We start from the raw sequence: 72,089 nt of genomic DNA, 5'->3' as shown, positions 1-72,089 counted from the left end.
TTATGCTGTCACTCATGATGACACGCCCCTCTCAGTTGATACCACGCCCCCCACGTTAGATCTGGGTCAAAAGTCTGAACTGAAAAAAACGACCTGAACTGAAAAAAAAAAACCTGAACTGAAAAAAAAAACCTGAACGTGAAAAAAAGATTTGAAACCCAAAAAAAAAAGATTTGAATCTGAAAATATAAAATATGAAACTGAAAAATATAAGAACTCAAATATCAAAATATATATGAACGTGAAAACTGAAAAAAAAAAATGTATTCGAAAAAATTCCAGAACTGAATCAAAATTATATTCAACCCAAAAAAACTTTTCATTCACTTATTTTTATTTTGAATACATTGCTGTATTTTTGGACTTTCAGGTTCACATTTTTTTTTCAAGTGAACGAAACTTTTGACCTGGATTTAGCTCCATAGTGTGTGCTCATTTGCAATAGTGTTGCGTGTGTCATAGAGCAAAGGTTTGAATCTCCGGGTGAGGCACTCACGCGCTCCCCGTACAAAGAGGTAGCTCTGACACGCAGGTGGTAGCTTAAAACTTATAACTAGTTGTGTTGTGAATCGGGTTAGTCGGTGGGATATTGTGTAGCAACCTGCAGGAACAGCACCTTCCCCATCCCTGAGACTCCAGGACTCCCACACACAATGTGGCCCAACCCTGGCTTGTGTGTGGGTGAAGATAATGCGTCCCTGTGCTGGACAAGTTCAAATAAAGTATAAAGATACAGGGCTCACAAAACACTGAGAGGAGAGGTGCGTATACGGAGCTCTGACTTTGTGTCTGTTGCTAGGGCTACTTAATCAATTCTTGTGTTTTGTGAAACCATAGATCTGTTTTTTATGCTTTGATGCTTGACTTAATAAATTGTTAATACTTGTAGATCGTCTACCGTCTCCCCCCCCACCTCTTTCACCGCTTATGAGTTTGCAGGTATGCTGATTTGTTCTCTCAGCTTCTAGATGACAGGAAATATTTCAACTTCAAGTACAAGTTTGCTCTCTTTGATAACACCACATGGATTTGGCAGCTTAAAATGGTTCATGTGTTCATGGTCACATAAGTTGATTACATTATTGTATTATCTGGTTCTAGTGATACTCTGGAAGTGTATGTCCAGGAGACTCTTTGCTCAATTCTAAAATGTCTTTGTAACCCCTCTGTGTGTGTTTACTGTTTTCCTGCAGACGTCCAGCAGCTGTTGTTGGTTAAAGAAGAGGTTCCCTCTGAGCAGCAGGAGTGGAGCTCCAGTCTGGACCAGGAGGACCCAGAGCCCTCACACATTAAAGAAGAACAGGAGGAACTCTGCACCAATCAGGAAGGAGAGCAGCTTCAAGGTCTGGAGGAGGCTGATGTCAAGTTCTCATTGACTCCTGTGAAGAGTGAAGATGAAGAAGAGGAAGCTCAGTCCTCACAGCTTCATCAAAGACAAACTAAACAGATGGGAACAGAAGCTGATGGAGAAGACTGTGGAGGACCAGAACCAGACAGGAACTTGGATCCAGATAGACATCCAGAACCAGATACTGATGAGAAGACTGGAGAGTCTTCTGACACTGATGAGGGTGGTGATGGGAAGAAGATCAGAGAACCTCAGTCAGGTTTAAACTATGTGAAACCTGATGAAGTCCGTGTCAGTGATTCAAGATGTAGCGCTGGTGAAAAACATTTTAGATGCTCTGAGTGTGAGAAAACATTTGGCCAGAGTGGAACTCTGAACAGACACATGAGAACTCACACAGGAGAAAAGCCTTTCAGCTGCTCAGTCTGTAAGAAATCTTTTAACCGGCGTTCAAATTTACAGAACCACATGAGAACCCACACAGGACAAAAATCTTTCAGCTGCTCAGTCTGTAAGAAATCTTTTAACCGGCGTTCAAATTTACAGAACCACATGAGAACCCACACAGGAGAAAAGCCTTTCAGCTGCTCAGTCTGTAAGAAATCTTTTAACCAGAGTTCAGATTTACAGAACCACATGAGAACCCACACAGGAGAAAAGCCTTTCAGCTGCTCAGTCTGTAAGAAATCTTTTAACCAGAGTTCAAATTTACAGAACCACATGAGAACCCACACAGGAGAAAAGCCTTTCAGCTGCTCAGTCTGTAAGAAATCTTATCGCCAGAGTTCAACTTTACAGAAACACATGAGAACCCACACAGGAGAAAAGCCTTTCAGCTGCTCAGTCTGTAAGAAATCTTTTAACCAGAGTTCAACTTTACAGACACACATGAGAACCCACACAGGAGAAAAACCTTTCAGCTGCTCAGTCTGTAAGAAATCTTTTAACCAGAGTTCAACTTTACAGAGCCACATGAGAACCCACACAGGAGAAAAGCCTTTCAGCTGCTCAGTCTGTAAGAAATCTTTTAGCCATCGTTCATATTTACAGATACACATGAGAACCCACACAGGAGAAAAACCTTTCAGCTGCTCAGTCTGTAAGAAATCTTTTAACAGGCGTTCAACTTTACAGAAACACATGAGAACCCACACAGGAGAAAAGCCTTTCAGCTGCTCAGTCTGTAAGAAATCTTTAAACAATCGTTCAAATTTACAGAAACACATGAGAACCCACACAGGAAAGAAACCTTTCAGCTGCTCAGTTTGCTGTGATAGATTTGTGCGCAACAGAGATCTAAAGGTACACATGAATACCCACACAGGAAACAATCCCCTTTAGCTGTTCTGGTTGCAGTAAAGTTTCCGTTTGTGATAAAAGCTTTCAGCACGAGTCACCTCTGAAGTTACACATGATTAACCGCGGTTCAACTACACTGATTTCAATTCAAAAAGTTATTCACTGAATGAGTGCCAACTGTACAGTTTGAAATAGTTTTGATAGTGTGTAATGATAAAAATGTTTTTACATGTCCTCATCATATTTTCTGTGAGATATGTTGCTGTTAGAAAGTTCATTTGTCTGGATGTCTGAACACATTGACCTATTTGTTCTCGTACAAAGGTCACTTTTCTATCTTAGTCGGGACAAACAACCGACGTGTTCTTTCTGCAATCAACTGCTTCTTGTTAGACTAAACATTTCTGCCTTAGTCTCCTGTGTGTTATCTGCTCCTCTGTGCCGGCCGGTATAAATACCTTGTTTTGATTCTGCGTCTCTGGAGCATATTCACAGTTCACTGCAATACGTGGTTGTGTTCTCTGTTTGCAAACATTAAATTGACTTTTTGAAACTTTGATCATTCATCAAGACTCTGTTTTTATGTTAAACACTTTGGATTAAACCAATTTCACTTCTGAACTTTTTGAAGGAAATATTCCACAACAGGTGTCACGGATCACAAACCTCACGGTTCGGATCACGGTTCAGGAGTCACGGTTTGGATCAACAAAGAAAAGGGGAGGAGCCAAATATAACTTTGCTTTCCATTTATTAATTAAAGAACTTCAAGAACACTTAAAGCAAAGAACTTTGGGCTATAGTCTTACATGAAAACAAAAATATTGAAGATGTCCAATTTGAAACAAAATTAAATCAACAAATAAAAATAATACATTCAAGAATTCTGTTAAGTTGCAAGTGCAACATGAGGTATGTTGATATCCTCGTCCTTTCATCAATACTGAAAGAAAGAAACAGCCAGTGAGCTGGCTTCCACTGTTTACACTGAACTGAACTGCTCAGCAACAACTTGGGTCTGTGTTTACTTCCTGTCAGGTTATGTCATTCAAATACACAACAATGTTTACCATTACTGTGACATTACTTTCAAAAAGATGAGAATATCTCCATTGTCTGGGGAGAGGGTCGACCTTTCTGTGGTGACTGGAATATTATTGGGCCTGTCTAGCTTCACTCTGACACTTCTGTCAGCACCTGAACCAGGTGTGTGTCTGTGTGACGCTCAGAGGGGGCGTGTCTACAGCGCCTGAACCAGGTGTGTGTCTGTGTGACGCTCACAGAGGGGGCGTGTCTACAGCGCCTGAACCAGGTGTGTGTCTGTGTGATGCTCACAGAGCATTTGTGTCTACAGCATTTTAACCAGATTTAGAAATCCTTTGTTTTCTACACCAGAGTGTCCCCGTCGCTGACATGCCCGATGTTTTGCCGTTGTCGCGTGTCTCTCTCTTTAAATAACGCCTACATACCGTAACGGTTTCGTCCACCACCCTCATCCGTCATTATACGTTACAGGGAAGACAAAATGTTTCCAAACTTGCGACTTAAATGACGCCGCGGCTTCTGACGTTCCTCCGCTCGCCATGACTTCACTGTTAAATGCTTCTAACCTGCTCCGTTCACGTGAACACACTACTGCTTTATATCTGTTCACTGACACTCTGCATTGATATTCGGGGACTTGTTACTTGAAAAGGAACAGCAACAGTCGAACTTTACACACTATGATGATTACACTGTAAAAAAAAAAATAGAAATACTGGATTGATCCGCGGTTCACGAGTGATCCGAACCGTGAGGGGTGATCCGAACCGTGAGGGGTGATCCGAACGGATCACGGATCGATCCGTGATCCGTGACACCACTAGTTTTGATGATTATATTGATGATTGATTTGATGGTAATGTAAGACAAGAGGGCTTTTGTTGGGTCACATCCAAGTCTAACGAGGGACCCTGAGTACACACTGCGTCATCTTTAACACTGCATTGTGAGCTTATTTGTTTTGGTTAATGTCAAGTCTTAATTTAGTGACGATAGCTGCCAAATATATGTAGACGAGCAACGAATACTTCCCACTGAAATGCAGTGAGGTAGAGTCAAGGAGCATAATATGGATATTCTCAAGAGAAGCACCTCAGAGTTTCCACCACTGAACAGTGAAGAATGAGCTGAGGCACAATGAAAACCACTATTGCAGCTACAACTACTGCTGGATCATCATTCCACATCTACAGTCATAAGATTTATGGTTGAAAAGTTAAGATAAACTATATGAGGTAAAATTAGCTTACTTTACACAATAAGGGGAAGCTCAGCGCTTTGAGGATTACCTGAGCCAATCTGCTGCTTTCTCTGCACTGAGGGAGTCTGCTGAGGTTTCAGGACCTTATAAAGCTGCCCTACAGATGCCTCAGTTTGCCATTGCACCAGTCTGGCACTGCTGAGTAGATCCAGAATACACAGAAAGGACTTTGTCTCCCAGATTGCCTGTGAATCACTTTGCATCAGCCAGGAGGAGATGGAGGAAACTGAACATCTGGTGGATGCGAGGTAATCCGAGCCCAAATATGCAACTTCACATGTCAATCTCAAAGATAATGATCTACTGGGTAGTGCTTCCTCATTTCTCTTCGTGCTCACCTGACTGGGCAGTAAGAAGAATGGATAAAGTAACATTTATATTGCATGTACAGATCAGACTTGTTGAAATAAACCAAAACAGCTTCTGAACCTTAAGTGGACAGACAACAGGTCCTACAGTCTAATATATTGTTCAGTTATAATGCTGCCTGATGGTTTGGACATTAGCAGTGGGGATAAGAGCTTTAAAATATTTCTAGACATCATCACTGTTGGGATCTAAAGGAGCGTGTTTGGGTTATCAGCATTTAAGAAACTGAATTCTTGACATCAATAGAATTATTGATGTATGTAACAATTATTAATGATTATTAATATAAACGGGGCACCACCCTGCGAACAGGGACCAATAACCAAACGATAAAAACTAAGTCTCATAATTAGTAGTCACTCATAATGTCAATAGTCTGCGTATGACTACACATTCAGTGACAGTGAAGGTTTAAGTTCGAGCACAGGCTACTACATACAGTCTTATCAAATACATATGCACAAGTAATCACAGACGACTGCTCCTGAAAGTATAACAGAGTTTATTGAATCAAAATCATAAATGATCAAATCAATTAATATTGCAACCAACAAACGTTATCATACAATTGTATATGCCTAAACTAAAGAATGAATAAAATGGATGAGGGTGTATGTCTGTGTGTGTATGTGTATGTGTGTGTCTGTGGGTGAACAGGAAGGAGTCTTACAGCTACGCTAAAGACTACAAAGATGGCGGCGTCGAGTGACGCTGGCCAAAGGGGAGGGGCCTTAAGAACTACAGCTAAAAACTACAAAGATGGCGGAGTCGAGTGACGCGGACCAAAAATGGTAGTTAGGCTGCTGTATGTGTTTGTGTTTCGTGAAAGGAGGAAAGAGAAAAAAGGAGCGAGAACTCGAAGTGAATCACGCTTCGGCGTGCGATGTGGTAGGGAGCCTGATTTGCTGGTTCTATCATGCATAAATATACCGCTGTCGTCTTAGAACTGCCGGTAACTTATGCCGTGATAAACCACGCACCTCAGCTCACTCACCGAGTCGAGTTAATGAAAAGAGAACTTCCACCCGGAGGGGAAGACAATGAATGAAAGTAATCCCAAAGAAACAGTCATAGTTGATACACAAATACAGCGGAGCTTCTCTGCTCCGTAATGATTGCGTAATACCTCAATATCACGCGACAGTCTTAAACACACAAAAACACGGGAATATCAACATATAAATGAATGGCCTGAATTAAACTTAAGTTAATTTAAGCTAAGCTATGCCCAAATGCCAAGAATCTTACTTGTAGATGCTTCGTTGCAACGTGGAAGTGTTTGTGGCAAAATGGTCCGTCTTCCTCGTCGGGAAGGGGGACAGGGGGGGGGGGGGGGCTGCTTGCAGCGCGGCTTTGCAGCGGCGCTGTTTCGGTCTGTCGTGGCGCAGCTCGCTCTGGAGCAAACGCAGACGTGATCTGTCCTCGCTGCAGGGAGGACAGTTTAACTTCGGCTGAGACGACGTGGTCCGTAGGTCTCCCGGTAATCATCGGTCAGGAGAGGAGCGAGGCTTCGTCGGCTCCTCTGTGCCGGTTTGTGCACAAAATAAAAAGAAGCAGAAAGCACTGAACGAATGCTGATGCAGATTCGTTATCGCGGGCTGTTTCGTCCAGCGAAATGGCTCGTGACCTGACAGGGTTTGATGAGGGTTCGAGGGGCTCCCTCGTGGGGGGAAAGCTGGTTCTTCTGTGGCCTGGACGGGGGTGTCCGAGCGAAGAGAGCGTGGTGTGCTTCCTAACTCAACCGAGGTCGAAGGGGGAAAAGCTGGATTCTCTGTGGCCTGGACGGGGGGGGGGGGGGGGGTCCGGGCGAAGAGAGCGGTTGTGTGCCTCCTAACTCAACCGAGGTCGAAGGGGGAAAGCTGGTTCTTCTGTGGCCTGGACGGGGGTGTCCGAGCGAAGAGCCTTGTGTGCCTCCTGTTACCCCGGAGGGAGAGTTGGAAAAAGCTATGAGGTGGGGGCAGCAGAGAGTTTTATAGAACAGTGGCCGAACCACAGGGGTCCTGGGGTCTCTTGGCTCTCGGCCAATGAGATTGCCGCGGTTACCATGGTTATTTGGGGGGGGGGGGAATTCACACCTGAGTGTGAAATCCCTTTGCTCTCCTCAAACTACAAGTCAGGATGAGACCTTTGCTTGAAAAAGCGAAGGCCTGATTGTCTTTGTCCACAGCACATGTTGAAGCCATTTATCAGACCCCAACATCCCCCCTTTGTTCTGAAGAGCGAGATGTTGGCTTCGGTCTTTAGAGCAAACCAAGGGCTGGCATGTGCATCCATGTGGTGGGGAAACCTGAAGAGGTGAGACAGTCCAAGTGTTCCTGAGACCAAAAGCAGTGGTTAAAACAGGCAGTGTTCATTGTTCATAGAGTTCAAGGTTCATAGTGGTCAAGTTCATGGTGTTCAAGGTTCATAGTGGTCAAGTTCATGGTGTTCAAGTTCAGAGTTCATTGGCATCTGGGCAGATGACTAAGGTGGCATCTGGGCAGATGACTTTAACTACTTCTACTTACATCTACTATCATACACAATTCAAATCATAGGTGAGCAAAACATTATTCCCAAATAATCCAATCGCTATTATGATGTTGTGATAATCTAGCATTGTGGCACAGTGTCAAAGAAAGTAACAACCCAAATAAACAAAACAAAAGAGAGAGAAGGAAAGAATAGAAAGACAAGAAGCAGGTGAGGGGCAAACAGTGGTTACTGGTTCACCTCCTAGACAGGACTGGAGTCCGTCGGCGGAGCAGTTGTAGGTTGGCTACGTGGTGTTATGAATAGGAGGGAATCCAGTTTGTCTGTCGCTTCTGGATCTATTAGTACATGATATGTGCGTCTATCTCTCTCTAATCGGTAGATTTAGAGCGAGTCCTGTGTCTAAGTTTTAGAATCTATCGATATTGGAGTTGCGTTGCCAAGACTATAGGCCAGAGGCACCTGTGAGGGTTGCATAACAGTAGTGGTAGCAGATTTACAGATTTCGTTAGCACGGCTAGTGTGACTAGCTAGGCTGGTCTCTCGCTGCTCCAGCTGTTGACAGCTGAGCCTTCTCGGATGAGGTCCTGGGTTAAATCTGACTGCTACGGCAGAGGTTATGTCCTCTTTGGTGACTTCTGGTAGAGTCTATAAAGCATGCAAAGGGTTCTCTATGAGAGTGGAGCATCAGTTGACAGTCACAATGGTTTGTCAGGTCATGCAACTGTTCTGGTTGAAGTTGGATGTGTTCGCGGTTAGTGCATGTCTACAGGGTGAGTTGAAGCATGCAGTTAAACGTTAGTAGTCAATAGTAAGCTGCCATTCTGCCGGTTGGTTTCGGCACTGGCGAGATTAGAGTGTACTTCCTGTGAAGTGCATCTCTCTAAGTTTCTGTTGTCAGAGATCCCACCCCCCTCGCGCTGTTCAAGTGGCGAGGGCAGATATCCCACGTTACCGCCAGCACTCAGGGAAACGTCGCGAACAGTTTCACTCTGGAGTGTGTCATGGCGGGCTGGTGATATCTCCCTCCCCCCACCCTCCTAATTAGAGATGGAGACAGGTCCGGCGCACAGGTCAAGTTCAGTTACCTACGGCACTGGCGACTTGACAGGCCCGGGTGATGACTCGGCTGAAAGAAGGCGGTGGCTTCGTTGAACGAGCTGGAGGTGGATCATGCTGAGAGAGCAGGAGAAGAAGGCTTAGTTGACGAAAGATCTTACGAGCTAGGGTGCTCGAAAGGGCCTCTAAGGTTGTGGCTTCCTAGAGGTGTATGCGAAAAGGTGGGGGAACACATGAGGCTCGTTTCTGACCCGGAGTCGGGTAGAGCAAGAGTGTTATGACCCCCCAGTAGGACTGAAGAATATGTATAGATTTATACATAACGGGCATTGCCTTTGCGAACAAGGTCGCCCAAGAAGGTTGAAGAACGAGGTGCGAAATGGGAGTGGTCGTTTCCGGAAGTGTGCTGAGTTCTCTTCCCCCCCCCTACCACGTCGACTTGGCAGCAGGGGGAAAGGTCACTTGGCTTAGTCAGGTGGGCTGCGAGTCAGCGTTACCTGATGTGTTGCCCTTGAGGGCGTCTTTCACCCCCCTGGTTCCGTTGGTCTTTCGACCGCCAGGGTCGTTTGTTCCTCGGGGGTGACCAGGGCTCGCTAGGCCAAGTCCTCTCGTCGTCTTCCGACGCTAGGTCGGAGTCGCTCGACTGTTGGATGCCTAAGACTATGGCGGTGTCTTCGTACCGATTTGTCGGCCGTCCGCGTGTCTCCCATGCAAGTTGCGCGTATTTCCTAATCTCTGGCATGGTGAGGTTACTCGTTCTGCAGTGCATAGTAACATCGTATCTCACGTTGTCGTGGAGATTGTGCAAGAAAAGCGACTTGAAGGCATGGTCTTCTTCTAGACCTGGGGCGTTACGTCCTTGGAAGTACGCAGATCTCAAGCGCCTGAAGTAGTCTCTCGGAGACTCTAGCCTTTCCTGGGAAATGGCAAAGGCGAAGAGGGTGGCAGAAGCTGGGTTAGAGTACAGGGAGTACTCCTCCCTAAGGGCGTGACAAAGGGATGAATAGCAGTCGCGGATGCTCGGCTGGAGCGTTTCAATGAAAGCGTGGACGCTTCGCGCAGTGGTTTTCCACACTAGCTTTAGCTTTTCGCGCGATAGGTCGAGGAGGCAGCGATCGATCTCCCTTAGGTAGTCATCGATGCTCGAGTCGTGATTATCGGGATTGAAGCGCTCTACGTCTTTTGCCAGAGACTCAATCTGTCGAGTGCGCAGGCCTCCAAGGTTGATGGGGCCTGGGCCGTCCGAGTCGTCTGAGTCTCCATACTCGCGATGGTGGTAACGACTATCATCCTCCCTCCCTGAGGGGGATGGGGTCAGTTCTTGTCGCGCACGTGAACTGCGTGGAGGATTGCGGTCGCCTGAGGTGGTTTTGAAGCCACCTGGGCAGTCTAGGACCTGGTGTTGGTCCTCTCTACTCCTGGTTGGGGAACGCGTTTTCAAGAAATGCAAGGTGGTTCGGGTCTCGGGGAATGAGGGAGCCGAGACCAAGAAATGACTGGGCTGAAAGGCTCGGTAGGGGGTAGCAGTACCTACCGGGGTTGCTGGAACACCTTGAAGCGCTTTCAGTTTGTCATCACTCTCTGATGCTTTAGAGAGTTCTAGGTTGACCTCTCTGAGGTCACTGCGCAGGCTACTATTTTCTGACTGTAGGGCTCTACAGTCACGTGACAACTCCTGAACCTCTGTTCGGAGTGTCCAGATCTCGCGTTGCTGCTCGTCGCTCTGTGCCCGGGTTCGGGCAGCTTGCAGCTGCATTTTCTGATGGTAGATGAGCAGTATTTCGCCGATTACGTCCTGAATCAGGCGCTCTCTGTTACCTGCTGGGTTATTTACATAAGCCACCAGCTGCTCTAATTGCTCGTCGCATAGGACAGCAGTGTATTTTGCAAAGTACTCTCTTTCCTTTGCTGTGAGTCCGAGGACATCAGCCACCGCATCTCGTAATGCGGTGTCTTCTGGAGCTACAGCTCCAGGAATGGGGGATTTCTCGTTGCTCATTCTCTCTAATGAGCACGACTCCCAGTAGTTGTTAATTCCCTAGTGTTAGAACGGAAACTGTTAGTGTTTACGGTTCTCAGTGAAATGTCTAGTTCTGTGACTTACGTTTCTACTGTTAGATGTTAATTACTGTTAGTGTTACGGTTCATGCAGGCGCACAGTGAAATGTCTAGCTCTGTGACTTACGTTTCTACTGTTGCTGCTCTGAGGTATCACTACTGCTTTGTAGCCAGAGGTGCGAAAATGCTAATGTGGTTTAGCACTTTGGGCCTGTGACAGCTGTGTGTAACTTCTTGGAGGGATTTACGAAAGCAAGCAAGGTATTACAAATAACGATCAAATCTACTACACAGCTGGCTGTTAGTTTAAGAAATGAAACGAATAATTAAACCTGGAAAGGAAACAAAATAAAATTTCGAGAAGGGAATTAAAGATTAAGATTAAAAATCTGGATTTAAAATCAAAAATTTAATTACAATAAGACAAGATTTTGAAGATCAAAGCCTACCTATTTTGGGAAATAAGTTTCAGGAATTTGGATCATTCAAAAGAAGAAAAAAATAATTTTTCGAAAAAATTATTTTTTGGAAAATTAATTATTCAAAAATAATTATGGATTAATGTGCATATATACTGTAACAAAACTGGAATAACGTACCCTCACACGGGGCACCATTATGTTGGGATCTAAAGGAGCGTGTTTGGGTTATCAGCATTTAAGAAACTGAATTCTTGACATCAATAGAATTATTGATGTATGTAACAATTATTAATGATTATTAATATAAACGGGGCACCACCCTGCGAACAGGGACCAATAACCAAATGATAAAAACTAAGTCTCATAATTAGTAGTCACTCATAATGTCAATAGTCTGCGTATGACTACACATTCAGTGACAGTGAAGGTTTAAGTTCGAGCACAGGCTACTACATACAGTCTTATCAAATACATATGCACAAGTAATCACAGACGACTGCTCCTGAAAGTATAACAGAGTTTATTGAATCAAAATCATAAATGATCAAATCAATTAATATTGCAACCAACAAACGTTATCATACAATTGTATATGCCTAAACTAAAGAATGAATAAAATGGATGAGGGTGTATGTCTGTGTGTGTATGTGTATGTGTGTGTCTGTGGGTGAACAGGAAGGAGTCTTACAGCTACGCTAAAGACTACAAAGATGGCGGCGTCGAGTGACGCTGGCCAAAGGGGAGGGGCCTTAAGAACTACAGCTAAAAACTACAAAGATGGCGGAGTCGAGTGACGCGGACCAAAAATGGTAGTTAGGCTGCTGTATGTGTTTGTGTTTCGTGAAAGGAGGAAAGAGAAAAAAGGAGCGAGAACTCGAAGTGAATCACGCTTCGGCGTGCGATGTGGTAGGGAGCCTGATTTGCTGGTTCTATCATGCATAAATATACCGCTGTCGTCTTAGAACTGCCGGTAACTTATGCCGTGATAAACCACGCACCTCAGCTCACTCACCGAGTCGAGTTAATGAAAAGAGAACTTCCACCCGGAGGGGAAGACAATGAATGAAAGTAATCCCAAAGAAACAGTCATAGTTGATACACAAATACAGTGGAGCTTCTCTGCTCCGTAATGATTGCGTAATACCTCAATATCACGCGACAGTCTTAAACACACAAAAACACGGGAATATCAACATATAAATGAATGGCCTGAATTAAACTTAAGTTAATTTAAGCTAAGCTATGCCCAAATGCCAAGAATCTTACTTGTAGATGCTTCGTTGCAACGTGGAAGTGTTTGTGGCAAAATGGTCCGTCTTCCTCGTCGGGAAGGGGGACAGGGGGGGGGGGGGGCTGCTTGCAGCGCGGCTTTGCAGCGGCGCTGTTTCGGTCTGTCGTGGCGCAGCTCGCTCTGGAGCAAACGCAGACGTGATCTGTCCTCGCTGCAGGGAGGACAGTTTAACTTCGGCTGAGACGACGTGGTCCGTAGGTCTCCCGGTAATCATCGGTCAGGAGAGGAGCGAGGCTTCGTCGGCTCCTCTGTGCCGGTTTGTGCACAAAATAAAAAGAAGCAGAAAGCACTGAACGAATGCTGATGCAGATTCGTTATCGCGGGCTGTTTCGTCCAGCGAAATGGCTCGTGACCTGACAGGGTTTGATGAGGGTTCGAGGGGCTCCCTCGTGGGGGGAAAGCTGGTTCTTCTGTGGCCTGGACGGGGGTGTCCGAGCGAAGAGAGCGTGGTGTGCTTCCTAACTCAACCGAGGTCGAAGGGGGAAAAGCTGGATTCTCTGTGGCCTGGACGGGGGGGGGGGTCCGGGCGAAGAGAGCGGTTGTGTGCCTCCTAACTCAACCGAGGTCGAAGGGGGAAAGCTGGTTCTTCTGTGGCCTGGACGGGGGTGTCCGAGCGAAGAGCCTTGTGTGCCTCCTGTTACCCCGGAGGGAGAGTTGGAAAAAGCTATGAGGTGGGGGCAGCAGAGAGTTTTATAGAACAGTGGCCGAACCACAGGGGTCCTGGGGTCTCTTGGCTCTCGGCCAATGAGATTGCCGCGGTTACCATGGTTATTTGGGGGGGGGGGGGAATTCACACCTGAGTGTGAAATCCCTTTGCTCTCCTCAAACTACAAGTCAGGATGAGACCTTTGCTTGAAAAAGCGAAGGCCTGATTGTCTTTGTCCACAGCACATGTTGAAGGCATTTATCAGACCCCAACATCACGTATTCAGGTGATTTGGTAAAACTGTCAGAAGTTAAACAAGCAAGGATCAACAAGATGTGTCTGTTAAAATGAATCAGCATTTAAGCTCACAATAACTCTTTGAATTTGTATTCCTTTCCGTGGGAAAAGTCTGTGCTGTGCATCTCGAGTATGAATCTTCCCTCACTTAGTGTAGCGGTTTGCTTTCCCAAAACAAAACCTTTTGTGCCATCTAGTGACCACAAGACCAGCTATACACGCTAGCGTAATTACTAGATGTGACCACTGGAGGGCAGCATTTGTTTCTAACGCAACACGACCAGCTGTCACTCAGCAGTCCTCTCTCCTTTTTCGTTTTTTGCAAAGTGTCATTTCTTAGGACATCTTTGAGTGAGAAGCAGCTGGAAACGGATGGGGAAAAATAAATGTATAAAGCTCTTCTATTCATCATAAACAGCTAATGAGGTGCCCTAGAGCAAGGCACTTAACAGCCAACTGGTCCAGTGGAGCTGCTGAGTGGTTAAAAGTGGCAGACTGTGGTGCAAGCTGCAGGTCCTGGCTGTGAATGTGCGTAACTGGTTTGTAACGATGCAGGACAACAGTGACAATGCGCAACCAAAAACAACAGGCTGATGAATGCATTACTTAAGACTACAGAACGAGATGTTTATTTTTTTTAACTGCATTTAGCCATTTCAGTCAACATATGCTGAGGCATTTTCATTACTTTGTGAAAATATTTTACAGATTTAAAAAGTCAGTGTTGTAACTTCATTAAAAAAAAAAAACAAGACAAACAATCCAAAGACTCACTTCTTTATTACCACATATTTAAAAATGACACAAACAGTATGAACAAAAATCTTCCAGAAGTCTGATAACATACAGCCTTTTCATAGGAAAAGTAGGTTTTCACACCATGAACATTTTAACACGAGAACATTACTTTTTCAAGTCGACAGCGAGGGTCTATTTGTTATTTTTGGTCTCTTTTAACCGCCAGACACTTCACTTTCAATGTCTATAAACCAGTGAGTGTCAGAGATTACCTTTACATGTTGAAGCCTTAAGTTAACATCTCTGAATGTGCAGTAAATGGACATGTATTTCTACATCTCATGTCACCTCACATTGCTCCCATTGTACCCGATTATACGGTTGCGTAACATACCACACATATACAGGGACATACAGTAGCTGGTAGAATGGTTGATAACTTCATCCATAGTGCAGGCATACATATCAGAACATCAGTTCTTTCAGCATAATAGGTCAGAGGAAGATGAGGCCATTTCTAAAGTGACTTTTTGCCTCATTAATCTTATTCACTTTCTGATTTACACCACTGAACTACAATACTTAAAGCAACAGTGTGTAGCATTTATAGGAATCTATTGGCAGAAATGGATTATAATACGAATAAGAATGTTTTCTTAAAAGTGTGTAATAATCAACCGAAAATTGAAAAGAATCTCTGTGTTTTTGCTACCTTAAAATTAGCTGTTTTTTAATCTAAATCGGGGGTTGGGTCGTCTTCACAGTGTACGCCATGTTTGTACAGGAGCCCAGAAGGGACAAAGCAAACACTGGCGCTGATAGGGCCATTCATATTTTCACATTGGCCACCGTAGTTTTCCTATTCTCTTAGCACACGGGAGACGTTTCCATTGGTCGCAATCTGCAACCTCACCGCTAGATGTCCCCAAATCCTTCACACCCCACCTTTGAAAGTCACGTCACTGTCCATACTTATCAGTGTGCATGATTAGAGCGAGTGGTGGGATGACGTTATGCAAACACATAAGGCAGTTCATGGGAAGGTAACCACAACATAGAGGTGTGAGATAACAGGAGTCATTGAGAGTTTTGTGCTGCCTCCATTATTCAGGTGGAGATGTGTCTGCAACAAGTAACAGTGCAGTGTCAGCATACCGCCATCGGATCAGTGCCATTACGGCATCATCAGAAACTATTCGACCTGCAATACAATTTCAATTGTAACTGTTGCTTTTCCCAGGTGAGCAGGCTGTGCAGACTGAGGTGCCGGTCCGCTCTCGCACGAACTTGAAGTCAGTTTTGCATCTCAGAGCTTTTGGTCAAGTCAGTGGAGTATTCTGTGGAGGTATCTCTCTGAGTTGTTCTCTCCTCCTCTCCTCAGTCCTGAGCTGGTTCTGACTGGTCTCTCCGAAGTCCCTGCAGGGCCCTGGCTCTCAGTTAGTAGCCCTGTGGCCGCTGTACCTCTTCCTGTTGTCCCTATGGAGGTGTGTCGGCGTGTCTCTGGACTGCTGTGTGCTCCTCCGGCCTCAGACACACTCTCCTCCCCGGGATCCTTCCCCTGGCTGCTTGGCGAGCTCTCTCCGATCCTGAACATAAATGTTGTTGAAAACAATATGGATGCCACATAATATTTAAAAAAGTCACGATGATGAATGATCTGAATGTATATGAAATCAGAATCACACCAGCAGTTTTGCTACCTGAGGTGATTGAAGGCTCGTAGCCAGTGTGAGCCCAACACCTCTCTCCCGTTGGCCCTTAGTCCTCTCCGGTGACTCCGGGTCCTCAGTCCTTTCAAAGCCTGAGCCAGTTCAGCCTCATCTCCGTGACCCCAGACCAGCTGGGCCCTCTGCTCCGCATCTTGATCCCCCGCTGACCTGAATAGTCTCTGTAGCTGACACAGATTCACGTCGCTGAAAATATTCGCAGAGCCAGCCTTCCTACTCCTCCTCTCAGCCAGCCGCCACAGTGAGGAGGGGCCCGCTCCTAATCATTGTCTTTAACAGCAAATACACACGTTTTATGTCACTCTCACACGGAGCCATCTAAAAATACATATTACAGGGAGGAACTGAGACAGAGCTCCAGTATTTATCCCACTATGACTACGTCCTCCTCAGTGAACTCATAGAAGGGAACCTCCAGCTTTAGAGGAGCAGGTCCCTTTCTTATCCTTCCTGAAGCATCGTAGTGGGAGCCATGGCACGGACAGTAGTAGCCTCCGAAGTCTCCGGCACAACCCAGATGGGTGCACACACCGAGGACGATGATCCAGCGGGGGTTAATCACTCTATCCTTGTCATGCTGTGTGTGTTTGTGTGTGCAATCATAATTCCACATGTTTGAAACCCTTTTCCCCTGTAGGCGGTGCTGTCGGAGGCCTTCTGGGCTGCTGGCTGACCAGTGGACAGTTCAAAGTTCAAAGTAGCTTTTATTGTCAATTTCTTGCATGTCAGGACATATAAGGACTCGAAATAACGTTTCCCACTGTCCCACGGTGGAACATAAAGTGCAAGCACAACACATAAAACATAAAACACTTCCTAGGCTAAGTGAAGACAGATATCCTAGTTAAAACATATACTATACTACAATAAAACATTCAATACACATAAAAACGGGAAAAGTGGGCAATTAATATAATAAATAATTAATAATGTAAGGGCAGGTGGGCAATTGATATAATAATGATGGGAAATGGGTAATTAATATAATACTGTGTGTGTATGTGTGTGTGTGAAAAGTGGGCAATAAATATAATATAAATATAAATATGAATACATATTTACAGTACTTCTGTACTTTCAGCTTCAGCTTCCCGTCAGGCTGGAGGATATGATTGGGGGGAGTGAGGGGAGAGAGTTCAGTGTCCTGACAGCTTGGTGGGTGAAGCTGTTCTTTAGTCTGGTGGTGCGGCAGCGGAGGCTCCTGTACCTTCTTCCAGAGGGTAGTGTTAAGATAGTATTTTTTACCTCATAACAAAGGGGAGGCCGAGCCAGCCATGTGGCCGGCTTCCTTGTGCCGTCGACACACGCTGCAATAATGACTACCAAAACTGGTTTACAATTATAAGGAATTTAATTCCACTGATGTAAGCACGATTACAGTTATACATTGGAGTATGTACTCCCATGACATATTAAATCAATAAAACCCCATTTGCAAAAAACCTCGCTCGGCTCCTCCGGTGAAAACACGTCTGTCGTCCGGGAGCCTCCAGGTGAGAGAGAGAGAGCGAGGAAAAAGTCTTTTAAATTAATCCTCCCACATCTGTTCGAAACACCTCCTCCTCCGTTTATCCCGATTCCTATTGGCTATCCTCCAGGAGCGTATTCACTTGTCTGGCTCTGAGTTTAATATCACATTCAATGACTGTCAGTTACGTTTTAAACCCTTCTATAATAATCCTTCAAAATAAAAGTTATACTTTTGCAACTTGGCAGAAGTTTCATGCTTCTGCATGTTTATGTTTATGCTTATGTTTATCTTAATTATGCATTCTCAAAACCCTTATGATTATGACTAACTATGAATTATTAATTATGAATTATTAGACACTTTTATTATATCTACTAACTACAGTTTTTTACTCAAATTTCTTACAGTAGGAGGCTGAACAGACTATGTGCAGGGTGACTGGTGTTGCTTGCAATTTGAATGGCTTTCCGGGTGAGGCGGATGATCTGTCCGGCTGTCTTTACAATGCGTTGGAGTGCATTCCTGCTGTGTTGGGTGCAGCTACCACCCCACACAGTGATGCAGCTGGATAGGATGCTTTCAATGGTGCCCCTGTAAAATGATTTCAGCACTGATGTGGGGGCTTTTACTCTCTTCAGCTTGCGAAGGAAGTAGAGGCGCCGCTGGGCTCTCTTTGCCAGTGATGCGCAGTTGGTGGCCCAGGAGAGGTCGTCAGTGATGTGCACCCCCAGGAATTTGGTGCTTTCTACTTGCTCCACAGCAGCACCATCGATGGTCAGTGGCAGGTGTACAGTGTGGCGTCTCCTGAAGTCAACAACAATCTCCTTAGTTTTGGTGACATTCAGCAGGAGATTGTTGTCGCTGCACCACGTGGTCAGAAGGTTGACCTCCTTCCTATAGTTGGTCTCATTGTTCTTGGTGATGAGACCAACCAGAGTGGTGTCGTCTGCGAACTTCACCATGTGATTGGTGCTGTATGTAGGTTCGCAGTCGTGAGTCAGCAGGGTGAAGAGCAGGGGGCTGAGCACACAGCCTTGTGGGGCCCCAGTGCTTAGGGTGATGCTGCGTGAGGTGTTGTTGCCGACACGTACTGCTTGTGGCCTCTCACTGAGGAAGTCCAGGACCCAATTGCACAGTGGGGTGTTGAACCCCAGCTGGTCCAGTTTGCAGATGAGTTGTTGTGGGATTATGGTATTAAATGCTGAGCTGAAGTCTATGAAAAGTATTCTTACATATGAGTCTGCTTTTTCTAGGTGGGTGAGGGCTGGGTGGAGAGCAGAGCAGATTGCGTCCTCTGTGGAACGTTTTGCTCTGTATGCAAACTGAGAGGGATCCATGGTGGGGGGGAGGATGGACTTGATGTGGGCCATGACTAGCCGTTCAAAACACTTCATAATGATGGGGGTCAGTGCCACGGGGCAATAGTCATTGAAGCAGGATGGAGCCGGTTTCTTGGGTACAGGTATGATGATGGAGGTTTTGAGGTGTGATGGGACAGCAGCTTGACTCAGAGAAGTGTTGAAGATAACAGTGAAGATATCTGTTAGCTCCTCTGCGCAGTCCCTTAGTGTGCGGCCTGGGATGTTGTCTGGGCCTGTTGCTTTTCGGGGATTGATGGTGGAGAGTGCTCTTTTCACACTTGCAGCAGACAGGCACAGGGCCTGGTCGTGGGGGGAGTGTAAGAAATTTGAGCAAAACAGGGGTGATTAGTAGATATAATAGTGTTTAATAATTCATAATTAAGGTTCATAATTAGTCATAATCATAAGGGGTTTGGGAATGCATAATTTAGATAAACATAAACATGCAGAAGCATGAAACTTCTGGCAAGTTGCCGAAGTTTAACTTTTATTTTGAAGGATTATTATAGATGGGATTAAACAATAACTGACAATCATTGAATGTGTTTGTTGCAGGTAGAGCGAGATGCAGAGACAGGCGTTTACTGAGGAGTGAGCGTAGGCAGCCAATAAAAATTGAGATAGGTGAAAGGGGAGGAGTCGCGAATGAATATAAGGGAGGGGATAGTCAAGAGTTTTTTTCTCTCCTGTTATTTAGATGTCCTGGGAAGACGTGTCTCCTGGGACTGGGAGAGTTTTTTCCAAGGGGGGGGTTAATTGTTTAATATTTCAAAGATTAATGTACACCATTGCATAACTGTAATTGTAACAGCAGGATTAAAATCCTTTCTGACGGTGAACCAGTTTCGGTAACGTTTTTAGCGCCGTGTTGCTGAAGAGCTATCAGTACCACGTGTGCTGGCCTGCCACACGCACCTAGGAAGGAGTTTTCCCTCCACAAATTTGGCGAGCTAGCCAGGAGTCAGCTTGCGGGACGAGACACGGATGCTGGACGGCATCGGCCACCTACATCTCCAAGGCGCCAATACAAGGTGACAAACGCAGAAGCAGCAGCTGACGAAAGGAAGCCGCCTCCTGTCGTGTCACCAGGCAGTCTGGTGTGGATAAAAGTCCACAAACGCAAGTGGAGTGAACCAAGGTGGACCGGTCCATGGGAGGTAGTATTGGCAACCTCACATGCAGTAAAGGTGAAAGGTAAAACTGGAGCTACTTGGCACCACCTCACACACTGTGCAGCAGCAAAGGTAACGAGTGAGACACTCGCAGAGACAGGATTGAACGTCAGACAGGCAAAATTTGAAGTTAAAGACACCTCAAAAGAGGGTTTAGACAGTACTGACAATGACGTTTCCCCCACAGTTTAAGCGAGGCCTTCCATTGGGAGACTCTAGCTTCAGTAGGTTATGGAAGTCTGTAATTACTTTCGTCCTGATTTCAGTAGTTTCCCTCTTAGTGTGGGGAATTAACCACAGACAGGAGCCAGAACACATGCATGACTACATTAGGATTCGAAATTTAGCTTCAGTAACTAATCAAACCGATCTCAGACCACGTAGAGAGGCTTCTCCGACGACACTCACCTATGAAAATGTAACTCTCACTCTTACGTTCAAAGAAGGTACAACATCAACGGTCCAGTTCGACTTCTGTGAAGTCGTTTCCTGTCCCAGGTATGAACACACCTACGGTTGGATGTCCAAGACCTTGTGCATCATAACTGACGAGTGTGGGCCCGCCACAAATAAGTATGGTAAGCTGTTATCGTATCATAACTGTGATTGTGAAGATTGGGGATGGGCAACGATGAACACAGGTGGCGGGGGTTTAGGAAAAGACCCCAACCCAGGTCTTAAAGACCGACTAAAGATGTTAAATGCCCCAGCTTCTTATCACATGTGTAGAAAAGGGGTGGGTAGATGTAATCCTTTAAGACTTACCTTAACAGACCCAAAATTGACTGACGGAGGACTTTACGTAGTACAGGGAAAGGCAACTACTGATAGTCCTGCTCCACAAGGGCTTATTAGGATCATTGTTAAGCCTGCCAAAAAGATCATGGATGACCAGGTTCGACATACGACTGATGCAGAGAATGAGGTACCGGGGGTGGAAACTGCGATGGCAGATGGGAATTTATGGCTCCGGTGGGTACAATATACGGCTTCAAGTCAGAGAAGTACAGATTGCATTGTGTGTTCAGGGCCTAGACCCCTAGCAACACCAGTTCCTTCAAGATTTAGACCCCTAAGCCCTGAATTTAGTTGTATTTTAACTCTGTTTACTGATGACACTTTGCCCCTCCATCACACTTGTCAGGGGCTGCACTGGGATTACCCACCTGTAGAATATAATACCCCACCTCTGTTCAAGGTTTCAGAGGGTCCATTTGATTGTATAGTCTCAGATACAGCTATGGGGCCCAATGTAGGCAGTATTATTGAAGCAAATTGTAGCAACAGTCACAATGCTAGCGACTATCTATATAACAGTGTGTTAAGAAAGACAGCACCCAGAGCTGATTTATGGTGGTGGTGTGGAGGAGGAACCATATATCCAATCCTGCCTAAAGATTGGACAGGCAGATGTGCATTGGTGCAACTTATATTACCATTCTATATCTTGCCTGTCAATGATGTAACATATAAAGAACTCATCTCTCCACACCCACATGCTAACAGAAGATCCAAAAGAGATGCTGGTAGGCCGAAGGGAGCCTTCGATGACCAAGTATACATAGATGGCATAGGAGTGCCAAGGGGGGTGCGGATGAATTCAAAGCCAGAAATCAGATAGCTGCCGGTTTTGAATCTGCATTTTTCTGGTGGGTAACGATTAATAAAAATGTCGATTGGATCAACTACATTTACTATAACCAACAGCGTTTTGTAAACTTCACCAGAGATGCCATATCAGGACTGCATGCACAGCTGGCGAAGACTAGTTTAATGACCTTGCAGAACAGAATGGCATTAGATATGATATTAGCAGAGAAAGGTGGCGTTTGTCAGATGTTTGGGACTGCTTGCTGTACTTTCATTCCAAATAACACAGCTCCTGATGGATCGGTGACCAGGGCTCTGGAGGGACTGACAGCACTCAGCCAAGAGCTAGCGGAGAACTCTGGTGCCGCTGATCCATTCACCGACTGGTTGGAGAGTATGTTTGGCAAGTGGAAACATACATTTTTGTCAATCGTAATTACTCTGTGTGTTGTCGTCGTAGGCCTCCTAGTCGTCTGTGGATGTGGGTTCCCTTGCATCCGTGGACTTCTACAGGGGTTTATTGCTTCAACGATGAGCCAGACACCAGTCCAGGGGAACCAGTTATGTGTCGAGGATGAGGGAGAATTGGAGCTTCTGATGGCCACAGTCTAGATGAGGCCACCAGCGGTGCCATAGCGGAACTTCACAAGCGGTTCCTGACCATCCTCTCGGAGATCCTGAAGGACCTGATAAAGGCCCAGATGGACTTCTAACACATCCGGTGAGATATTGGAAATTAGGGAAATAGACTGATTGTTCTGGATGAGTAATTTGAGATTTTATTTTTGTTTAATGGGTTATAATGGGATTTTAGGGTGTAAAGATTAAGAAATGTAATTTTGACAGGTGTAAAAGAACAGTCAAGGCTTCTCAGTATGTGTTCTCTAGCCTACAGGCTGTATCCTGATCCTGCCAGCCCCAAGACATGGAAGGCAGTGATTTTCAACGCAGTCGATCTTTTCCTTTGTTACGGATTCTATCTTTCCCTTTTTAAATTTTCCTTTTTTGTCTTCCTTTTACGGACTCAATTTTTCCCTTTTTTACGGATTAAATTTTCTTTTTTGTCTTCTTTTTACGGACTCAATTTTGAAACGGACTGAACAGAAATACTTGAAATGTTATCTGTATGCATGAATTGTTTGCCTCTGTTTAGATAGATAGGGAGCCTCTTCCTGGATTGAGTAGGGGGAGGTCTCCAGGGACATTTGAGTAACTAACGATATTCGTGTAACTAACAACATTTAAGTACATTTGAGTAACTTACTACATTCGAGTAACTAACTCACAGTGAACTGTGGGTTAGGGGGGAATTGTAAGAAATTTGAGCAAAACAGGGGTGATTAGTAGATATAATAGTGTTTAATAATTCATAATTAAGGTTCATAATTAGTCATAATCATAAGGGGTTTGGGAATGCATAATTTAGATAAACATAAACATGCAGAAGCATGAAACTTCTGGCAAGTTGCCGAAGTTTAACTTTTATTTTGAAGGATTATTATAGATGGGATTAAACAATAACTGACAATCATTGAATGTGTTTGTTGCAGGTAGAGCGAGATGCAGAGACAGGCGTTTACTGAGGAGTGAGCGTAGGCAGCCAATAAAAATTGAGATAGGTGAAAGGGGAGGAGTCGCGAATGAATATAAGGGAGGGGATAGTCAAGAGTTTTTTTCTCTCCTGTTATTTAGATGTCCTGGGAAGACGTGTCTCCTGGGACTGGGAGAGTTTTTTCCAAGGGGGGGGGTTAATTGTTTAATATTTCAAAGATTAATGTACACCATTGCATAACTGTAATTGTAACAGCAGGATTAAAATCCTTTCTGACGGTGAACCAGTTTCGGTAACGTTTTTAGCGCCGTGTTGCTGAAGAGCTATCAGTACCACGTGTGCTGGCCTGCCACACGCACCTAGGAAGGAGTTTTCCCTCCACAGGAGGGTGAGGTTTTCTGTGGGCTAGTGGTGTTTGTTGATTCAAACCGTGCGAAGAAGCTGTTGAGGTCGTTCAGCAGAGAGATGTTGTCATCACAGGTCTGTGAAGCAGGCTTGTAGTCCGTTATGGTCTGGATGCCCTGCCACAGGCTGCGTGTGTCTCTGCTGTCCTTGAAGTGGTTGATGCTTTTTTCAGAGTAGTCCTGTTTTGCTTTTCTAATGCCCCGGGACAGGTTGGCTCTCGCTGTTTTCAGGCCATTTCTATCTCCGGCATTGAAGGCTTTGTCTCTGGCCCGCAACAGCTGATGGACAGCCAAGGCTTCTTGTTAGCCCTAGTGGTGATGGTCTTTTTAGCAGTTACATCATCTGTGCATTTCCGGATGTAGGAAAGAACAGTGTCTGTGAGCTCCTCATTGTCTATGTTGTTATTGTACGTAGCTGCATGTTTGAACATGTCCCAGTCTGTTGTAGCGAGACAGTCCTTGAGAGCAGATCTTGATCCTTCCGGCCACACTGTGATCTCTTTTCGAACCGGTTTTTTCACTCTCAGTTCAAACCGCTGCCTCAGATCATAATGGAGCTCAGTCCTCAGCAGCAGCAGAATCTTTATGGTATCTTCTGGCCGTGCTGGGAGACATTCAGTGGACAGATTTGGCTCAGCTAACTGCTCTAGTGATGGGCAACGCCACCCTGAAGCAGCAGCTGACGGCGACCCTTCTCGGGTACATCTCCAAGGAGCTCCAGTCGCAGGTGCACTACGTGGATTTGTGTCTGTGGAAGAACTGGGATACTCTGACTCAGGGGCCCACATGCTCAGAAGGTCTTTTGAAAAGAATGTGAACTGTTTGTATGACGATGGAGAGACTCTTTGTCAAATATGAAATCACATGTTGTAAATTTGCACAGACGCCATCACAGTCTTGGTTACAGGTTACTGTGAAAACAGCTGAATACCTGGATTCATTTATTATTGGAAGTACACTCATCAGATGAAGGAATTATTTATTCATCAATGGCACTGTTAATCATATAAGAGACAAAGTGGTTCTGTTTGTGATAACGGTTTTATACAAAATGTATAAAATACATTTGACACACCACATGAAACATCACACAGGGGAGGAACGATGGAGCTTTCATCCTATCTTTATCCAAGAGCGTGTTCTTTCAATTTGAGAGCATGGCTCATTGAGTCCATGCTCAGATTTGGTACTGTCTTTAGCTTAATCCACTAATTGAGTTTTTATTTTCTAGTTCGTGTTGGTTTTCTAGAGGGGGCCGGGGACACGCTCACCTGGAAGAAAATGTTGTACATTTTAAAGTTAAATGCATCAGTCTGGTGCACTCTGAGACCAACATAGAACATGAACATAATTCATGCTGAAAGTAACGCAGTTTAAACTGACAAATGCAGGAAGGACAGCTGGCAAGAAATCACTAACTGTCATTCTGTAAATGAACCGATTTATAATATCACTGCTTCATCTATAACGCGATAGATCTGACTATAATAACACGTGTATTCACGTCAATGTTTTACTTTGATGTATTCTTATTCTTTCAGCCGAGACCCCAGCGATGTGAAACTGACTTTTGGGCAAATCAATCAAAATATATATAAATATAATTCGAAGCAGTAAGGAAGTTTCCTTCCATAACTTAAAATCACCCACACCAAACATTAAAGTAGCCGGAGACTGTAAGACACGACTCAAGAAGCCGACACACGTCAGTGAATGTGTGATGAGAGAATATTTACACATTTCTTTTCTATTTACTTGCTGAGGGAGCAGAGGGGCAGAAAACGGTCTGAAGGCAATTCATTGGTGATATTTTGTCTTCAATAAATAAATGTTGGAAAACAATCACTTGAGTCGTCTCGTTGCACGACCCACAACTGTTACATATGTACCAGATGGAAGGTCACTGAAGATAGGAGTAATGATATACTATTTTATTAGTTTAAGGGGCTTTTGTTACCCACCAAGTTGCAGCGGAACCGGATGTTCCTCGTAGAACCTGTCTGAATGGACTTTTATCTGTTCACCTTTTCTTCTGGATGGTTCTCCTCTGACTCATCTCCCGAGTCAAAACCACACCCATTAATGCATTGCTGGTGAAATCCAGGCAACTGCCATTACATGTGAGGAGAACTGAGTCAGCACTATCACACTGGATTAGAATTCAGGGTGGACTTAACGGAAATATAGCATCGACTGTCCTGTACAATGGTTGGGAGTACTCGACATTCTCTGGTAAAAGCTTTGGATGGGACATCTTGGCAGGAAATTTGGAAAAATGACAATAAGGGTAGAAATTACAACAAAATTCAGACATCAGTCAGAGTGAGAAGTGATGGAAATAAAAGTAGAAAAGAAGATGTTACTTTCAGATTCAGGTTAGGACATACAGGACTCAATGACACATTATACACATCATGAAAAAGACAGAGTGGGATAAATGTGAGATATGCAACTGTAAAGAAACTGTAGAACATGAGCTGATAGAGTGGAGGAAGTTCAGGGTGGAAAGAGAAAGACTGAAGAACAGAGTGGTAGATACAGGAAGGGAGTGGAGCATCAAAGGACTGTTAGAGACAGGGGACAAACAAGTTCAGCTTAAAAGGGCTTTATTTAATATTTTGAATGGAACGGGTTAAAAGGCCAGAATATGACTGCAATATGAAGTTTATTTCTAATTGTTTCATTATATTTATAAATAACATGATGATTGTGTTTAAATGATAACTGTCATGAAGTCATGATGTTACACACTCCGGTCCAGTAGGTGGCGCCTTAAACATTGGTTTGTAGTCCGCCATTAAAGTGAAAGAAGAAGAATGAGAAGAAGACGAAGAAGAAGGAGGAGAGGAAGAAGAAGAGGACGAGGACTAATCTCGTGGTAGCCTATAAAGCTATTGAAGTTAGCTTAGCATGCTACCTGGAAACAGACGGACGGGGACGGAAGTGACCAACACAGCGCTAGTCAGAGTTTAATGAGAGTAAACGGTGTTTTTAACGGAGTTCGTCTGGAGGACAACTTTCTGTGGTTTAGTGAAAATGTCTAAAGTAGAAATGTTGAGATCTTTAATCAACCAGCGACTAACTGCGGCTGATGAAGACATATTTGGTCTGTTTGAAAGAACGATAGCAGAGTACGAGGAGGAACTCTCTCGTTCAAAAGAGGCGAATAAGCGACAACGGGAACTTCTGGACGCTGTTCTCAACCCGGAAATCCGGATACAAAGAGCACGTAGGTTCACTTTATTTAACACTGTTCATGCTCCGGCTGATAACTTGTAATGTAGTTTGGAGTGAGACTCTGTTGCAATTCGTCATTTTCTTCTTCTCCTGATTGAATACCTGCAAACGTGTCGCTTTTCGGCGAAATAAGCAGTTTTGACTCAAAATATATCATCCACGTGAGTGTAACGTTAGATCCGTAGAGTTTTTATTTGTTTGGGGGGGGGGGGGTGGTCAACTGGCCAGCCAGCGTTTATCAGATTTGAGTGAGACAAGGAGAACATGTGATGTCGTGATCTTCGCAATAAAACATTTGATGCGACACGTGTCGAGTCCTGGCCAATCAGCGTTAAGATGTCTACACGGTCTTCATTTCCCTCCGTTAAAGTTTAAGTTCCGTTACCGTTCAGACTTGTTGGGTTAAGTTAACGTCCACTGCATGCGGAACTTTGTCAACGGCTAACGCTCATCATTATCAAGATTTAGGAGGAAAAAGCGTAACGTGATGAAACATGAATCACCCTCCGTCTTCCGGTTCAGTCCACGCGGTCACTCGTTAACGTTAAACCGGAACAACGGCGGTTCTGGTTGCAGTTTTTTTTGTTTAACTCAAAGTAGAATGAGGCGATTTCGTGGTGATAATAACTTGAAACATGAGGCCCAGATACTGATGAGATGAAGAGGATGTTGTGTGTGTAGCGCAGCTTGACGCAGGGCTGAGATGTGAGTGGAGCTGGGCCTGGATAAAGGTGGAGGTCTAAACAGACGTGAAGAGAGAGCAGTACAGCTTCCCGCTGTCAGTGTTTTAAATGCATTGATAAGGCAGGGTATGCTAACTGCAGCCTCTGCTCCAATGAGACGAAGTACAGCAACAAGGGCTCACGTGCCCTCTCATCACACTGTTCACTGTAATGACCACAGCCAGTGTACTTCCGGTCCCAACTGTCCCACGTGCAGTTGCTCCCAAAGGCCCTGAAGTAATGAGAGAGAGCGTTAAGGAGCCTGAACCTTCATGATTTCAATAATCGAACCGGATTGAATGCATATTAATTGTAAATAGAAGATAGGCAACAATTCTAACGGCTTTACAGTAACAGTGGAAGTTAATATTCAGCCATACAGTAACGGGGTTAAATGAAAACGAATCACTTCATTTTGTATAGGCGATGGTTCTCGCTACTGTAGAAATATGCTTGCTGTATTTACAGGCATTAAATGTATACATATTGTGAGGAATTTAAGTTTTAAAGCGCTCCTAGCGATGGATATAATGTGTTACAATATGTTTACTTTTAGAAGGTTTAAACTAAAGGGAGAGTTACTGAATTTGTTGAGCACTGTGAGAGAAACCAGAGAATTTATGACACCGCCATGAAGTCAGAGAGAGGGGGATGTTGCTGAAGAGTTTCTGAGCACAGCCTTCAAGAAGGGGGGAGAATTGGTGATGGAAGTGGCCGACTGAAGTCTGACGGGTTCAGCCAATCACTGAGCTGATCTATGGGCTAAGGAATGTGTAATATGAGACATTTCAGAGACTTTGGAGGGACAAAGAAACTGTGAATCCCCGGAGATAATCAGACCTCATCTGGACCACGAGGCGGACACACCAGTCTGTCGTGTGGTGTGGATGGGGCCTCTATTTCATGAAATATTACTACTGATAGTGTAATTCAGTTTGTAACTGCATTTTCTTTTGTTAGTATATTAAATTCCTTTTGATTTAAACTTCAACCAGCTGATTCGGCCCTGCTTAATGATGGAAGAAAGAGAGCAGGGCGGGGGGGAGCTGCCTCTTCTCCTCTGCATGCTTCTTCTCCTCTGGAACAAGGAGGGGGGCTTTTTCCTTTACCTTTTGTTTGAGACATTTTGAACATAACAGTATTGTGTGTGCTCATTTGCAATAGTGTTGCGTGTGTCATAGAGCAAAGGTTTGAATCTCCGGGTGAGGCACTCACGCGCTTGCCGTACAAAGAGGGAGCTCTGACACGCAGGTGGTAGCTTAAAACTTATAACTAGTTGTGTTGTGAATCGGTTAGTCGGTGGGATATTGTGTAGCAACCTGCAGGAACAGCACCTTCCCCATCCCTGAGACTCCAGGACTCCCACACACAATGTGGCCCAACCCTGGCTTGTGTGTGGGTGAAGATAATGCGTCCCTGTGCTGGACAAGTTCAAATAAAGTATAAAGATACAGGGCTCACAAAACACTGAGAGGAGAGGTGCGTATACGGAGCCCTGACTTTGTGTCTGTTGCTAGGGCTACTTAATCAATTCTTGTGTTTTGTGAAACCATAGATCTGTTTTTTATGCTTTGATGCTTGACTTAATAAATTGTTAATACTTGTAGATCGTCTACCGTCTCCCCCCCACCTCTTTCACCGCTTATGAGTTTGCAGGTATGCTGATTTGTTCTCTCAGCTTCTAGAGGACAGGAGATATTTCAACTTAAAGTACAAGTTTGTTCTCTTTGATAACACCACATGGATTTGGCAGCTTAAAATGGTTCATGTGTTCATGGTCACATAAGTTGATTACAGTATTGTATTATCTGGTTCTAGTGATACTCTGGAAGTGTATGTCCAGGAGACGATTTGCTCAATTCTAAAATGTCTTTGTAACCCCTCTGTGTGTGTTTACTGTTTTCCTGCAGACATCCAGCAGCTGTTGTTGGTTAAAGAAGAGGTTCCCTCTGAGCAGCAGGAGTGGAGCTCCAGTCTGGACCAGGAGGACCCAGAGCCCTCACACATTAAAGAAGAACAGGAGGAACTCTGCACCAGTCAGGAAGGAGAGCAGCTTCAAGGTCTGGAGGAGGCTGATGTCAAGTTCTCATTGACTCCTGTGAAGAGTGAAGATGAAGAAGAGGAAGCTCAGTCCTCACAGCTTCATCAAAGACAAACTAAACAGATGGGAACAGAAGCTGATGGAGAAGACTGTGGAGGACCAGAACCAGACAGGAACTTGGATCCAGATAGACATCCAGAACCAGATACTGATGAGAAGACTGGAGAGTCTTCTGACACTGATGAGGGTGGTGATGGGAAGAAGACCAGAGGACCTCAGTCAGGTTTAAACTATGTGAAACCTGATGAAGTCCGTGTCAGTGATTCAAGATGTAGCGCTGGTGAAAAACATTTTAGATGCTCTGAGTGTGAGAAAACATTTGGCAAGAGTGGAACTCTGAACAGACACATGAGAACTCACACAGGAGAAAAGCCTTTCAGCTGCTCAGTCTGTAAGAAATCTTTTAACCAGCGTTCAACTTTACAGACACACATGAGAACCCACACAGGAGAAAAGCCTTTCAGCTGCTCAGTCTGTAAGAAATATTTTAGCCATCGTTCATATTTACAGATGCACATGAGAACCCACACAGGAGAAAAACCTTTCAGCTGCTCAGTCTGTAAGAAATCTTTTAACAGGCGTTCAGATTTACAGAACCACATGAGAACCCACACAGGAGAAAGGCCTTTCAGCTGCTCAGTCTGTAAGAAATCTTTTAACGGGCTTTCAAATTTACAGAAACACATGAGAACCCACACAGGAGAAAAGCCTTTCAGCTGCTCAGTCTGTAAGAAATCTTTTAACCGACGTTCATATTTACAGAAACACATGAGAACCCACACAGGAGAAAAGCCTTTCAGCTGCTCAGTCTGTAAGAAATCTTTTAACCGACGTTCATATTTACAGAACCACATGAGAACCCACACAGGAGAAAAGCCTTTCAGCTGCTCAGTCTGTAAGAAATCTTTTAACCGGCGTTCAGATTTACAGAACCACATGAGAACCCACACAGGAGAAAAGCCTTTCAGCTGCTCAGTCTGTAGGAAATCTTTTAACCAGAGTTCAACTTTACAGACACACATGAGAACCCACACAGGAGAAAAGCCTTTCAGCTGCTCAGTCTGTAAGAAATCTTACAGCCAGAGTTCACATTTAAAGAGCCACATGAGAATCCACACAGGAGAAAAGCCTTTCAGCTGCTCAGTCTGTAAGAAATCTTTTAACGATCGTTCAAATTTACAGAAACACATGAGAACCCACACAGGAGAAAAGCCTTTCAGCTGCTCAGTCTGTAAGAAATCTTTTAACCAGCGTTCAGATTTACAGAGACACAACACAGGAAAGAAACCTTTCAGCTGCTCAGTTTGCTGTGATAGATTTGTGTGCAACAGAGATCTGAAGGTACACATGAATACCCACACAGGAAACAATCCCCTTTAGCTGTTCTGGTTGCAGTAAAGTTTCCGTTTGTGATAAAAGCTTTCAGCACGAGTCACCTCTGAAGTTACACATGATTAACCGCGGTTCAACTACACTGATTTCAATTCAAAAAGTTATTCACTGAATGAGTGCCAACTGTACAGTTTGAAATAGTTTTGATAGTGTGTAATGATAAAAATGTTTTTACATGTCCTCATCATATTTTCTGTGAGATATGTTGCTGTTAGAAAGTTCATTTGTCTGGATGTCTGAACACATTGACCTATTTGTTCTCGTACAAAGGTCACGTTTCTATCTTAGTCGGGACAAACAACCGACGTGTTCTTTCAGCAATCAACTGCTTCTTGTTAGACTAAACATTTCTGCCTTAGTCTCCTGTGTGTTATCTGCTCCTCTGTGCCGGCCGGTATAAAAACCTTGTTTTGATTCTGCGTCTCTGGAGCATATTCACAGTTCACTGCAATACGTGGTTGTGTTCTCTGTTTGCAAACATTAAATTGACTTTTTGAAACTTTGATCATTCATCAAGACTCTGTTTTTATGTTAAACACTTTGGATAAAACCAATTTCACTCCTGAACTTTTGAAGGAAATATTCCACAACAGGTGTCACGGATCACAAACCTCACGGTTCGGATCACGGTTCAGGAGTCACGGTTTGGATCAACAAAGAAAAGGGGAGGAGCCAAATATAACTTTGCTTTCCATTTATTAATTAAAGAACTTCAAGAACACTTAAAGCAAAGAACTTTGGACTATAGTCTTACATGAAAACAAAAATATTGAAGATGTCCAATTTGAAACAAAATTAAATCAACAAATAAAAATAATACATTCAAGAATTCTGTTAAGTTGCAAGTGCAACATGAGGTATGTTGATATCCTCGTCCTTTCATCAATACTGAAAGAAAGAAACAGCCAGTGAGCTGGCTTCCACTGTTTTCACTGAACTGAACTGCTCAGCAACAACTTGGGTCTGTGTTTACTTCATGTCAGGTTATGTCATTCAAATACACAATGTTTACCATTACTGTGACATTACTTTCAAAAAGATGAGAATATCTCCATTGTCTGGGGAGAGGGTCGACCTTTCTGTGGTGACTGGAATATTATTGGGCCTGTCTAGCTTCACTCTGACACTTCTGTCAGCACCTGAACCAGGTGTGTGTCTGTGTGACGCTCAGAGGGGGCGTGTCTACAGCGCCTGAACCAGGTGTGTGTCTGTGTGATGCTCACAGAGGGGGCGTGTCTACAGCGCCTGAACCAGGTGTGTGTCTGTGTGATGCTCACAGAGGGGGCGTGTCTACAGCATTGTAACCAGATTTAGAAATCCTTTGTTTTCTACACCGGAGTGTCCCCGTCGCTGACATGCCCGATGTTTTGCCGTTGTCGCGTGTCTCTCTCTTTAAATAACGCCTACATACCGTAACGGTTTCGTCCACCACCCTCATCCGTCATTATATCTTACAGGGAAGACAAAATGTTTCCAAACTTGCGACTTAAATGACGCCGCGGCTTCTGACGTTCCTCCGCTCGCCATGACTTCACTGTTAAATGCTTCTAACCTGCTCCGTTCACGTGAACACACTACTGCTTTATATCTGTTCACTGACACTCTGCATTGATATTCGGGGACTTGTTACTTGAAAAGGAACAGCAACAGTCGAACTTTACACACTATGATGATTACACTGTAAAAAAAAAAATAGAAATACTGGATTGATATACGCGGTTCACGAGTGATCCGAACCGTGAGGGGTGATCCGAACCGTGAGGGGTGATCCGAACGGATCACGGATCGATCCGTGATCCGTGACACCACTAGTTTTGATGATTATATTGATGATTGATTTGATGGTAATGTAAGACAAGAGGGCTTTTGTTGGGTCACATCCAAGTCTAACGAGGGACCCTGAGTACACACTGCGTCATCTTTAACACTGCATTGTGAGCTTATTTGTTTTGGTTAATGTCAAGTCTTAATTTAGTGACGATAGCTGCCAAATATATGTAGACGAGCAACGAATACTTCCCACTGAAATGCAGTGAGGTAGAGTCAAGGAGCATAATATGGATATTCTCAAGAGAAGCACCTCAGAGTTTCCACCACTGAACAGTGAAGAATGAGCTGAGGCACAATGAAAACCACTATTGCAGCTACAACTACTGCTGGATCATCATTCCACATCTACAGTCATAAGATTTATGGTTGAAAAGTTAAGATAAACTATATGAGGTAAAATTAGCTTACTTTACACAATAAGGGGAAGCTCAGCGCTTTGAGGATTACCTGAGCCAATCTGCTGCTTTCTCTGCACTGAGGGAGTCTGCTGAGGTTTCAGGACCTTATAAAGCTGCCCTACAGATGCCTCAGTTTGCCATTGCACCAGTCTGGCACTGCTGAGTAGATCCAGAATACACAGAAAGGACTTTGTCTCCCAGATTGCCTGTGAATCACTTTGCATCAGCCAGGAGGAGATGGAGGAAACTGAACATCTGGTGGATGCGAGGTAATCCGAGCCCAAATATGCAACTTCACACGTCAATCTCAAAGATAATGATCTACTGGGTAGTGCTTCCTCATTTCTCTTCGTGCTCACCTGACTGGGCAGTAAGAAGAATGGATAAAGTAACATTTATATTGCATGTACAGATCAGACTTGTTGAAATAAACCAAAACAGCTTCTGAACCTTAAGTGGACAGACAACAGGTCCTACAGTCTAATATATTGTTCAGTTATAATGCTGCCTGATGGTTTGGACATTAGCAGTGGGGATAAGAGCTTTAAAATATTTCTAGACATCATCACGTATTCAGGTGATTTGGTAAAACTGTCAGAAGTTAAACAAGCAAGGATCAACAAGATGTGTCTGTTAAAATGAATCAGCATTTAAGCTCACAATAACTCTTTGAATTTGTATTCCTTTCCGTGGGAAAAGTCTGTGCTGTGCATCTCGAGTAGGAATCTTCCCTCACTTAGTGTAGCGGTTTGCTTTCCCAAAACAAAACCTTTTGTGCCATCTAGTGACCACAAGACCAGCTATACACGCTAGCGTAATTACTAGATGTGACCACTGGAGGGCAGCATTTGTTTCTAACGCAACACGACCAGCTGTCACTCAGCAGTCCTCTCTCCTTTTTCGTTTTTTGCAAAGTGTCATTTCTTAGGGCATCTTTGAGTGAGAAGCAGCTGGAAACGGATGGGGAAAAATAAATGTATAAAGCTCTTCTATTCATCATAAACAGCTAATGAGGTGCCCTAGAGCAAGGCACTTAACAGCCAACTGGTCCAGTGGAGCTGCTGAGTGGTTAAAAGTGGCAGACTGTGGTGCAAGCTGCAGGTCCTGGCTGTGAATGTGCGTAACTGGTTTGTAACGATGCAGGACAACAGTGACAATGCGCAACCAAAAACAACAGGCTGATGAATGCATTACTTAAGACTACAGAACGAGATGTTTATTTTTTTTAACTGCATTTAGCCATTTCAGTCAACATATGCTGAGGCATTTTCATTACTTTGTGAAAATATTTTACAGATTTAAAAAGTCAGTGTTGTAACTTCATTAAAAAAACAAGACAAACAATCCAAAGACTCACTTCTTTATTACCACATATTTAAAAATGACACAAACAGTATGAACAAAAATCTTCCAGAAGTCTGATAACATACAGCCTTTTCATAGGAAAAGTAGGTTTTCACACCATGAACATTTTAACACGAGAACATTACTTTTTCAAGTCGACAGCGAGGGTCTATTTGTTATTTTTGGTCTCTTTTAACCGCCAGACACTTCACTTTCAATGTCTATAAACCAGTGAGTGTCAGAGATTACCTTTACATGTTGAAGCCTTAAGTTAACATCTCTGAATGTGCAGTAAATGGACATGTATTTCTACATCTCATGTCACCAGCAGTTTTGCTACCTGAGGTGATTGAAGGCTCGTAGCCAGTGTGAGCCCAACACCTCTCTCCCGTTGGCCCTTAGTCCTCTCCGGTGACTCCGGGTCCTCAGTCCTTTCAAAGCCTGAGCCAGTTCAGCCTCATCTCCGTGACCCCAGACCAGCTGGGCCCTCTGCTCCGCATCTTGATCCCCCGCTGACCTGAATAGTCTCTGTAGCTGCCACAGATTCACGTCGCTGAAAATATTCGCAGAGCCAGCCTTCCTACTCCTCCTCTCAGCCAGCCGCCACAGTGAGGAGGGGCCCGCTCCTAATCATTGTCTTTAACAGCAAATACACACGTTTTATGTCACTCTCACACGGAGCCATCTAAAAATACATATTACAGGGAGGAACTGAGACAGAGCTCCAGTATTTATCCCACTATGACTACGTCCTCCTCAGTGAACTCATAGAAGGGAACCTCCAGCTTTAGAGGAGCAGGTCCCTTTCTTATCCTTCCTGAAGCATCGTAGTGGGAGCCATGGCACGGACAGTAGTAGCCTCCGAAGTCTCCGGCGTTGGCGATGGGCACACAACCCAGATGGGTGCACACACCGAGGACGATGATCCAGCGGGGGTTAATCACTCTATCCTTGTCATGCTGTGTGTGTTTGTGTGTGCAATCATAATTCCACATGTTTGAAACCCTTTTCCCCTGTAGGCGGTGCTGTCGGAGGCCTTCTGGGCTGCTGGCTGACCAGTGGACAGTTCAAAGTTCAAAGTAGCTTTTATTGTCAATTTCTTGCATGTCAGGACATATAAGGACTCGAAATAACGTTTCCCACTCTCCCACGGTGGAACATAAAGTGCAAGCACAACACATAAAACATAAAACACTTCCTAGGCTAAGTGAAGACAGATATCCTAGTTAAAACATATACTATACTACAATAAAACATTCAATACACATAAAAACGGGAAAAGTGGGCAATTAATATAATAAATAATTAATAATGTAAGGGCAGGTGGGCAATTGATATAATAATGATGGGAAATGGGTAATTAATATAATACTGTGTGTGTATGTGTGTGTGTGAAAAGTGGGCAATAAATATAATATAAATATAAATATGAATACATATTTACAGTACTTCTGTACTTTCAGCTTCAGCTTCCCGTCAGGCTGGAGGATATGATTGGGGGGAGTGAGGGGAGAGAGTTCAGTGTCCTGACAGCTTGGTGGGTGAAGCTGTTCTTTAGTCTGGTGGTGCGGCAGCGGAGGCTCCTGTACCTTCTTCCAGAGGGTAGGAGGCTGAACAGACTATGTGCAGGGTGACTGGTGTTGCTTGCAATTTGAATGGCTTTCCGGGTGAGGCGGATGATCTGTCCGGCTGTCTTTACAATGCGTTGGAGTGCATTCCTGCTGTGTTGGGTGCAGCTACCACCCCACACAGTGATGCAGCTGGATAGGATGCTTTCAATGGTGCCCCTGTAAAATGATTTCAGCACTGATGTGGGGGCTTTTACTCTCTTCAGCTTGCGAAGGAAGTAGAGGCGCCGCTGGGCTCTCTTTGCCAGTGATGCGCAGTTGGTGGCCCAGGAGAGGTCGTCAGTGATGTGCACCCCCAGGAATTTGGTGCTTTCTACTTGCTCCACAGCAGCACCATCGATGGTCAGTGGCAGGTGTACAGTGTGGCGTCTCCTGAAGTCAACAACAATCTCCTTAGTTTTGGTGACATTCAGCAGGAGATTGTTGTCGCTGCACCACGTGGTCAGAAGGTTGACCTCCTTCCTATAGTTGGTCTCATTGTTCTTGGTGATGAGACCAACCAGAGTGGTGTCGTCTGCGAACTTCACCATGTGATTGGTGCTGTATGTAGGTTCGCAGTCGTGAGTCAGCAGGGTGAAGAGCAGGGGGCTGAGCACACAGCCTTGTGGGGCCCCAGTGCTTAGGGTGATGCTGCGTGAGGTGTTGTTGCCGACACGTACTGCTTGTGGCCTCTCACTGAGGAAGTCCAGGACCCAATTGCACAGTGGGGTGTTGAACCCCAGCTGGTCCAGTTTGCAGATGAGTTGTTGTGGGATTATGGTATTAAATGCTGAGCTGAAGTCTATGAAAAGTATTCTTACATATGAGTCTGCTTTTTCTAGGTGGGTGAGGGCTGGGTGGAGAGCAGAGCAGATTGCGTCCTCTGTGGAACGTTTTGCTCTGTATGCAAACTGAGAGGGATCCATGGTGGGGGGGAGGATGGACTTGATGTGGGCCATGACTAGCCGTTCAAAACACTTCATAATGATGGGGGTCAGTGCCACGGGGCAATAGTCATTGAAGCAGGATGGAGCCGGTTTCTTGGGTACAGGTATGATGATGGAGGTTTTGAGGTGTGATGGGACAGCAGCTTGACTCAGAGAAGTGTTGAAGATAACAGTGAAGATATCTGTTAGCTCCTCTGCGCAGTCCCTTAGTGTGCGGCCTGGGATGTTGTCTGGGCCTGTTGCTTTTCGGGGATTGATGGTGGAGAGTGCTCTTTTCACACTTGCAGCAGACAGGCACAGGGCCTGGTCGTGGGGGGAGGGTGAGGTTTTCTGTGGGCTAGTGGTGTTTGTTGATTCAAACCGTGCGAAGAAGCTGTTGAGGTCGTTCAGCAGAGAGATGTTGTCATCACAGGTCTGTGAAGCAGGCTTGTAGTCCGTTATGGTCTGGATGCCCTGCCACAGGCTGCGTGTGTCTCTGCTGTCCTTGAAGTGGTTGATGCTTTTTTCAGAGTAGTCCTGTTTTGCTTTTCTAATGCCCCGGGACAGGTTGGCTCTCGCTGTTTTCAGGCCATTTCTATCTCCGGCATTGAAGGCTTTGTCTCTGGCCCGCAACAGCTGATGGACGGCCCCTGTCAGCCAAGGCTTCTTGTTAGCCCTAGTGGTGATGGTCTTTTTAGCAGTTACATCATCTGTGCATTTCCGGATGTAGGAAAGAACAGTGTCTGTGAGCTCCTCATTGTCTATGTTGTTATTGTACGTAGCTGCATGTTTGAACATGTCCCAGTCTGTTGTAGCGAGACAGTCCTTGAGAGCAGATCTTGATCCTTCCGGCCACACTGTGATCTCTTTTCGAACCGGTTTTTTCACTCTCAGTTCAAACCGCTGCCTCAGATCATAATGGAGCTCAGTCCTCAGCAGCAGCAGAATCTTTATGGTATCTTCTGGCCGTGCTGGGAGACATTCAGTGGACAGATTTGGCTCAGCTAACTGCTCTAGTGATGGGCAACGCCACCCTGAAGCAGCAGCTGACGGCGACCCTTCTCGGGTACATCTCCAAGGAGCTCCAGTCGCAGGTGCACTACGTGGATTTGTGTCTGTGGAAGAACTGGGATACTCTGACTCAGGGGCCCACATGCTCAGAAGGTCTTTTGAAAAGAATGTGAACTGTTTGTATGACGATGGAGAGACTCTTTGTCAAATATGAAATCACATGTTGTAAATTTGCACAGACGCCATCACAGTCTTGGTTACAGGTTACTGTGAAAACAGCTGAATACCTGGATTCATTTATTATTGGAAGTACACTCATCAGATGAAGGAATTATTTATTCATCAATGGCACTGTTAATCATATAAGAGACAAAGTGGTTCTGTTTGTGATAACGGTTTTATACAAAATGTATAAATACATTTGACACACCACATGAAACATCACACAGGGGAGGAACGATGGAGCTTTCATCCTATCTTTATCCAAGAGCGTGTTCTTTCAATTTGAGAGCATGGCTCATTGAGTCCATGCTCAGATTTGGTACTGTCTTTAGCTTGATCCACTAATTGAGTTTTTATTTTCTACTTCGTGTTGGTTTTCTAGAGGGGGCCGGGGACACGCTCACCTGGAAGAAAATGTTGTACATTTTAAAGTTAAATGCATCAGTCTGGTGCACTCTGAGACCAACATAGAACATGAACATAATTCATGCTGAAAGTAACGCAGTTTAAACTGACAAATGCAGGAAGGACAGCTGGCAAGAAATCACTAACTGTCATTCTGTAAATTAACCGATTTATAATATCACTGCTTCATCTATAACGCGATAGATCTGACTATAATAACATGTGTATTCACGTCAATGTTTTACTTTGATGTATTCTTATTCTTTCAGCCGAGACCCCAGCGATGTGAAACAGACTTTTGGGCAAATCAATCAAAATATATATAAATATAATTCGAAGCAGTAAGGAAGTTTCCTTCCATAACTTAAAATCACCCACACCAAACATTAAAGTAGCCGGAGACTGTAAGACACGACTCAAGAAGCCGACACACGTCAGTGAATGTGTGATGAGAGAATATTTACACATTTATTTTCTATTTACTTGCTGAGGGAGCAGAGGGGCAGAAAACGGTCTGAAGGCAATTCATTGGTGATATTTTGTCTTCAATAAATAAATGTTGGAAAACAATCACTTGAGTCGTCTCGTTGCACGACCCACAACTGTTACATATGTACCAGATGGAAGGTCACTGAAGATACGAGTAATGATATACTATTTTATTAGTTTAAGGGGCTTTTGTTACCCACCAAGTTGCAGCGGAACCGGATGTTCCTCGTAGAACCTGTCTGAATGGACTTTTATCTGTTCACCTTTTCTTCTGGATGGTTCTCCTCTGACTCATCTCCCGAGTCAAAACCACACCCATTAATGCATTGCTTGGTGAAATCCAGGCAACTGCCATTACATGTGAGGAGAACTGAGTCAGCACTATCACACTGGATTAGAATTCAGGGTGCACTTAACGGAAACACAGCATCGACTGTCCTGTACAATGGTTGGGAGTACTCGACATTCTCTGGTAAAAGCTTTGGATGGGACATCTTGGCAGGAAATTTGGAATAATGACAATAAGGGTAGAAATTACAACACAATTCAGACATCAGTCAGAGTGAGAAGTGATGGAAGTAAAAGTAGAAAAGAAGATGTTACTTTCAGATTCAGGTTCGGACATACAGGACTCAATGACACATTATACACATCATGAAAAAGACAGAGTGGGCTAAATGTGAGATATGCAACTGTAAAGAAACTGTAGAACATGAGCTGATAGAGTGGAGGAAGTTCAGGGTGGAAAGAGAAAGACTGAAGAACAGAGTGGTAGATAAAGGAAGGGAGTGGAGCATCAAAGGACTGTTAGAGACAGGGGACAAACAAGTTCAGCTTAAAAGGGCTTTATTTAATATGTTGAATGGAACGGGTTAAAAGGCCAGAATATGACTGCAATATGAAGTTTATTTCTAATTGTTTCATTATATTTATAAATGACATTATTATTGTGTTTAAATGATAACTGTCATGAAGTCATGATGTTACACACTCCGGTCCAGTAGGTGGCGCCTTAAACATTGGTTTGTAGTCCGCCATTAAAGTGAAAGAAGAAGAATGAGAAGAAGACGAAGAAGAAGGAGGAGAGGAAGAAGAAGAGGACGAGGACTAATCTCGTGGTAGCCTATAAAGCTATTGAAGTTAGCTTAGCATGCTACCTGGAAACAGACAGACGGGGACGGAAGTGACCAACACAGCGCTAGTCAGAGTTTAATGAGAGTAAACGGTGTTTTTAACGGAGTTCGTCTGGAGGACAACTTTCTGTGGTTTAGTGAAAATGTCTAAAGTAGAAATGTTGAGATCTTTAATCAACCAGCGACTAACTGCGGCTGATGAAGACATATTTGGTCTGTTTGAAAGAACGATAGCAGAGTACGAGGAGGAACTCTCTCGTTCAAAAGAGGCGAATAAGCGACAACGGGAACTTCTGGACGCTGTTCTCAACCCGGAAATCCGGATACAAAGAGCACGTAGGTTCACTTTATTTAACACTGTTCATGCTCCGGCTGATAACTTGTAATGTAGTTTGGAGTGAGACTCTGTTGCAATTCGTCATTTTCTTCTTCTCCTGATTGAATACCTGCAAACGTGTCGCTTTTCGGCGAAATAAGCAGTTTTGACTCAAAATATATCATCCACGTGAGTGTAACGTTAGATCCGTAGAGTTTTTATTTGTTTGGGGGGGGGGGGTCAACTGGCCAGCCAGCGTTTATCAGATTTGAGTGAGACAAGGAGAACATGTGATGTCGTGATCTTCGCAATAAAACATTTGATGCGACACGTGTCGAGTCCTGACCAATCAGCGTTAAGATGTCTACACCGTCTTCATTTCCCTCCGTTAAAGTTTAAGTTCCGTTACCGTTCAGACTTGTTGGGTTAAGTTAACGTCCACTGCATGCGGAACTTTGTCAACAGCTAACGCTCATCATTATCAAGATTTAGGAGGAAAAAGCGTAACGTGATGAAACATGAATCACCCTCCGTGTTCCGGTTCAGTCCACGCGGTCACTCGTTAACGTTAAACCGGAACACCGGCGGTTCTGGTTTTTTTTGTTTAACTCAAAGTAGAATGAGGCGATTTCGTGGTGATAATAACTTAAACATGAGGCCCAGATACTGATGAGATGATGAGGTCAGAGAGCTTCAGGAAGAGGATGTTGTGTGTGTAGCGCAGCTTGACGCAGGGCTGAGATGTGAGTGGAGCTGGTCCTGGATAAAGGTGGAGGTCTAAACAGACGTGAAGAGAGAGCAGTACAGCTTCCCGCTGTCAGTGTTTTAAATGCATTGATAAGGCAGGGTATGCTAACTGCAGCCTCTGCTCCAATGAGACGAAGTACAGCAACAAGGGCTCACGTGCCCTCTCATCACACTGTTCACTGTAATGACCACAGCCAGTGTACTTCCGGTCCCAACTGTCCCACGTGCAGTTGCTCCCAAAGGCCCTGAAGTAATGAGAGAGAGCGTTAAGGAGCCTGAACCTTCATGATTTCAATCATCGAACCGGATTGAATGCATATTAATTGTAAATAGAAGATAGGCCACAATTCTAACGGCTTTACAGTAACAGTGGAAGTTAATATTAAGCCATACAGTAACAGGGTTAAATGAAAACGAATCACTTCATTTTGTATAGGCGATGGTTCTCGCTACTGTAGAAATATGCGTGCTGTATTTACAGGCATTAAATGTATACATATTGTGAGGAATTTAAGTTTTAAAGCGCTCCTAGCGATGGATATAATGTGTTACAATATGTTTACTTTTAGAAGGTTTAAACTAAAGGGAGAGTTACTGAATTTGTTGAGCACTGTGAGAGAAACCAGAGAATTTATGACACCGCCATGAAGTCCGAGAGAGGGGGATGTTGCTGAAGAGTTTCTGAGCACAGCCTTCAAGAAGGGGGGTGAATTGGTGAAGGAAGTGGCCGACTGAAGTCCGACGGGTTCAGCCAATCACTGAGCTGATCGATGGGCTAAGGAATGTGTAATATGAGACATTTCAGAGACTTTGGAGGGACAAAGAAACTGAATCCCCGGAGATAATCAGACCTCATCTGGACCATGAGGCGGACACACCAGTCTGTCGTGTGGTGTGGATGGGGCCTCTATTTCATGAAATATTACTGCTGATAGTGTAATTCAGTTTGTAACTGCATTTTATTTTGTTAGTATATTAAATTCCTTTTGATTTAAACTTCAACCAGCTGATTCGGCCCTGCTTAATGATGGAAGAAAGAGAGCAGGGCGGGGGGGAGCTGCCTCTTCTCCTCTGCATGCTTCTTCTCCTCTGGAACAAGGAGGGGGGCTTTTTCCTTCACCTTTTGTTTGAGACATTTTGAACATAACAGTATTGTGTGTGTGTGCTCATTTGCAATAGTGTTGCGTGTGTCATAGAGCAAAGGTTTGAATCTCCGGGTGAGGCACTCACGCGCTCCCCGTACAAAGAGGGAGCTCTGACACGCAGGTGGTAGCTTAAAACGTATAACTAGTTGTGTTGTGAATCGGGTTAGTCGGTGGGATATTGTGTAGCAACCTGCAGGAACAGCACCTTCCCCATCCCTGAGACTCCAGGACTCCCACACACAATGTGGCCCAACCCTGGCTTGTGTGTGGGTGAAGATAATGCGTCCCTGTGCTGGACAAGTTCAAATAAAGTATAAAGATACAGGGCTCACAAAACACTGAGAGGAGAGGTGCGTATACGGAGCCCTGACTTTGTGTCTGTTGCTAGGGCTACTTAATCAATTCTTGTATTTTGTGAAACCATAGATCTGTTTTTTATGCTTTGATGCTTGACTTAATAAATTGTTAATACTTGTAGATCGTCTACCGTCTCCCCCCCACCTCTTTCACCGCTTATGCGTTTGCAGGTATGCTGATTTGTTCTCTCAGCTTCTAGATGACAGGAGATATTTCAACTTAAAGTACAAGTTTGCTCTCTTTGATAACACCACATGGATTTGGCAGCTTAAAATGGTTCATGTGTTCATGGTCACATAAGTTGATTACATTATTGTATTATCTGGTTCTAGTGATACTCTGGAAGTGTATGTCCAGGAGACTCTTTGCTCAATTCTAAAATGTCTTTGTAACCCCTCTGTGTGTGTTTACTGTTTTCCTGCAGACGTCCAGCAGCTGTTGTTGGTTAAAGAAGAGGTTCCCTCTGAGCAGCAGGAGTGGAGCTCCAGTCTGGACCAGGAGGACCCAGAGCCCTCACACATTAAAGAAGAACAGGAGGAACTCTGCACCAGTCAGGAAGGAGAGCAGCTTCAAGGTCTGGAGGAGGCTGATGTCAAGTTCTCATTGACTCCTGTGAAGAGTGAAGATGAAGAAGAGGAAGCTCAGTCCTCACAGCTTCATCAAAGACAAACTAAACAGATGGGAACAGAAGCTGATGGAGAAGACTGTGGAGGACCAGAACCAGACAGGAACTTGGATCCAGATAGACATCCAGAACCTGATACTGATGAGAAGACTGGAGAGTCTTCTGACACTGATGAGGGTGGTGATGGGAAGAAGACCAGAGAACCTCAGTCAGGTTTAAACTATGTGAAACCTGATGAAGTCCATGTCAGTGATTCAAGATGTAGCGCTGGTGAAAAACATTTTAGATGCTCCGAGTGTGAGAAAACATTTGGCCAGAGTGGAACTCTGAACAGACACATGAGAACCCACACAGAAAAACCTTTCAGCTGCTCAGTCTGTAAGAAATCTTTTAACCAGAGTTCAACTTTACAGAACCACATGAGAACCCACACAGGAGAAAAACCTTTCAGCTGCTCAGTCTGTAAGAAATCTTTTAACCATCGTTCACATTTACAGATACACATGAGAACCCACACAGGAGAAAAGCCTTTCAGCTGCTCAGTCTGTAAGAAATCTTTTAACCATCATTCAAATTTACAGAAACACATGAGAACCCACACAGGAGAAAAACCTTTCAGCTGCTCAGTCTGTAAGAAATCTTTTAACGATCGTTCAACTTTACAGAGACACATGAGAACCCACACAGGAGAACAACCTTTCAGCTGCTCAGTCTGTAAGAAATCTTTTAACCAGCGTTCACATTTACAGAGCCACATGAGAACCCACACAGGAGAACAACCTTTCAGCTGCTCAGTCTGTAAGAAATCTTTTAACCAGCGTTCAGATTTACAGAGACACATGAGAACCCACACAGGAGAACAACCTTTCAGCTGCTCAGTCTGTAAGAAATCTTTTAACCAGCGTTCACATTTACAGAGCCACATGAGAACCCACACAGGAGAAAAGCCTTTCAGCTGCTCAGTCTGTAAGAAATCTTTTAACAATCGTTCACATTTACAAAGCCACATGAGAACCCACACAGGAAAGAAACCTTTCAGCTGCTCAGTTTGCTGTGATAGATTTGTGTGCAACAGAGATCTGAAGGTACACATGAATACCCACACAGGAAACAATCCCCTTTAGCTGTTCTGGTTGCAGTAAAGTTTCCGTTTGTGATAAAAGCTTTCAGCACGAGTCACCTCTGAAGTTACACATGATTAACCGCGGTTCAACTCCACTGATTTCAATTCAAAAAGTTATTCACTGAATGAGTGCCAACTGTACAGTTTGAAATAGTTTTGATAGTGTGTAATGATAAAAATGTTTTTACATGTCATCATATTTTCTGTGAGATATGTTGCTGTTAGAAAGTTCATTTGTCTGGATGTCTGAACACATTGACCTATTTGTTCTCGTACAAAGGTCACTTTTCTATCTTAGTCGGGACAAACAACCGACGTGTTCTTTCTGCAATCAACTGCTTCTTGTTAGACTAAACATTTCTGCCTTAGTCTCCTGTGTGTTATCTGCTCCTCTGTGCCGGCCGGTATAAATACCTTGTTTTGATTCTGCGTCTCTGGAGCATATTCACAGTTCACTGCAATACGTGGTTGTGTTCTCTGTTTGCAAACATTAAATTGACTTTTTGAAACTTTGATCATTCATCAAGACTCTGTTTTTATGTTAAACACTTTGGATAAAACTAATTTCACTCCTGAACTTTTGAAGGAAATATTCCACAACAGGTGTCACGGATCACAAACCTCACGGTTCGGATCACGGTTCAGGAGTCACGGTTTGGATCAACAAAGAAAAGGGGAGGAGCCAAATATAACTTTGCTTTCCATTTATTAATTAAAGAACTTCAAGAACACTTAAAGCAAAGAACTTTGGGCTATAGTCTTACATGAAAACAAAAATATTGAAGATGTCCAATTTGAAACAAAATTAAATCAACAAATAAAAATAATACATTCAAGAATTCTGTTAAGTTGCAAGTGCAACATGAGGTATGTTGATATCCTCGTCCTTTCATCAATACTGAAAGAAAGAAACAGCCAGTGAGCTAGCTTCCACTGTTTACACTGAACTGAACTGCTCAGCAACAACTTGGGTCTGTGTTTACTTCCTGTCAGGTTATGTCATTCAAATACACAACAATGTTTACCATTACTGTGACATTACTTTCAAAAAGATGAGAATATCTCCATTGTCTGGGGAGAGGGTCGACCTTTCTGTGGTGACTGGAATATTATTGGGCCTGTCTAGCTTCACTCTGACACTTCTGTCAGCACCTGAACCAGGTGTGTGTCTGTGTGACGCTCAGAGGGGGCGTGTCTACAGCGCATGAACCAGGTGTGTGTCTGTGTGATGCTCACAGAGGGGGCGTGTCTACAGCGCCTGAACCAGGTGTGTGTCTGTGTGATGCTCACAGAGGGGGCGTGTCTACAGCATTGTAACCAGATTTAGAAATCCTTTGTTTTCTACACCGGAGTGTCCCCGTCGCTGACATGCCCGATGTTTTGCCGTTGTCGCGTGTCTCTCTCTTTAAATAACGCCTACATACCGTAACGGTTTCGTCCACCACCCTCATCCGTCATTATATCTTACAGGGAAGACAAAATGTTTCCAAACTTGCGACTTAAATGACGCCGCGGCTTCTGACGTTCCTCCGCTCGCCATGACTTCACTGTTAAATGCTTCTAACCTGCTCCGTTCACGTGAACACACTACTGCTTTATATCTGTTCACTGACACTCTGCATTGATATTCGGGGACTTGTTACTTGAAAAGGAACAGCAACAGTCGAACTTTACACACTATGATGATTACACTGTAAAAAAAAAAATAGAAATACTGGATTGATCCGCGGTTCACGAGTGATCCGAACCGTGAGGGGTGATCCGAACCGTGAGGGGTGATCCGAACGGATCACGGATCGATCCGTGATCCGTGACACCACTAGTTTTGATGATTATATTGATGATTGATTTGATGGTAATGTGGAGGGAAAAGTCCTTCCTAGGTGCGTGTGGCAGGCCAGCACACGTGGTACTGATAGCTCTTCAGCAACACGGCACTAAAAACATTACCGAAACTGGTTTACCGTCAGAAAGGATTTTAATCCTGCTGTTGCAATTACAGTTATGCAATGGTGTACATTAATCTTTGAAATATTAAACAATTAACCCCCCCCTTGGAAAAAACTCTCCCAGTCCCAGGACAACACGACTTCCCAGGACCTCTAACTAACAGGAAAGACAAAAAACTCTTGACTGGATCCCTCCCTTATTCATTCGCGACTCCTCCCCTTTCACCTATCTCAATTTTTATTGGCTGCCTACTCTGTCTCCTCATTAAACGCCTGTCTACACATCTTGCTCTACCTGCAACAAACACATTCAATGATTGTCAGTTATTGTTTAATCCCATCTATAATAATCCTTCAAAATGAAAGTTAAACTTCGGCAACTTGGCAGAAGTTTCATGCTTCTGCATGTTTATGTTTATCTAAATTATGCATTCCCAAACCCCTTATGATTATGACTAATTATGAACCTTAATTATGAATTATTAAACACTATTATATCTACTAATCACCCCTGTTTTGCTCAAATTTCTTACAATTCCCCCCTAACCCACAGTTCACTGTGAGTTAGTTACTCGAATGTAGTAAATTACTCAAATGTACTTAAATGTTGTTAGTTACACAAATATCGTTAGTTACTCAAATGTCCCTGGAGACCTCCCCCCTACTCAATCCAGGAAGAGGCTCCCTATCTATCTAAACAGAGGCAAACAATTCATGCATACAGATAACATTTCAAGTATTTCTGTTCAGTCCGTTTCAAAATTGAGTCCGTAAAAAGAAGACAAAAAAGAAAATTGAATCCGTAAAAAAGGGAAAAATTGAGTCCGTAAAAGGAAGATAAAAAAGGAAAATTTAAAAAGGGAAAGATAGAATCCGTAACAAAGGAAAAGATCGACTGCGTTGAAAATCACTGCCTTCCATGTCTTGGGGCTGGCAGGATCAGGATACAGCCTGTAGGCTAGAGAACACATACTGAGAAGCCTTGACTGTTCTTTTACACCTGTCAAAATTACATTTCTTAATCTTTACACCCTAAAATCCCATTATAACCCATTAAACAAAAATAAAATCTCAAATTACTCATCCAGAACAATCAGTCTATTTCCCTAATTTCCAATATCTCACCGGATGTGTTAGAAGTCCATCTGAGCCTTTATCAGGTCCTTCAGGATCTCCGAGAGGATGGTCAGGAACCGCTTGTGAAGTTCCGCTATGGCACCGCTGGTGGCCTCATCTAGACTGTGGCCATCAGAAGCTCCAATTCTCCCTCATCCTCGACACATAACTGGTTGCCCTGGACTGGTATCTGGCTCATCGTTGAAGCAATAAACCCCTGTAGAAGTCCACGGATGCAAGGGAACCCACATCCACAGACGACTAGGAGGCCTACGATGACAACACACAGAGTAATTACGATTGACAAAAATGTATGTTTCCACTTGCCAAACATACTCTCCAACCAGTCGGTGAATGGATCAGCGGCACCAGAGTTCTCCGCTAGCTCTTGGCTGAGTGCTGTCAGTCCCTCCAGAGCCCTGGTCACCGATCCATCAGGAGCTGTGTTATTTGGAATGAAAGTACAGCAAGCAGTCCCAAACATCTGACAAACGCCACCTTTCTCTGCTAATATCATATCTAATGCCATTCTGTTCTGCAAGGTCATTAAACTAGTCTTCGCCAGCTGTGCATGCAGTCCTGATATGGCATCTCTGGTGAAGTTTACAAAACGCTGTTGGTTATAGTAAATGTAGTTGATCCAATCGACATTTTTATTAATCGTTACCCACCAGAAAAATGCAGATTCAAAACCGGCAGCTATCTGATTTCTGGCTTTGAATTCATCCGGCACCCCCCTTGGCACTCCTATGCCATCTATGTATACTTGGTCATCGAAGGCTCCCTTCGGCCTACCAGCATCTCTTTTGGATCTTCTGTTAGCATGTGGGTGTGGAGAGATGAGTTCTTTATATGTTACATCATTGACAGGCAAGATATAGAATGGTAATATAAGTTGCACCAATGCACATCTGCCTGTCCAATCTTTAGGCAGGATTGGATATATGGTTCCTCCTCCACACCACCACCATAAATCAGCTCTGGGTGCTGTCTGTCTTAACACACTGTTATATAGATAGTCGCTAGCATTGTGACTGTTGCTACAATTTGCTTCAATAATACTGCCTACATTGGGCCCCATAGCTGTATCTGAGACTATACAATCAAATGGACCCTCTGAAACCTTGAACAGAGGTGGGGTATTATATTCTACAGGTGGGTAATCCCAGTGCAGCCCCTGACAAGTGTGATGGAGGGGCAAAGTGTCATCAGTAAACAGAGTTAAAACTAAATTCAGGGCTTAGGGGTCTAAATCTTGAAGGAACTGGTGTTGCTAGGGGTCTAGGCCCTGAACACACAATGCAATCTGTACTTCTCTGACTTGAAGCCGTATATTGTACCCACCGGAGCCATAAATTCCCATCTGCCATCGCAGTTTCCACCCCCGGTACCTCATTCTCTGCATCAGTCGTATGTCGAACCTGGTCATCCATGATCTTTTTGGCAGGCTTAACAATGATCCTAATAAGCCCTTGTGGAGCAGGACTATCAGTAGTTGCCTTTCCCTGTACTACGTAAAGTCCTCCGTCAGTCAATTTTGGGTCTGTTAAGGTAAGTCTTAAAGGATTACATCTACCCACCCCTTTCCTACACATGTGATAAGAAGCTGGGGCATTTAACATCTTTAGTCGGTCTTTAAGACCTGGGTTGGGGTCTTTTCCTAAACCCTCGCCACCTGTGTTCATCGTTGCCCATCCCCAATCTTCACAATCACAGTTATGATACGATAACAGCTTACCATACTTATTTGTGGCGGGCCCACACTCGTCAGTTATGATGCACAAGGTCTTGGACATCCACCCGTAGATGTGTTCATACCTGGGACAGGAAACGACTTCACAGAAGTCGAACTGGACCGTTGATGTTGTACCTTCTTTGAACGTAAGAGTGAGAGTTACATTTTCATAGGTGAGTGTCGTCGGAGAAGCCTCTCTACGTGGTCTGAGATCGGTTTGATTAGTTACTGAAGCTAAATTTCGAATCCTGATGTAGTCATGCATGTGTTCTGGCTCCTGTCTGTGGTTAATTCCCCATACTAAGAGGGAAACTACTGAAATCAGGAAGAAAGTAATTACAGACTTCCATAACCTACTGAAGCTAGAGTCTCCCAATGGAAGGCCTCGCTTAAACTGTGGGGGAAACGTCATTGTCAGTACTGTCTAAACCCTCTTTTGAGGTGTCTTTAACTTCAAATTTTGCCTGTCTGATGTTCAATCCTGTCTCTGCGAGTGTCTCACTCGTTACCTTCGCTGCTGCACAGTGTGTGAGGTAGTGCCAAGTAGCTCCAGTTTTACCTTTCACCTTTACTGCATGTGAGGTTGCCAATACTACCTCCCATGGACCGGTCCACCTTGGTTCACTCCACTTGCGTTTGTGGACTTTTATCCACACCAGACTGCCTGGTGACACGACAGGAGGCGGCTTCCTTTCGTCAGCTGCTGCTTCTGCGTTTGTCACCTGAGAAAACAAAACTCGGCTCATGTTAGTTAGCGCTCTTGTGTATTCCTCAATTTCTAAAGTTAGCAAGTCTAGGCTAGGTCCATGACTACTGGTCCGTGGTGGGCCAGACATAGGCCTCCCTGTGAGTAGCTCATGTGGTGTTAAGTGTGTACTATTGTGTTCTGTATTTCTCATGGACATTAGTGCCAAAGGCAAGGCGTCTGGCCATTTGATAGATGTGGTGTGACAGATTTTAGCAATTTTCCTTTTTAAAGTTTGATTAGCTCTCTCCACTATTCCCTGAGATACTGGATGATAAACTGATCCAAACCTATGTTGGATTCCTAGACACTTTTCTACTGCTGCTAAGTGTACATTAGTAAAATGAGAGCCATTGTCTGAATGTATAACTCTCGGGAGACCATATCTCGGAACAAGTTCATTCCTGAGCCACTTTACCACTGTTGCACCATCTTCATTTCGGCAAGGTATTGCTTCAACCCATCGGGAAAACCGATCTATCATTACCAACATGTATCGCAACCCTCTCACTCTGTTGTCTGCTCCCATGTCTGTATAATCAATACAAATTTCCTGGAAAGGAGCTCGTGGTACAGGATAGCTCCCCATTGGGCACTTATACACTGGTTTGTTATTATACCCATTACAAGTTGCACAGTTTGTTACAAAGTTTTCTACCATCTCTTTAGAATATGGATGCCACCAATGTTTCTCCAACGCTGCACATGTTCGCTTTTTCGACTCGTGAGATGGACCATGTGCTTCAATCATTAGTAAGTGTACCAGCTCGGCAGGAGCAACCATTCGTCCATCATGGGACCTCCACAATCCTTCCCTGCAGGATGCTCCATGAGCTAACCACTGTGAATGCTCATATGCACCAGCTTTTTTCTGCAACAAAACAAGGTCACTTTCATCGGGGGCTTGCTGTGGCTCGTTTACACTTATTACCAACATTTGTGTGTCATTACCAATGTACCCTCCAGCTCTCTTAGCTGCAAGGTCAGCTGCGTTGTTACCCCTTGCTTCTTGATCGTCCTCCCTCGAGTGACCCCTGCACTTTATCACAGAAATTTGTGCTGGCAGCATTACAGCATCCAATAGATTCTTCAGCGCCTCATGGTGTTTGACTGGGGCTCCTGAACTCGTCAAAAACCCTCTTCTCAGCCATTGCGGTCCATCCAAGTGTACTGCACCATGAGCGTATGCAGAATCCGTGTAGATGTTTACTCTTCTGTCCTTGGCCAAAGTAAGGGCTCGAGTTAGCCCTATCACTTCTGCCAGTTGAGCTGAAGCAGGTTGAGGAATGATTGCTGCTTCTGCCTCCACCAATGTCCCATCAGGTAGTTGCTCCACTACCGCGTATGAAGCCACATTACCTGTTGGTCCTCGGTAACAACAGCCGTCACAAAAGAGTGTCATCTCTGCATCTGGATCTTTTTCTCCTTCCAAGTCTGATCTTAACTTGGTCTCCTTTCCAGCCATTTCTGCACAGTCGTGGGTGCCTTCATCATTTGGCAATCCAGTTGCCATATTTACTCCCTGTGAGGTGAAGGATAAGTGGGGCTGTGTCAATGTGTCTGATACCCTAGCTCCTCTTGTAGCTGTTAGAGTAAAGGCTTGAGTCTCTAGATAGGCGACTACACCATGCTGTGTGTGTATTTTCAATGGGTGGCACATAACTATATATGCTGTCTTTTGGACAGCCCTGACTATTGCTGCCAAATGTCTGGTGCAACCTACCTGTCCTAGCTCTATGGGGTCTAGTTTAGAACTATGGTAAGTCAAAACTGCTCTTCCCTCTCTCCTCATCTGATATAAGACTGCGTTTACTACCCCCTGCTTTTCCCCTATATCTAAATGGAAGTCAGATCCATAATCTGGGACTGCTAATGCGGCTGCCTGAGTCAGACACTGCTTGGTCTTGATGAATGCTTCCTCTCCTTCAATTGTCCAGATCAATTCTGCCTTCAGGTTTCGGTTACCCACTTTAGTCAGCATGTCACGCAGAGGCTGAGTGAGGTTGACATAGTCTGGCACATAGCTTCGGCTGTAACCAGTCAATCCCAGAAATCCAAGCATTTCTTGGACAATTTTGGGTTTGGGGTAGGTCAATGCCGCTGATTTCTGTTCAGGTGAAATCTTTTTCTTGTTTCCTGAGAGTACTCTTCCCAGGAATGTCACCTGTCTTCTCCCAATTTGAGTCTTCTGTTTTTTGATCTTGTAGCCGCGCTCTGCTACTCTCCTTAGCACAGCTCCAGTTGCTGCCAGGCAACTTTCTGCTGATGGCGCTGCCAACAGTAGATCGTCAACATACTGTATTAGGGTCACTCCTTCTGGCAGTTTCAAATTCTTCAAATCGTCTTTCAATGCTGCATTGAATATGCCGGGGCTGTCTTTGAACCCTTGAGGCATTCGGTTGTAAGTATATCTGTGTCCCTGAAATGTGAATGCAAACATCTCTTGACTGGCAGGATCAAGTGGCAGACAAAAGAATGCGTTTGCCAGATCCAGTACTGTGAAATACTGGTGTTGTGGGCTTATGTTCTGTAGTGCCACATATGGGTTGGGCACTGCAATTCCTTTCGTCTTTGTGGCTTGATTTACTTCTCTTAAATCATGTACCATCCTCCAACCTTTTCCTCCAGCTTTGGGAACTGGCAATATGGGCGTGTTCCAATGAGATTCTGCTGATCTCAACACTCCTGCTTCAAGCAGGCCATGAATGGTGGCTGTTATCCCTTCCACAGCTTCTTTGCGAAGACGATATTGTGGTTTCCACACCGATGGCTGTCCAGATTTCTTTTCTATGGTTACCAAATGGTGTGGAGTGCAGCCGACATCATAGTCGCCTTTTGCCCACAGATGTTCTGGCATTTCATTCAACAAGTCTTCTGCTGCGGGGTGGTCAGTCAACTCACGGCCGTGATGTCTTTCCAATTCCTGCCTCTCCGATACTCCATTCTCCCTGCTGCAATGTGCTATTTTCCAGATTGTCTTGTCTGGACTGTGATGAAGTAGCGGTGAGGCAGTGGAACACCAGTCTGTTATTTCCTGGGCTCTCTTCATCATCGGTCCTAGTGAGCGGGCCTCCTGCCCTGCTGCTATGGCTAACGTGACATGGGGTTCACTCTCATGGTGCAGTTCATACCATTGTGCTTGAGTTTCAGTGAGTTCACAGTGTGCTGCAACTCCTTCTGCACCCACAAAGATGTCTGTGATCCTGATCATCTCTTGCACTCCTTCTCGTTCTTCCTCCCATGCGTCAGCATATTCTTCGTCAGGTGTCCTCAAGTAATTATAGGTGCAATGGAATGGGTCAATAGGGGAACCATATGCTCCCTGGCTGTTGATCCATGGCTTCCAGTCTTGGTATGTTTTGTTGACACACGGCTGTTCTCTCTCTCCTGCCACCAGCCTGGTCCAAAACACTTCAGTCTTTTCTTCTGCTTGTTCAGAATTTGTCATGAAGAGAATTCTTCCCCCATGTGTCTGCCATGGAGTCAGTGGTTGACCTTTGAATGTAATTCTAAGTCCGTCTGCTGAACATTGTATTTCAGCTCCAACCTTTGTCATCAAATCTCTTCCCATTAAGTTGACAGGGCATTTGGGAGAGTACAGGAATTGATGAAGCAAACATTGTCTTCCTAGTGTAGTTTCCAATGGTGTTGTGAATCTCTGCACCTCTGTTTTTCCAGAATATCCAACCGTTCTCATCGTTTTATCCGAGAGTGGGGGTGTTTTCCCATTTAGGTTTCGTAAGCATGAGGCTGCGGCACCAGAGTCAACCATCATCTCTGTGTCAACTCCGGCAACGCTACAGGTCACCATTGGTTCTGTCTGAGCCCTGTAAACCACCCATGCTTCTGGATCTTCTGGGCCTCCTCAGTACTCACTCTGTTGGTGAGCCTCCTCCCATTGTCCTTGTGACCTCATGGGCATCTGTTGGCGGTGAGGTCCCATGATGGGAGGTGCAGGTGGTCCTGGCGGACCTGGTCTTGGGTACTGCTGCCGCTGGGGTGAGAATGGAGCCTGTCGTGGTGACGCACTGATCTGCATTCCTCCTCCCATTTGCCTTGGGCAGTCTCGGGCCCAATGGCCCCATCTGCCACAGGTGTAGCATTCACCAAACCTGTCAGGGTTTTCTCTGTTTCCTGGTTGGCTATATCCGCCTGCTTGGTAAGCTCTGCCTCTTCCATATTCTCTGCCTCTGTTGGATGCACGTGCACGTCCTCTGCCTCTATAGGGCGGAGGCTGGTAGTACTCCACCATGGGGGCTGGCTCTGCTGGAGTTGGTGGCTGCTGGGCTTCTGCTGCTATCATCTGTTTCTTGTCCTGAAGTTTTCTATTGAGTTCTCTGTCAGCCTCTTTTATTTGAAGTTTCAACAGTCGCTGCGTCATTCTCTTTATGTCATCTTCTCCACTTGTCTCCTCCGCTAGATGCCTTTGGGTGTAGTGAGTAAGGTGTTCTCTCCACATGGCATCAGTCATGTTACTCAATCCCACTACTCCACGCAGTGCTGTTCGTACTGTTGGGGGCAGGCCCTGCTGTACAGTGTGCCGCCATACAACAGTGGTGGCCTCATCGCTGTCATGTCTCCCTCCTGTGGCCATAAACCACTCTACTTCAGCTCTTTTCAGATACTGATGTGTCTCTTCCTCTGATTTTATCTTCAGTCCAGAAAGAGAGTTCATATTGGGTTTTGTGGCCCAGATGCCCCTCATTGCTGACCAGAAAACTCCTCGGAAGTTGTCAAATGAGGTTTCATCCCCCCTATTGGTCGTTCCTGTACTTACTTCCAAAATATTCAGTTGGGCTGTTCCTTCTGTTCGGATTATCATGGCACGGATGTCTCCCAATGCCAATTTATCAGCTGCTGTGAGTTTTTCAAAGACACGAATCCACGGATTGGCTCCACCGGCCAGCGGTGGCAACGCCTTTTCCAGTGCGTCCATGTCTCGATGTCCCCATGGCACAAACTCAGCTTGTCCGTTGGATTTTACCAGCAGGGGGTACTGTTGGGTATGGGCTAATGGTGTCATCTCACCTCTTACAGGATAGATATGATCTCCATAACGCTCTGGTTGTCTCCTGTTCCTTCTGGATCGTCTGGCAGGTGAGCGACCTCCATCTTCTCCTTCTACTCTCTTTCTTCTGTCCTCATCAGTGTCTTCATCGCCACTGGTGATTGCTGTCCGTCTGTTCTCAGGGGTGAGGAACAAGTAACCTTTTGCTTTATACTCACCCATCCTCAGATTCCCTTCCTTTTCCTCTTCACTTTTTTCCCGTCTTCCTTTCTTGTCTGATGTCAATTCTTGATGGTTTCTAAACCACTCTTGTTCCCAGATAAGTTGTTTGTCATGACGTTGTTCCCGGGGCAACATCTCTGGAGCTTGGATATCACCGAAGGGCCCTGAGGTCTCTCCTTCAGCTCTGCCCCCCTTTGCCCCTTGCTGGTCATGGCAACTCTCTGGAGTACTTACCGTCACTCCTGTACTGTCAGTCTGTGAGCTGATGTCTTCAAGCTCGTTCCCAGACCTGCTTCCCTCTTCACTCTCCTCTTCCATATCCAATGTTCCCCCTTTGACTCTGTAGACAGGTGCTTGGATCGAGGGATAGATTGTTCTCTTCACTTTCACATATGGCGGGGGAGGTGAGGAAAGCCCAGTCTGTCCATGTGCTTCTGTCAGCACTGACGGGTATACTGCTGTGTTGCCAGGGGTGTCAGGTCTGGTAGTGGTGGTGGATTTGAAGCCAGTCTCCTTCAGGACCTCAGGTAGTCCTACTGCATCTGGAAGGGTGTTCGGGTCGACCGCTTTCCAGTACGTGAGCAGACGCTTGGTATCTGCACACCTCTTTTCTTCCATATTGCGGGCCCTGCTCCTACCTAATTTGTTCAGGCGACTGGCTCCCACATGATCTGCAACAGCGTTGTTCCTAGCCTTCGCAGCTTCTCTCCACACTTTGCATCTGTGTTCAGCCGTGGGTGCCGTCACCGTTGGAAACCACCCGTTCCTCTGCCACTTCTTCAGATATTTTCTCATCCTCTCCCATTCCTTTCCCCTCTCTTTGGGCACCGTTTGGTCCTCCATCCTTTCTCTGGCTCTGCCCAACATTTCCTGAGCAGTTAAGACGGCCATTCTATCTCCTAGGTGAGCTCAACGTTCACACACCCGTCGTAGCACCGTCCGCGTCAAAGTCGATTCTTCGGAACTGTGTAAATTAGTAAATGTACCAAAATTAGTCAAGACGGGATACGTGAAGAAATTTTGAACCAAAATTGAACCTAGAACTCTCAAACAAATGCAACACCTAAATCAGAATCAAAATCAGATCCTAATTCGAATTCAAAAGGTTTAAAATCAAAATTACGCTTAAATTAAAAAATCAATAATTAATCAAAAAATCAATAATTAATCAATAAAAAATCAATTAAGATTAAGATTCCAAATCAAATGTAAAATCGAAATTAAAATGAAATTAAAAGTTAATAATTAATCAATTACTAAAAGCAATAAAAAATCAATTAAGATTACGATTCCAAATCAAAGTTAAATGGTTTAAAATCGAAATTAAAATTAACTAAAACTAATCAATTTACAAAAAGCAATTAAAAAATTATCAATATCAAAATCCAAATAGCTCAAAATCAGAATTAGAATTAAATAAAAAATGAATAATTAATCAATTAAAAAAGCAATTAAGAATTATCAATATCAAAATCTAAATTCAATAACTGTATTCAAAACATTCAAACAGCAAAGCCAATGTAAGTCAAACTACAATTACAATCCACACTGCAATCATTGACACCTCAGCAACACCACACAGCACAATAATAATCACATTTACTACTGAATCACTATTAAGTTCAAGAATTGAAGGAGCACAACTGAAACCATTGATCTTTGTTAAAATGCTGAATTAAAACCAAAGTCAACAACTAAAGTTATAATGCTTAATTAAAACTAAAGTCAGGATGTAAGCACAAAGGTCATAGACAATGAATTTCTAAGACTGTTTTGTGTAATTTATCTAGGAAGCCACTGGGTGGCATAAAACTATGCTGTGATTGTCTCTCTAAGTCACCAGATGTCAGCCTCTTTTAGTACTAATGTAATGACAGATTCAAAACACTAGGTTTAATATTATTATTATCATTAACTAGCAGTTACTCCTCCTGGTCACTAGTTGGTGGAGTTGCTTTCTGGCGTTTTCTTCTTCTACGTTTTATCTACCTTCCTGTTTACATTCAGCCTTTGCCAGCGAATATACTACGTAAATGCTAACGGAATATGCTAACGGAATGCTAACAGCAAAAACGGAGCTTCTAATGGAGCATACGCACACACAAGTTTCACCAAAATCCCACACTTTATTTTCACTCATACGCCTTCTGTCTCCTCTCACACTCCAGCAGTTATTTTCTTTACGAGCACTTTTATTTTTCATACACAGTACAATAAACCCGGAGCTACGTCGTAGCCAACGTTAGCTCCTCACACAGCTACCACAGGTCATGCAACGGTATTCATCATGTTAAACGTATTTCCACGCTGCTAAAACACAGACTAGTCACACGTATTATTGGACTTATTTATTCATCAGTTTAAACGTATTTCCACACTGCTAAAACACAGACTAGTCACATGTATTATTGTTTTATTACCTTAAACCTCCGGTTAACAGGCTTTTAGCTTCTCCAGACCCGGGTTCACTGTTACGTATATGAAACGCGAGTTATTCACTGCCAACGCCACAAACCACTCACCCAGTCCGCCTAGCTTCACCAAAAGTCTTTATTCTACGTCTTCTGAATCAACCACACGACCCACTAATTATACATTCACAGCCAAAACAAGCGAGTGTGTCTTTCCTGAAGCCACAGCCTCAGAAGCTAACTCCCGCTAGCCTAGCTCTCTAAGCAGCTTATGCGACGAGACCCGATACTCGTGGACAAAGCCCACAAAGGATTGCACACCTAAGCCCCTCAAAGCCACAATATCTCAGTTCGCCTCGCTACATAACTGCTTTAAACTAGCTATCTGCAGGCCTAACAATACTTATGTTGGGCCGAAGGAGACTCCCAGCATGAGCAAAGCAGTTCGCCTGTTCCACAGCTTGTTTGGTTCCAATGTGGTGATTTAATTACACAGCGCTGTCAGCCTTTAATTGATTCTTAGGATCCTCTGTATACACCGGACTTGTCCCTTTAATGCATGCTACAAATATACTCTCATTGCAAACTGCAGCTAGCTCAGCTCAAAACGGCCTGCTCCACGTGCCTTTTTTTTCACACCTCTGCCTCACAGAACAAAGGCACGTTAGCAGGGCTAACACCGGTCGGCTACACCTCCACTAAGAATCCTATATCTACCTAGACAGACTTCGTTAGGTGCTGTTCTTACCTTGTATTGGCGCCTTGGAGGTGTAGGTGACCGATGCCGTCCAGCATCCGTGTCTCGTCCCGCAAGCTGTTCTCCTGGCTAGCTCGCCAAATTTGTGGAGGGAAAAGTCCTTCCTAGGTGCGTGTGGCAGGCCAGCACACGTGGTACTGATAGCTCTTCAGCAACACGGCACTAAAAACATTACCGAAACTGGTTTACCGTCAGAAAGGATTTTAATCCTGCTGTTGCAATTACAGTTATGCAATGGTGTACATTAATCTTTGAAATATTAAACAATTAACCCCCCCCTTGGAAAAAACTCTCCCAGTCCCAGGACAACACGACTTCCCAGGACCTCTAACTAACAGGAAAGACAAAAAACTCTTGACTGGATCCCTCCCTTATTCATTCGCGACTCCTCCCCTTTCACCTATCTCAATTTTTATTGGCTGCCTACTCTGTCTCCTCATTAAACGCCTGTCTACACATCTTGCTCTACCTGCAACAAACACATTCAATGATTGTCAGTTATTGTTTAATCCCATCTATAATAATCCTTCAAAATGAAAGTTAAACTTCGGCAACTTGGCAGAAGTTTCATGCTTCTGCATGTTTATGTTTATCTAAATTATGCATTCCCAAACCCCTTATGATTATGACTAATTATGAACCTTAATTATGAATTATTAAACACTATTATATCTACTAATCACCCCTGTTTTGCTCAAATTTCTTACAGTAATGTAAGACAAGAGGGCTTTTGTTGGGTCACATCCAAGTCTAACGAGGGACCCTGAGTACACACTGCGTCATCTTTAACACTGCATTGTGAGCTTATTTGTTTTGGTTAATGTCAAGTCTTAATTTAGTGACGATAGCTGCCAAATATATGTAGACGAGCAACGAATACTTCCCACTGAAATGCAGTGAGGTAGAGTCAAGGAGCATAATATGGATATTCTCAAGAGAAGCACCTCAGAGTTTCCACCACTGAACAGTGAAGAATGAGCTGAGGCACAATGAAAACCACTATTGCAGCTACAACTACTGCTGGATCATCATTCCACATCTACAGTCATAAGATTTATGGTTGAAAAGTTAAGATAAACTATATGAGGTAAAATTAGCTTACTTTACACAATAAGGGGAAGCTCAGCGCTTTGAGGATTACCTGAGCCAATCTGCTGCTTTCTCTGCACTGAGGGAGTCTGCTGAGGTTTCAGGACCTTATAAAGCTGCCCTACAGATGCCTCAGTTTGCCATTGCACCAGTCTGGCACTGCTGAGTAGATCCAGAATACACAGAAAGGACTTTGTCTCCCAGATTGCCTGTGAATCACTTTGCATCAGCCAGGAGGAGATGGAGGAAACTGAACATCTGGTGGATGCGAGGTAATCCGAGCCCAAATATGCAACTTCACACGTCAATCTCAAAGATAATGATCTACTGGGTAGTGCGTCCTCATTTCTCTTCGTGCTCACCTGACTGGGCAGTAAGAAGAATGGATAAAGTAACATTTATTTTGCATGTACAGATCAGACTTGTTGAAATAAACCAAAACAGCTTCTGAACCTTAAGTGGACAGACAACAGGTCCTACAGTCTAATATATTGTTCAGTTATAATGCTGCCTGATGGTTTGGACATTAGCAGTGGGGATAAGAGCTTTAAAATATTTCTAGACATCATCACGTATTCAGGTGATTTGGTAAAACTGTCAGAAGTTAAACAAGCAAGGATCAACAAGATGTGTCTGTTAAAATGAATCAGCATTTAAGCTCACAATAACTCTTTGAATTTGTATTCCTTTCCGTGGGAAAAGTCTGTGCTGTGCATCTCGAGTATGAATCTTCCCTCACTTAGTGTAGCGGTTTGCTTTCCCAAAACAAAACCTTTTGTGCCATCTAGTGACCACAAGACCAGCTATACACGCTAGCGTAATTACTAGATGTGACCACTGGAGGGCAGCATTTGTTTCTAACGCAACACGACCAGCTGTCACTCAGCAGTCCTCTCTCCTTTTTCGTTTTTTGCAAAGTGTCATTTCTTAGGGCATCTTTGAGTGAGAAGCAGCTGGAAACGGATGGGGAAAAATAAATGTATAAAGCTCTTCTATTCATCATAAACAGCTAATGAGGTGCCCTAGAGCAAGGCACTTAACAGCCAACTGGTCCAGTGGAGCTGCTGAGTGGTTAAAAGTGGCAGACTGTGGTGCAAGCTGCAGGTCCTGGCTGTGAATGTGCGTAACTGGTTTGTAACGATGCAGGACAACAGTGACAATGAGCAACCAAAAACAACAGGCTGATGAATGCATTACTTAAGACTACAGAACGAGATGTTTATTTTTTTTAACTGCATTTAGCCATTTCAGTCAACATATGCTGAGGCATTTTCATTACTTTGTGAAAATATTTTACAGATTTAAAAAGTCAGTGTTGTAACTTCATTAAAAAAACAAAACAAGACAAACAATCCAAAGACTCACTTCTTTATTACCACATATTTAAAAATGACACAAACAGTATGAACAAAAATCTTCCAGAAGTCTGATAACATACAGCCTTTTCATAGGAAAAGTAGGTTTTCACACCATGAACATTTTAACACGAGAACATTACTTTTTCAAGTCGACAGCGAGGGTCTATTTGTTATTTTTGGTCTCTTTTAACCGCCAGACACTTCACTTTCAATATCTATAAACCAGTGAGTATCAGAGATTACCTTTACATGTTGAAGCCTTAAGTTAACATCTCTGAATGTGCAGTAAATGGACATGTATTTCTACATCTCATGTCACCTCACATTGCTCCCATTGTACCCGATTATACGGTTGCGTAACATACCACACAGATACAGGGACATACAGTAGCTGGTAGAATGGTTGATAACTTCATCCATAGTGCAGGCATACATATCAGAACATCAGTTCTTTCAGCATAATAGGTCAGAGGAAGATGAGGCCATTTCTAAAGTGACTTTTTGCCTCATTAATCTTATTCACTTTCTGATTTACACCACTGAACTACAATACTTAAAGCAACAGTGTGTAGCATTTATAGGAATCTATTGGCAGAAATGGATTATAATACGAATAAGAATGTTTTCTTAAAAGTGTGTAATAATCAACCGAAAATTGAAAAGAATCTCTGTGTTTTTGCTACCTTAAAATGAGCTGTTTTTTAATCTAAATCGGGGGTTGGGTCGTCTTCACAGTGTACGCCATGTTTGTACAGGAGCCCAGAAGGGACAAAGCAAACACTGGCGCTGATAGGGCCATTCACATTTTCACATTGGCCACCGTAGTTTTCCTATTCTCTTAGCACACGGGAGACGTTTCCATTGGTCGCAATCTGCAACCTCACCGCTAGATGTCCCCAAATCCTTCACACCCCACCTTTGAAAGTCACGTCACTGTCCATACTTATCAGTGTGCATGATTAGAGCGAGTGGTGGGATGACGTTATGCAAACACATAAGGCAGTTCATGGGAAGGTAACCACAACATAGAGGTGTGAGATAACAGGAGTCATTGAAAGTTTTGTGCTGCCTCCATTATTCAGGTGGAGATGTGTCTGCAACAAGTAACAGTGCAGTGTCAGCATATCGCCATCGGATCAGTGCCATTACGGCATCATCAGAAACTATTCGACCTGCAATACAATTTCAATTGTAACTGTTGCTTTTCCCAGGTGAGCAGGCTGTGCAGACTGAGGTGCCGGTCCGCTCTCGCACGAACTTGAAGTCAGTTTTGCATCTCAGAGCTTTTGGTCAAGTCAGTGGAGTATTCTGTGGAGGTATCTCTCTGAGTTGTTCTCTCCTCCTCTCCTCAGTCCTGAGCTGGTTCTGACTGGTCTCTCCGAAGTCCCTGCAGGGCCCTGGCTCTCAGTTAGTACCCCTGTGGCCGCTGTACCTCTTCCTGTTGTCCCTATGGAGGTGTGTCGGCGTGTCTCTGGACTGCTGTGTGCTCCTCCGGCCTCAGACACACTCTCCTCCCCGGGATCCTTCCCCTGGCTGCTTGGCGAGCTCTCTCCGATCCTGAACATAAATGTTGTTGAAAACAATATGGATGCCACATAATATTTAAAAAAGTCACGATGATGAATGATCTGAATGTATATGAAATCAGAATCACACCAGCAGTTTTGCTACCTGAGGTGATTGAAGGCTCGTAGCCAGTGTGAGCCCAACACCTCTCTCCCGTTGGCCCTTAGTCCTCTCCGGTGACTCCGGGTCCTCAGTCCTTTCAAAGCCTGAGCCAGTTCAGCCTCATCTCCGTGACCCCAGACCAGCTGGGCCCTCTGCTCCGCATCTTGATCCCCCGCTGACCTGAATAGTCTCTGTAGCTGCCACAGATTCACGTCGCTGAAAATGTTCGCAGAGCCAGCCTTCCTACTCCTCCTCTCAGCCAGCCGCCACAGCGAGGAGGGGCCCGCTCCTAATCATTGTCTTTAACAGCAAATACACACGTTTTATGTCACTCTCACACGGAGCCATCTAAAAAATACATATTACAGGGAGGAACTGAGACAGAGCTCCAGTATTTATCCCACTATGACTACGTCCTCCTCAGTGAACTCATAGAAGGGAACCTCCAGCTTTAGAGGAGCAGGTCCCTTTCTTATCCTTCCTGAAGCATCGTAGTGGGAGCCATGGCACGGACAGTAGTAGCCTCCGAAGTCTCCGGCGTTGGCGATGGGCACACAACCCAGATGGGTGCACACACCGAGGACGATGATCCAGCGGGGGTTAATCACTCTATCCTTGTCATGCTGTGTGTGTTTGTGTGTGCAATCATAATTCCACATGTTTGAAACCCTTTTCCCCTGTAGGCGGTGCTGTCGGAGGCCTTCTGGGCTGCTGGCTGACCAGTGGACAGTTCAAACCGCTGCCTCAGATCATAATGGAGCTCAGTCCTCAGCAGCAGCAGAAGCTTTATGGTATCTTCTGGCCGTGCTGGGAGTCATTCAGTGGACAGATTTGGCTCAGCTAACTGCTCTAGTGATTGGCAACGCCACCCTGAAGCAGCAGCTGACGGCGACCCTTCTCGGGTACATCTCCAAGGATCTCCAGGCGCAGGTGCACGACGTGGATTAGTGTCTGTGGAAGAACTGGGATACTCTGACTCAGGGGCCCACATGCTCAGAAGGTCTTTTGAAAAGAATGTGAACTGTTTGTATGACGCTGGAGAGACTCTTTATCAAATATGAAATCACATGTTGTAAATTTGCACAGACGCCATCACAGTCTTGGTTACAGGTTACTGTGAAAACAGCTGAATACCTGGATTCATTTATTATTGGAAGTACACTCATCAGATGAAGGAATTATTTATTCATCAATGGCACTGTTAATCATATAAGAGACAAAGTGGTTCTGTTTGTGATAACGGTTTTATACAAAATGTATAAATACATTTGACACACCACATGAAACATCACACAGGGGAGGAACGATGGAGCTTTCATCCTATCTTTATCCAAGAGCGTGTTCTTTCAATTTGAGAGCATCGCTCATTGAGTCCACGCTCAGATTTGGTACTGTCTTTAGCTTGATCCACTACTTGAGATTTTATTTTCCAGTTCGTGTTGGTTTTCTAGAGGGGGCCGGGGACACGCTCAACTGGAAGAAAATGTTGTACATTTTAAAGTTAAATGCATCAGTCTGGTGCACTCTGAGACCAACATAGAACATGAACATAATTCATGCTGAAAGTAACGCAGTTTAAACTGACAAATGCAGGAAGGACAGCTGGCAAGAAATCACTAACTGTCATTCTGTAAATTAACCGATTTATAATATCACTGCTTCATCTATAACGCGATAGATCTGACTATAATAACACGTGTATTCACGTCAATGTTTTACTTTGATGTATTCTTATTCTTTCAGCCGAGACCCCAGCGATGTGAAACTGACTTTTGGGCAAATCAATCAAAATATATATAAATATAATTCTAAGCAGTAAGGAAGTTTCCTTCCATCACTTAAAATCACCCACACCAAACATTAAAGTAGCCGGAGACTGTAAGACACGACTCAAGAAGCCGACACACGTCAGTGAATGTGTGATGAGAGAATATTTACACATTTCTTTTCTATTTACTCCCAAGTCTGTTTCGCACCACTAAGGCTACAGCTGAAAGAATAAGGCTAAAATATTGTCATACACGCCATGAAAACACATCTGGAACACATTAATTTACCATAATACACACATGTACTTATAGTCAGATCTATCGTGCTCTAAATGAAGCAGTGATGTCATAAACCTGTTCATTTACTAATTCACACAGTCTGAGATGTATTGCCAGCTGTCTTTTTTTGCATTTGTCAGTTTAAACTGTGATGATGTAATATTCATCAACGGTGCACGTACCGAGCTCTGATTGGTCAGTGTGTATTTGAAGAAAATGAATTAAATCACACGTTGCTGAGGGAGCAGAGAGGCAGAAAACAGTCTGAAGGCAATTCATTGGTGATATTTTGTCTTCAATAAATAAATGTTGGAAAACAATCACTTGAGTCGTCTCGTTCCACGACCCACAACTGTTACATATGTACCAGATGGAAGGTCACTGAAGATAGGAGTAATGATATACTATTTTATTAGTTTAAGGGGCTTTTGTTACCCACCAAGTTGCAGCGGAACCGGATGTTCCTCGTAGAACCTGTCTGAATGGACTTTTATCTGTTCACCTTTTCTTCTGGATGGTTCTCCTCTGACTCATCTCCAGAGTCAAAACCACACCCATTAATGCATTGCTGGTGAAATCCAGGCAACTGCCATTACATGTGAGGAGAACTGAGTCAGCACTATCACACTGGATTAGAATTCAGGGTGGACTTAACGGAAACACAGCATCGACTGTCCTGTACAATGGTTGGGAGTACTCGACATTCTCTGGTAAAAGCTTTGGATGGGACATCTTGGCAGGAAATTTGGAATAATGACAATAAGGGTAGAAATTACAACACAATTCAGACATCAGTCAGAGTGAGAAGTGATGGAAGTAAAAGTAGAAAAGAAGATGTTACTTTCAGATTCAGGTTCGGACATACAGGACTCAATGACACATTATACACATCATGAAAAAGACAGAGTGGGATAAATGTGAGATATGCAACTGTAAAGAAACTGTAGAACATGAGCTGATAGAGTGGAGGAAGTTCAGGGTGGAAAGAGAAAGACTGAAGAACAGAGTGGTAGATACAGGAAGGGAGTGGAGCATCAAAGGACTGTTAGAGACAGGGGACAAACAAGTTCAGCTTAAAAGGGCTTTATTTAATATGTTGAATGGAACGGGTTAAAAGGCCAGAATATGACTGCAATATGAAGTTTATTTCTAATTGTTTCATTATATTTATAAATAACATTATTATTGTGTTTAAATGATAACTGTCATAAAGGCATGATGTTACACACTCCGGTCCAGTAGGTGGCGCCTTAAACATTGGTTTGTAGTCCGCCATTAAAGTGAAAGAAGAAGAATGAGAAGAAGACGAAGAAGAAGGAGGAGAGGAAGAAGAAGAGGACGAGGAGTAATCTCCTGGTAGCCTATAAAGCTATTGAAGTTAGCTTAGCATGCTACTTGGAAACAGACGGACGGGGACGGAAATGACCAACACAGCGCTAGTCAGAGTTTAATGAGAGTAAACGGTGTTTTTAACGGAGTTCGTCTGGAGGAAAACTTCCTGTGGTTTAGTGAAAATGTCTAAAGTAGAAATGTTGAGATCTTTATTCAACCAGCGACTAACTGCGGCTGATGAAGAGATATTTGGTCTGTTTGAAAGAACGATAGCAAAGTACGAGGAGGAACTCTCTCGTTCAAAAGAGGCGAATAATCGACAACGGGAACTTCTGGACGCTGTTCTCAACCCGGAAATCCGGATACAAAGAGCACGTAGGTTCACTTTATTTAACACTGTTCATGCTCCGGCTGATAACTTGTAATGTAGTTTGGAGTGAGACTCTGTTGCAATTCGTCGTTTTCTTCTTCTCCTGATTTAATACCTGCAAACGTGTCGCTTTTCGGCGAAATAAGCAGTTTTGAATCAAAATATATCATCCACGTGAGTGTAGATCCGTAGAGTTTTTATTTGTTTGGGGGGGGGGGGGGGGGGGGCAACTGGCCAGCCAGCGTTTCTCAGATTGGAGTGAGACAAGGAGAACATGTGATGTCGTGATCTTCGCAATAAAACATTTGATGAGACGTGTCGAGTTTTGGCCAATCAGCGTTAAGATGTCTACACCGTCTTCATTTCCCTCCGTTAAAGTTTAAGTTCCGTTACCGTTCAGACTTGTTGGGTTAAGTTAACGTCCACTGCATGCGGAACTTTGTCAACAGCTAACGCTCATCATTATCAAGATTTAGGAGGAAAAAGCGTAACGTGATGAAACATGAATCACCCTCCGTCTTCCGGTTCAGTCCACGCGGTCACTCGTTAACGTTAAACCGGAACAACCGCGGTTCTGGTTGCAGTTTTTTTTGTTTAACTCAAAGTAGAATGAGGCGATTTCGTGGTGATAATAACTTGAAACATGAGGCCCAGATACTGATGAGATGATGAGGTCAGAGAGCTTCAGGAAGAGGATGTTGTGTGTGTAGCGCAGCTTGACGCAGGGCTGAGATGTGAGTGGAGCTGGGCCTGGATAAAGGTGGAGGTCTAAACAGACGTGAAGAGAGAGCAGTACAGCTTCCCGCTGTCAGTGTTTTAAATGCATTGATAAGGCAGGGTATGCTAACTGCAGCCTCTGCTCCAATGAGACGAAGTACAGCAACAAGGGCTCACGTGCCCTCTCATCACACTGTTCACTGTAATGACCACAGCCAGTGTACTTCCGGTCCCAACTGTCCCACGTGCAGTTGCTCCCAAAGGCCCTGAAGTAATGAGTGTTAAGGAGCCTGAACCTTTGTTGAGAATAAATCTCATGTTGAGGAGAAAACTCAGGTGAACAGACTTAGGTCGAGGCGTTTAGCTCAATTCAAGCAATAAGGTTTATTTGTGACAGAAGTATTATGTCCAGCAGTTAAACGTGCACGGACCTAAAAAGTTCACTCTGTAGGAGTGAATGAAAAGCTAAAAGGCGCTTAGACAGAGTGCGCATGCGTTCATATATTAGGTCCTCCTTTTGGAGCCTATTGGTCAAAGCAATAGTAGGAGGCGGATTTGTTTCTAGCATTCAAATGGCCCGATGGAGCACTGAGCATCTCCGCCCACACTGGCTCACGTCCGGGATCCGCCTTCTCTGGAACGTCAGTGTGTGAGATGTTGATTCAGCCGCATATTGTTATGTTCGGCCAACTAGATAAGCTAGGCGCTAGATATGCAAGGGCGCCTCTTTCTATCTCTAAGATGGAGCAGGCAGTTGAGACTGGTTCTCTGTAAGACTATGTGACATTTAACTGGGGCAAAAGCTATCCTTCAGAGTTCTAGTAATTTCCACTTTGTTCAGGCGAGTGCGAGAGTGCCCCACCTGGCGTTTTTGACCTTCTTGTACTAGAACTCACATATCCGCGTATAAGCTGTGTTTAACATTGAATGAATGTATATTTTTATTTACAAATCCCCCTTTTCACACCTGCTAGGTGTGAACTTCTATGTTTTGGAACTACTCATTCAATGGCTGTAACTCGAGGTTTAGGTCCCTATCATCTGAATCGTCTGGATCGGAAGCTGGTTCACCATTGAAGAGGAGGGGATAAGCCCCTTGAGGAGGAGGAGTTTTTTCTTTTGATAGGGCCGTAGTAATCACCCGGCCCAATAGGGTGCGAATGCAGGGGATGCAGCAACAGCCACAAGTGACAATTATGGCCAGAAAAATGCCGACAGAAGCTGTGATGGACATAATTAGAGTCTTCCATTTACCAAACTGACTGTCCATCCAATCAGAGAATGGGTTGCTTACACCTGAGGCCACATGCATTTCTTCCGAGAGGGTGCGCAGACTATTTAAGGCCTTGGTGACCGAACCGTTAGGAGCAGTGTTGTTGGGAATGATGGTACAACACAAGTCTCCAAACATTGAGCAAACACCCCCTTTTTCAGCTAACAACATGTCTAAAGCCATTCTATTTTGCATAGTTATAAGAGAGGTCGGCGCGAGTTGTTCGGCTATACCTCCAATGGCGTCCCTGGTGAGGTTAGCAAGACGCAAGACATTGTAATGGACATAGTTTATGCGGTCCACGTTTTTGTTGGGCGTGATTGGAAAGAAGGCTGCGATTATGGGGATGTTTTCAAAACCTGCTGCGACTTGGTCTGCTAGTTTGTATTCGTTAGGAACGCCTCTTGGGATGCCTATAGAGTCTATATAAGTGGGGCCTCCGGTGAGCGAGAAGGTACCTAAGGCAACACCTCTCTTGATGATGTGTCGCCTTCTGCGTTTGGTGAGAGAAGTGGCCTGATCGTCGGCTCGTGCTAATCTGCGACCTATTAGGGTAAGGGGCATTCCGAGCCTGACCATTGCACAAGTTCCAATGGTTTTGGTCGCTTCTATTCTAGGTATTAAGCGCAGACCTCCACAGTAATAGAATAGACCGGCTCTGGCCCAGGGCCCAATGTCTGAGCCATTGCGGGTCTCATTGCACCAATCAGGGGAAATTTTGCCCACATTCAGCTGTGGTCTGACGGCTGTGAAGTTAAAACAGATGTACCTGTTAGCATGACCTCTAATGGCGGAAAATTGGCCCAATTTTGTTTCATTTACGATAGGTGGAAATATCGCGCCAAGTGTGGTACAATTTGTGGGCGTAGCTTGCCGTGTGAGACCTATCATGCAACCATAGCCCTGAGGGTCAGTTTGCGGGTAGAGAGGGGCTGGTTCGGTGAACATGGCCGGTCGGGCGGAGGCGCAGGCCACGCACCCTGTCATTTTTAGTCTTTTAGCATTATCTGTGATCCAATTTAACCAAACATTATCGTTGCCATAGCCTGTGGACATTCGCAAGACCTGTAGGGGAGTCATTTCTGTATAATCTTGAGAAAACACTACGGGAGTGTTGGCATCTGGAGATGCCAATGCTAGGGCAGACTTCTCTACCTGGGGGAATATGTTGATCTGGATACTGCTGATGGGATCTTTGTGTGCGATGTCGACGCCTAAGATGATCCATGCCCTGGTGTTACCGTAAAGACTTGCTGTGATGTTGTTTATCGAGAGGGTAAGAGGGTTATTTGCGGCGCTAAAATCTCTCTGTAGGCTAATTTTGCTCCACCACCTATACGCTTGGCTGGTGGTTGTCAAACCATTGGGGACCCATCTTCCGGTGTACTTCGTTACAAGACCCCAATGACTGCACCACCCGCCCGTAACTGGTCGGGGCTTGCCGCTAGTCTCGCAGCTTTCCACTACTGGGGGTGTGCCACAAAGATAAACATCATAGCCCTGCCAATCCCTTGGGTTGCCCCTGCAGTCTACAACATTGCACAAATCAAACGTGAATGCACTGGTGGAACCCGCCGTGTAATTCAGAATGAGTTTGGAGCCACATGCTGTGTTATGGTCCAATGTTGGGGTGCTACGTCTTGTTCGGGTGTGTGTCCGATTCGGGAATGGAGGGGGAAGAGGGGCAGTTGAATGAGATGGGTGCTGGTGTGTCTGATCCTCGGTTTCTAGTCCCCAGATCAAGAGGGCAACTAGTATGCCCATGCCCAACCCCATTATAGTTTTCTTCCCACATCCCACCCCTTCCCAGGTGAAGCGCTGCCGACCTCGGTCGGCGGGGTTTGCATAAGGGTCCCCTAGACAGCGTCTAAGTTCCTGATGCATTTTCCAAATTAGTGCGAATTTCTCCTAGTGTTCTGGTTGGTACCGGTGCTGGGACACAATGTGTCAGGTGGTGCCAAGGGACGCCTGATTTGCCCTTGACCTGAACCGAGTGTGAAGTAACCTCCTTCACCTCGTACGGCCCAGTCCACCTGGGGTCAGTCCACTTGCGCTTGTGAACCTTGACCCTGACCCAATCACCTACTTGTATCTGCTTTCCAGCTGCCGCTGCTTCAGGTACTGCTCGAGTCCTCTCGATCTGTTTGGAGAGAGCTTCAGTAAGGGGAGTTAGGGCACTCATATAGTCAGACATTTCAATCTGCTGTACATCCAGAGGTGGCATATGACCTCCATCTCTGGGTGGACCTGGCATCGGCCGGCCAGTCATGATCTCGTGTGGGGAGAGATGTGTTTCTCCCCCTTTTCCGGACCTCATGGCCATAAGGGCCAGGGGCAGGGCCTCAACCCATGTTAATTTGGAGCCCGCGCAAACTTTGGCAATTTTGGCCTTAAGGCAAGGCAAGTTTATTTGTATAGCACATTTCAACAACAAGGTAATTCAAAGTGCTTCACATAAAACCATTAAAAGCATCAAAACATGAGGCAAAAGAAAAGGAGATTTAAAAACAATTAAAGAAACAGTGTAAGAAATAAAATTCAGTCGCAAAAAGTAAAGGAGATTTAAAACATACATTGAAACAATAATTGATGTCTCCCTGAGATATTACGCTGCACGCAATCAACCATACACTGCCGCAATTCTCAAGGGCCTGATTCGCTCGTTCCACCAGGCCCTGAGATTGCGGGCGATAGACTGACCCGAATCGGTGTGTGATTCCCAGAGATTGCTCTACCTGTGCGAGCATGGTGTTGCTAAAGTGTGATCCGTTATCAGAGCGGATGCATCTCGGCACTCCGTAACGGGGAATCAGTTCTGTCTGCAGCCACCTTACAACTGTCTGCGCGTCTTCTCTCTTGGTGGGAATTGCTTCCACCCATCTTGAAAATCTGTCTACCATTACCAAGATGTACCTCTTTCCCTGCACTCTGTTCTCTGGTCATATCTGTATAATCTATGCTGATGTCTTGGAAACAGGCAGAGGGCACGGGATAAGATCCCATCGGTGTCTTGAATGGTTTTCTTGGGTTGTGATTTCCACAAATTTGACATTCATCGCAGAAGAGGAAAGATATCGCTTCCATGTGCGGATGCCACCATAGTTGTTTTAAATTGTCCAATGTCCGTCTCTTTCCCTCGTGTGTAGGTCCGTGGGCCCCTGGTAGGAGTGCTGCACACAGTTCTGCTGAGGCAACCACTCTGCCGTCGTGGGCTCTCCACAGACCTTCTTTGTCTTTTGAGGCTCCTTTTCGTGTCCATTCGGACCATTCCTAAGGTCCTGCTTTCTTTTGATGTTCTTTGATGTGCTCGATTGTGAGCTCAGGGCGGATGTTGGCTTCCAGTGGATGGCCCATGACAATATGAGATTTTCCACAGTGTCAAGTTTTGATGTGTGATACATCAGTACCTGTCTCTCACCCCCCTTTTTCTGGAAGAGTACAGCATTGAGTAGGCTGTCTCTTTCGGAAACATCAAGGTGGAACGGTAGGGAGTAGTCTGGGGACATGAGTGCAGTGGACGTGGTCCAGGGGAGTTCTGTATGGGAAAAGCTGAGTGATTTTTTGGTTTGAGAATGTTGAA

The 72,089-nt window shown here is 44.5% G+C and overlaps 2 protein-coding genes across 2 annotated transcripts; both read right to left on the bottom strand.

Moving 5' to 3' along the window:
• Positions 1-15,628: 15,628 nt before the first annotated feature.
• Positions 15,629-55,804, bottom strand: LOC306785694 (uncharacterized protein; the record flags this gene model as incomplete). The annotated part of the gene is made up of 4 exons (XM_079280149.1): positions 15,629-15,890; positions 16,005-16,290; positions 54,133-54,250; positions 55,721-55,804. The coding sequence occupies 4 exons, from the start codon at positions 55,802-55,804 to the stop codon at positions 15,629-15,631; spliced, it is 750 nt and encodes a 249-aa protein (XP_079136275.1).
• Positions 55,805-62,396: 6,592 nt separating this feature from the next.
• Positions 62,397-69,073, bottom strand: LOC306785693 (uncharacterized protein; the record flags this gene model as incomplete). Its single annotated transcript, XM_079280148.1, has 3 exons — positions 62,397-62,658; positions 62,773-63,058; positions 68,743-69,073. The coding sequence occupies 3 exons, from the start codon at positions 69,071-69,073 to the stop codon at positions 62,397-62,399; spliced, it is 879 nt and encodes a 292-aa protein (XP_079136274.1).
• Between the last annotated feature and the right edge of the window lie 3,016 nt (positions 69,074-72,089).

This window comes from Melanostigma gelatinosum, assembly GCF_949748355.1.
Source record: "Melanostigma gelatinosum genome assembly, chromosome: 12".
Taxonomy (NCBI): Eukaryota; Metazoa; Chordata; class Actinopteri; order Perciformes; family Zoarcidae; genus Melanostigma; species Melanostigma gelatinosum.
The sequence above is the reverse complement of the archived record's forward strand: the minus strand, read 5'-3'. Positions and strand labels throughout refer to the sequence as shown.